The sequence below is a fragment of the Pseudophryne corroboree genome, chromosome 8, assembly GCF_028390025.1.
Source record: "Pseudophryne corroboree isolate aPseCor3 chromosome 8, aPseCor3.hap2, whole genome shotgun sequence".
Classification (NCBI taxonomy): domain Eukaryota; kingdom Metazoa; phylum Chordata; class Amphibia; order Anura; family Myobatrachidae; genus Pseudophryne; species Pseudophryne corroboree.
The window spans coordinates 246,509,680-246,581,768 of NC_086451.1; the positions used below are offsets into that span (position 1 = coordinate 246,509,680).

General features: G+C 45.8%; 1 protein-coding gene across 1 annotated transcript; it reads left to right on the top strand.

Moving 5' to 3' along the window:
- Positions 1-28,142: 28,142 nt before the first annotated feature.
- On the top strand, positions 28,143-35,179 carry LOC134947671 (cis-aconitate decarboxylase-like). Its single transcript, XM_063935642.1, has 6 exons — positions 28,143-28,268; positions 30,033-30,087; positions 30,966-31,153; positions 31,689-31,793; positions 31,876-32,081; positions 33,277-35,179. The coding sequence occupies exons 1-6, from the start codon at positions 28,248-28,250 to the stop codon at positions 34,196-34,198; spliced, it is 1,497 nt and encodes a 498-aa protein (XP_063791712.1). The 5' UTR covers positions 28,143-28,247; the 3' UTR covers positions 34,199-35,179.
- The last annotated feature ends 36,910 nt before the right edge of the window (positions 35,180-72,089 follow it).

A 72,089-nucleotide genomic window follows, 5' to 3' on the forward strand; every position in this document is an offset into this window, starting at 1 on the left:
AGCAGCCGGGACCCGGAGGGAGGAGGAAGTCGGCGCGCAGGAGCGCAGAAGAGAGACCGGCGCGGAGGAGAAGACGACGGCCGTTTGAAGAGGAGCTCCGGTGGCCGCTGAAGAGGCCAGAAGACGTCGGGCTCCTGACAGAAGATGTCCAGCGGCGGCTGGACGCGGAGGAGCGGAGGCGACGCCGCTGGCCAGGACGGGTCAGCGGCAGAAGAGGGCGCAGGAGACCCCCGGATCAGGTGAGGCCTCAGTGAGGCTACTTCCACCCTCCTCTCCTATCCTCCCTAGACCATCAGGGATGGGCATTAGGCCCGGGGCGCAGATAGGAGGTTGGTTCCACCATTTGATTAGGTGGTTTGGGCATTAGGCCCAAGCCACCTCAACGGCGCAGTAGGCGGGCATTAGGCCTGAGGGCACTTAGTGGGCACTAGGCCCGTAAGGATAGTCAGGCCACCGGCCTGTGGTACAAGTTAGGCGGGCGCTAGGCCCGTGGGTGAAGTCAGGCCTACGGCCTGTGTGCAGTCAGGGGGCGCTAGGCCCGGTGAATAAGTGCCCCCCCCCAAGGTGAATAGAGGTGGCCCTGGGCACTAGGCCCAGTCCACCCCAAGGTGTTTAGGCAGGCAGGCCCGCTCGGCCTGAGCCCTTGGAAAGAGTACGGGAGGTGGGTGAGCTGTGCGGCCCCCACTACATGATGTTCTGATTCAGGTACTTAAAGGGACAGCACCGTGGTAGTTGCTTGCGCTGTGGATTGTGATTGGATATGTTATTACCGTGCAGGGCAGAGTGTGAGCTTGTTAAGTCTGTGTTTAGTTGTGTTGCACCACACCCACAGAGCTAGTTTGAGGGCTCTGCCATTGTAGTTAGTATAGGGGTGTGACACTAGGTTAGAGTTAGGCCCTGCACGGCTGTATGCTTGCTTGTTTGTTTGCCTCCTTACAGGGACCTGTAAGAGAAGAAGACGTTCGCAGTGCGGAACTGACGGTGAGTAGCATCTGTGTACGTTTGTCCCTTTGTCTGTCCCCGAGCGCCGGAATAGGGGTTTGCTCACGGACGTGAGAACCCCTTCATCACACTACGCACGAGAGTGCGAGTGGGTGGCTGAGGCTTTGTGCCAGTGATGACCTTTCGCCCAACCGGTGAAGGTTGCCCGTCACCCCTGGGGTATCCCCTTTTCCAGTGGAAGAAGGGTTGATACCCCCCTTAAGGTAGACTATTTTCTCCTCAGCTCGTTCGTCGGTCAGCTCCGAGAGGGAATCGCCGTGTCCTGATCCAACTGAAGATTTCCAGGTCCGTTGAAGGTTCCGGTACCTGAAGGTGAGAGAGAGCGGCGCCTGGTGAGTACCGAAACTACACCTGCACGGCAGCAGGCACCACCACACGCACCGCCTCCCCTCTTACATACACACGGGGCGATATGCACTAACTTTCTTAGCGATTTTGACTATATAGTCAACATTGCTGAGCCATATCACTCTGTGTGTACATACCTTAAAGCTTGCCATACACTAAACAAAGCTTCCGTATCAGCCAATTAAATCACTGTTCTGGTTTGTTTGGTTATCAAACCTGTCTGATCCTTACAATCGTCATTCAGTCAACTCCATGCTTTGAATGGAGATCGCCCCCTTACCTCTTGTGGCATTTAGAGATTCTCCAAATATCAGACCATAGCTCACACTGCCGACGGTCTACTGGGTGGTCTGTACTAATGGTGCAGTCTATGACCATATTACAGTTAATATTGCCAGCCATTAGCTAATGAATGAATATGTATTTAATGAGAACGCAATTATCTCTTTTCACGCATTAATCATTATTAATTTGCAGAAACATTGTAACAATATAACACTTTGTAAGATAAAATGCATTAAGTGACATGAAATAAAGGGTGAGTCTGAGACTGAGGCAGATGGATGACATTAACTAACGCTCTGACCAAACAAATTCTGGGCTGCATGCAAACAGGTCGGAATGACCCCCTGTATGTTATTATAGGGCTTGTGATAATGTTATGAAAAAAAAGAAGAAAAAAAAAAGTTCATAAACACAAGATCAGAATAATACAACCATATCCTGGAGCAGGGAAGTACAGCTGAGGCTAAGGGGGAGATATAAGAAAAGAAGGTAAGTGCCAAATGCACTATTACTTGCGCAATTTGACACTTACAATGAACCTTGGTGTGTATGAAATTTTATTCTCAACAATGCTTCAAAATAAATACAAAATTAAATAGATAACCAATAAGTACACTTTTTTGGCTCATCTATTTTTACATATCAGCGGTATGCAGTATGTGTAGAAATCTGTATAATCTTCTGGGGTTTCTGGCTGTCCACACTGGTCTAGTGATGTTTGCGAGACGCTATGCAGGACTCAGTAAGACACCGAGGGGGAGATGTATGAAGCAGTGAACAGAGTGGAGAAGTAGACAAGTGGAGAAGTTGCCTATAGCAAATATAACCCCCGATATCTCAATAAGAGGCAAAGCAGGAATTTCTATAGCATCACATTAAGGGGGACATGTACTAAGCAGTGATAAAAGTGGAGAAGTAAGCTAGTGGAGAAGAAGCCCATGGCAACGAATTACCTGCTATATATAATTTGATAATATGCAATTTATAAATGTTATGTCAATGCTGATTGGTTGCCATGGGCAACTTCTCCACTGGCTCACTTCTCCACTTGTATTACTGCTTAGTACATCTCCCCCTGAGTGCTAATCTTCCTGCAGCCTTGTCCCGCTTATTGGGCCTAATTCTGAGTTGATCGCAGCAGCAAAATAGTTAGCAGTTGGGCAAAACCATGTGCACTGCGGGGGGGGGGGGGGAGATATAACATGTGCAGAGAGAGTTAGATTTGGGTGCGGTGTATTCAAGCTGAAATCTAAATTGCAGTGTAAAAATAAAGCAGCCAGTATTTACCCTGCACAGAAACAAAATAACCCACCCAAATCTAACTCTCTCTGCAAATGTTATATCTGGCCCCCCCTGCAGTGCACATGGTTTTGCCCAATTACTAACAAACTTGCTGCTGCGATCAACTCAGAATTACCCCCATTGTGGAGTACTCTGTAGCATGGGAGGCATTCTATATCCCGGTTGTCGGGATCCCAGCACTCAGCATACTGGCACCGAAATCCCAACAGCTGGGATACCGACAACTATTCTCCCTTTTGGGGGATCCACAACACCCCTGGAGGGAGAATAAATAGCGTGGTAAGTGTAGCACACCAGAGTGCCCGCAAGAGTCTCTTTTGTGCTCACCCTGCTGACGGCATTCTGGCGGTCGGGATATTGGTGCCGGTATGCTGGGTGCTGGGATCCCAACAGCCGGCATTTTATAGTAGATCCCTGTAGTACATATATCCCTCTCCGCACAGTACTGCCTTTTATTAAAAACCACAATGAAAGCCAATATGCCCATAGTTTCACATTGCACTTTTCCCCAACTGCACAGAACCTTGTTGAACAGAAAATCAATGCCAGACAATTTGCGCAGAAACCCAACTGCATACCATTCTAATACATAACTCTTGTCCCTGAGTAGTATTACTCAGAGGTGACCCCCAATATTAAGTTCAGGTGGTGCAGTGTGTTTATCATTCCTCCAGGAGTTTACTCCTGCACACCAGCTTCTTCTCCCACCTCTGCTATTTACTACCAAGTGTACTTTGTTTACATTTTGTTAGTATTGTCTTTTCTATTTACGTATATTATTTGTAATAGAGGCAAAATAATATCACTTAAAAGTGTTCCACCTTTTGCAGATATCTACGACTTCACATTTGTATGGAAGAGATTTAATATGCATTTCAATTGGGTGGGAATTTTTCAGTATTACATAGTTACATAGTATTACATATCAGGCATTCAAAGCCTTAAGGAGAAAAGCCCACACACCGGAGAGTGAGATACGGATCACAGTATTATTGCTACTGGCTGGAAGGCGGGCATGCCTACAAGCATTGTGAGGAGAGGTATCCATTAGAGTACAGAGTGTACTGCACTCGTGGTGTATTGTGGATTCTCAGCTATTCAGACGGGGCTGTACATATACTGCTTAATTGTATAAACAGTTGATTATATACTAATAGCGATAAATGCTTAATATAACAACATCAAGTCTGCTGTAAGGTATGGACGGTATTGAATATAACACAGACTCAATATCTATCTGATTAAAAAGCTAACAGCTGATCTCAAATTAACAGCTGCACCATCAATTACATCTATAGTGCACTAACAAACAACCTGCTTGAACTGTTGGATAAATTCCTCTGCTTTAAAATCTTTCTTGCTTAAACTAACATGTGCATGCGGACTTCTCTGCTTACCAATAAAGCTTACTGTGCTATATAGGAAATTTAAGGAATTTGAGCCCTATTAGGAGAATTATAGAGATATAGGGCATTTGTTATTTTAGTTGGATAATTTTGAATGAATTGTTCTCTGTTGTAGAGATAATTTTAATATATTATATATTTTTTAGATTAAATTGATACTGGCCGGTATCTTAATGTGATATATATATATATATATATATAGGTGAAAATCTTTTTATATCTGTATTCTATATATAAAATATAAAGTAAAGATTATTTTTTCATACAACGTGAAAAGCGCTGTCTCATTCTTTGTTCTAATTCCTTGTTTGTCTTCTTTGCTGCTATCCTACTTTGGGTACTGCTACTTAGTTTGTTATCTATGTGAACACTCCCTGAATAAAACAATAATAGTGCAATCACCTTTGATTTTCTAGATAAGATACAACTGTAGCATCACGTATGCATGGAGGAAATGTAATTTACATTTCAATATGGAGCTTTATTGTGGAATAGATATTTGACATCTTAAAACAGTAGTCACTGTGTAAAATATTAACTGATACTGCTCTTGTTTGTTTTTACAGCAGTGATTTGTCACATTATAGTAACACATACAAGGAAATGCCATGACATTACTTGCTATTGATAAGACTAGATAGCCTATGTCACCTGTGTGGCAATCTGGTTGTCATTAAACTATAAGATGCTCTGAGGCAGAGAGGAAACTGTCTTTCTAATAGTGCCTGTTCCCAGCATGACTAGACAGACAGGTATGTTACTGGTAGGGTGAAAAGACTTTATAATGATAATTTAATGTAATTGTGGAAATTACAGTGCTGGAAACTCTACATTGTTATGCAAGGACACTACTTAGGGGGAGTCATTATCCAAAGGTCAATAACACCTTTAACAGAGGCTAACGTTAGCTACAGAATTTGCATGTTCTCAACACATTTTTAAAACCTACAAGAAAATAGCTTATACATCATTAAAATTAAAATGTACACATCAAAATGAATCAGTAACATATAATAAGAAATATCTTTTTACACTTACGTGACATTTGTGTATCATTTGTATTTGTTAGATCTAACTAATTAGTAATTACCTAATATTACTGTAAATGTCATTCAATTTAGATTTTCTATTATCAAACAATTTTTCAGACAATAATATTTATTATTATATGTTATTTTCTATACTCTGAAAGTGTGAGAAATAAACTGTGGGAGATACCTTTAGAAAACACCCAACAGTTAACCTGAATCTGAAGATATGGAAGTCAGAGTGCTTCTCTTGTGCTTTGCAACTAGAAGGCGTCTGTACTGGAGATGTTACGATTTAAAGGTCTGCGGTAAATATAAAATCTCTGTGATCAGGCTGTGCCTAGCTCAGGACAAAGCTATAACAAGATTCCTCCGTATAGAAACACGCAGAAATGTTATATCTCGGATGGCAACTGTAATCTAACAGCAAGGTTTTTGTAGCAACAAATACAATCTAAAGCTGCCATACACTAAACAAAGCTTCTGTATCAGCCAATAAAATCACTGTTCTGGATTGTTTGGTTATCAAACCTGTCTGATTCTTACAACCGTCATTCAGTCAACTCCATGCTTTGAATGGAGATCGCCCCCTTGGGTGAAAAGACTTTATAATGATAATTTAGGGTAATTGTGGGAATTCCAGTGCTGGAAACTCTACATTGTTATGCAAGGACACTACTTAGGCTGGGCAGGCTTGGCCGGGAGGGTTTTTTTGTGTGCACATGGATCCTGTTCTGAAGGATGCCGCAGGACAGGATCCGGCCATTCATCCCGCAGAACAGGATCCGGCACAGCCGCACTGTGTGAACACATACATTGAAATGTATGTGTTCACACTGAAATCCCATCGTCCTGCCATCCGGTTCAACCGCAGCATGCTGCGCTTGGATTCGGCGGCGGCAGGATTGACGCACATGTGTGAGCACCCATGTGCAGTCTTCTTGTGGCCAAACTGGTCCCACTGAACGGGACCCAGTTGGCCGCTATGTGTAGCCCCAGCCTTAGCGGGAGTCATTATCCAAAGGTCAATAACACCTTTAACTGAGGTTACGGTTAGCTACAGAATTTGCATGTTCTCAACACATTTTTAAAACCTACAAGGAAAAAGCTTGTACATCATTAAAATCAAAATGTACTCATCAAAATGAATCAGTGACAGATAATAAGAAATATCTTTTTACACTTACGTGACATTTGTGTATAATTTGTATTTGTTAGATCTAACTACCTAATATAACTGTAAATGTCATTAAATTTAGATTTTCTATTATCAAACAATTTTTCAGACAATAATATTTATTATTATATGTTATTTTCTATACTCTGAAAGTGTGAGAAATAAACTGTGGGAGATACCTTTAGAAAACACCCAACAGGTGAGCTGGATCTGAAGATATGGAAGTCAGAGTGCTTCTCTTGTGCTTTGCAACTAGAAGGCGTCTGTACGGGAGATTTTACAATTTAAAGGTCTGCGGTAAATATAAAATCTCTGTGATCAGGCTGTGCCTAGCTCAGGACAAAGCTATAACAAGATTCCTCCGTATAGAAACACCCAGGAATGTTATATCTCAGACGGCAACTGTAATCTAACAGCAACAAATACAATCTAATCGTGCATACACACGGAGCGATTTTTACTATTTTTACCAGCGATTTTGACTAAGTGTGCAAGCGATTTTGGCTGTGGGCGATTTTGACTAACTATAATAGGGGGGGTGCTTTTACTTTTCCAGCGACATAGTGAAAATTGACTTGCCTGCACAGTCTATTTTTCCCAGCGATAACGATCTGGCGGGGACGAGCATCGCTATTGCTCGCTGTGTACATGTGGAGATGTGCCCTGTGTCCCAGGGCACATCAGCACTGCAGGGTGCAGGGGATCTGTGTCCCCTGCAGAGCACACAGGTGGACAGCGCTGGGGCAGCTTGTTTGTCCCCAGCGCTGGGTGTACAACGGCGGCAGGTGTCCGGTGCGGGGATTAGACTTTCCCCTGCACCGGACTTACAGCGGCGGCGGGATTTGAAATCCGGCGCCGGCCAATCAGAAGCAAGCGTGGCAAGCCAATCGGCGCTCGCCGCGTCACAGGCCCCACCCCCGGCGTCTGACGTCAGATGCCGGGCGGGAGCAAAAGGGGAGAAGCGTGCGGAAGAGCGCCCAAGAAGAAGAAGAAGAAGCAGCCGGGACCCGGAGGAGGAAGTCGGCGCGCAGGAGCGCAGAAGAGAGACCGGCGCGGAGGAGAAGACGACGGCCGTTTGAAGAGGAGCTCCGGTGGCCGCTGAAGAGGCCAGAAGACGTCGGGCTCCTGACAGAAGATGTCCAGCGGCGGCTGGACGCGGAGGAGCGGAGGCGACGCCGCTGGCCAGGACGGGTCAGCGGCAGAAGAGGGCGCAGGAGACCCCCGGATCAGGTGAGGCCTCAGTGAGGCTACTTCCACCCCCCTCTCCTATCCTCCTTGGACCATCAGGGACGGGCATTAGGCTCGGGGACACAATTCGGGCACTAGGCCTGGGGCGCAGATAGGAGGTTGGGGCCACCATTTGATTAGGTGGTTTGGGCATTAGGCCCAAGCCACCTCAACGGCGCAGTAGGCGGGCATTAGGCCCGAGGGCACGTAGTGGGCACTAGGCCCGTAAGGATAGTCAGGCCACCGGCCTGTGATACAAGTTAGGCGGCGCTAGGCCCGTGGGTGAAGTCAGGCCTACGGCCTGTGTGCAGTCAGGGGGCGCTAGGCCCGGTGAATAAGTGCCCCCCCCCCAAGGTGAATAGAGGTGGCCCTGGGCACTAGGCCCAGTCCACCCCAAGGTGTTAAGGCAGGCAGGCCCGCTCGGCCTGAGCCCTTGGAAAGAGTACGGGAGGTGGGTGAGCTGTGCGGCCCCCACTACCTGATGTTCTGATTTAGGTACTTAAAGGGACAGCACCGTGGTGGTTGCTTGCGCTGTGGATTGTGATTGGATATGTTATTACCGTGCAGGGCAGAGTGTGAGCTTGTTAAGTCTGTGTTTAGTTGTGTTGCACCACACCCACAGAGCTAGTTTGAGGGCTCTGCCATTATAGTTAGTATAGGGGTGTGACACTAGGTTAGAGTTAGGCCCTGCACGGCTGTATGCTTGCTTGTTTGTTTGCCTCCTTACAGGGACCTGTAAGAGAAGAAGACGTTCGCAGTGCGGAACTGACGGTGAGTAGCATCTGTGTACGTTTGTCCCTTTGTCTGTCCCCGAGCGCCGGAATAGGGGTTTGCTCACGGACGTGAGAACCCCTTCATCACACTACGCGCGAGAGTGCGAGTGTGTGACTTCTGGGTGGCTGAGGCTTTGTGCCAGTGATGACCTTTCGCCCAACCGGTGAAGGTCGCCGTCACCCCTGGGGTATCCCCTTTTCCAGTGGAAGAAGGGTTGATACCCCCCTTAAGGTAGACTATTTTCTCCTCAGCTCGTTCGTCGGTCAGCTCCGAGAGGGAATCGCCGTGTCCTGATCCGACTGAAGATTTCCAGGTCCGTTGAAGGTTCCGCTACCTGAAGGTGAGAGAGAGCGGCGCCTGGTGAGTACCGAAACTACACCTGCACGGCAGCAGGCACCACCACACGCACCGCCTCCCCTCTTACATACACACGGGGCGATATGCACTAACTTTCTTAGCGATTTTGACTATATAGTCAACATTGCTGAGCCATATCACTCTGTGTGTACATACCTTAAAGCTTGCCATACACTAAACAAAGCTTCCGTATCAGCCAATTAAATCACTGTTCTGGTTTGTTTGGTTATCAAACCTGTCTGATCCTTACAACCGTCATTCAGTCAACTCCATGCTTTGAATGGAGATCGCCCCCTTACCTTTTGTGGCATTTAGAGATTCTCCAAATATCAGACCATAGCTCACACTGCCGACGGTCTACTGGGTGGTCTGCACTAATGGTGCAGTCTATGACCATATTACAGTTAATATTGCCAGCCATTAGCTAATGAATGAATATGTATTTAATGATAACGCAATTAGCTCTTTTCACGCATTAATCATTATTAATTTGCAGAAACATTGTAACAATATAACACTTTGTAAGATAAAATGCATTAAGTGACATGAAATAAAGGGTGAGTCTGAGACTGAGGCAGATGGATGACATTAACTAACGCTCTGACCAAACAAATTCTGGGTTGGGTTTGAAATGTCATCTGCGGGATGCCGACGGTCAGTAGACCGACAGTGGCATCTCAACAGTCAAAATCCCGACAGGTGTTGGTAAGTGCTCTAACCCTCCCCGTTCCATACCCTAACCCTCCCTTTTAGGTGTCTAACCCCCCACCCCCACAGCCTATCCCTAACACCCATTGGCTGCACCTAAACCTAACCCCACCACCCCCTCCCCGCACTTTAAACCTTGCATATTGTCCCCTTTCAAGATTCTGGTGTCGGGCTTGCCTTGTGTGTCGATATACCTGCCCCAGGACCCCAGCCGATGGGATATTACCTATATCCCCAAATACTAATAATAGCTGTGCCACTTACTACTTTAGCAATTCAGATGACAATTTGTTTTTCAAAAGTAACCCCAAATTTTGTTAAAATATTTTATTTAGTCCAAAACATTTTTCAAAAACTTATTAAATCTTTATTTGAAACAAAACAAAAACAAAAAAACAACACCTGTGGGATGCCTAGCACCCCCCCCCCCCCCCCCCCCCCCCACACACACACACACACACACCTTCCCCGGCATCCATAGGATTCTATTGGAAAATTACCCACCTCCCCGATAGTGGCAATTGATACCCCAGTGTCAACTGATCCAGCAGTGACATTATCTACCCCACCACCAGTGGTAACAGATCCTCCAGAGGTAATAACCTCCTCCCAAGTCCATAGGTTCCCACTGAAGCATAAGTCTTTCCCCACAGCAGAAGCAAACTCCCTAAGTGACAAGACTCCCCCCTTCTCAGTGGCAATTAACCCCTTGTCGCGCTGTATGCTGAGCGGGGGGAGAGATGTGTGCTGAGCAGTGTGTGCTAGATCGCTCAGCACACAACTCTCTCCGTGTGTAATGGCCTTTACACAACTGAATTAGAAATGCCAATTTGCACTACTAGCAGCGAGGGTGTGTGAATTGTGTCCAAAAAGCGAACTTGAGAAAGATCATGAGAAACTGGGGAGGCCTTCCTGAACACCAAAAAGTGACAACTGTGTTAGCAGGACCATATAGAAGGCTGTCAGTGGGCATAAGGACAGTGGGGGTCATTCAGACCCAATCGCACGCTAGCTTTTTTTGCAGCATTGCGATCAGGTCTGAACTGTGCATGCGCATGCTCCGCAATGCGCAGGCGTGTCGGCCGCTGGCAACAGGGATCGCCAGACAGCGACGGATTTAACGAAGAAAGCGAATGCACCGGCGATCACAAGAAGAGGCCGTTTGTGGGTGTCAACTGACCGTTTCTGGGGATTGTCCGGAAAAACGCAGGCGCGCCCAGCCGTTTGGAGGGAGGATTCCTGACGTCAGCTCCTGGCCGGATCATTGCAGTGGCTGAGTAAGTCCTGAGCTGTGCAGAGATTGCACAATCTTCTGCACAAGCGTTCGCACCCCTGCACATCAACTACCCCCTCCCCCTGTAGTCGGCAACTACCTGATCGCAGTACCGAAGTCCCGAGCTGTGACGGGACGAAACGCGTTGACGTCATCTCCCCGCTTTTGTTACTGACGGCCACACTGGTTTGAGTGCAATCACTGGTGCCTATTGTCTGTGCTTGGTGCCAACGGTCATCCCTGTGGAGTTAATCAGAGTTCAGATATTTGCTGATCGGGACAGCGGCTACGTAAGCGTCTACCCGCTTTGCCAGGACAGAAACTTCTCCTGTACCACGGTTAGTGCCGGCGGCAGACGCTGTGGCTTTACGCTTAAGGATATCTCCCTGCAAAATTGAACCTTTACCTGAATCAACCCGCTGATCGTTGACACCTGAAGTGTCCTTATCCGCCCGCCAGGACAGAGATCCTCACTGCACCACGAATAGTGCTAGCGGCGGACGCTGTGGCTGCATGCCTTAAGGATATCCTTTTGGTAATATACGCTGTATGTGGAGAATCCCGCTGGTCCGGGTAAATATATTACAAGCATTATTCCTCTGCACTGGGACGCCAGTAGCAAGAGGATTAGAGACATTATACATAATCCAGTGGGCATCAGCAGCTGTTGTAAATTTACGAGGCATGCCTGTGTAGCACTCATACGATACACTGTTGCCGTCTACTTGTTACTATTTGTGGACACATTATTATTCAATCTGTGTCTTAGACAGTTTAAGCGCATTGTTTCAGTGTGTTTTAGTTTATTCATTTTTAATATATCCAATAATGGTATATTTGATTCATGTATGTGTAATGTTATTAAAATATTCTAGTTGGTTTTTATGAAAGCAAGTTCCATGTGTGTTGATTTGAAGTAAAGCAGACACACAACTATAGAGTGCTATTTTTATTCATTATTAATTGATCTAGATAATAGTGCATCAAGCGCAATACACTAGTTTTTTCTTTTTCTTTATGTTTCCCTGAGGATATTGCCAATCCTTTAGTGTGTGCAGCTGGTGTACTGAGTAAATTAACTACATACTCAATTATATTTGCGCCAGGAGCTGGGGTGTTAATCACTCCTAAATTTGATCGCAGTACTGCAAAAAACAGCCTGCGTGCGATCAGGTCCGAATCACCCCTAGTGCTGGGCGCTTTTAAAAGGTGTCAAATGGCTGATTAGTAAAATAATGTAAAAAGCTTTCGACTTTTGCTTAATTATGAATGCATTAAATGAAAAATGAAAAAATAGTAGAAAAAAGTTGATTTGGGGGTAATTTGAGCCACTTTATTTTTTATTTTTTAAATCTAAAAACAATGATAAAAAGCAAATATTTTTATTGAAAAAAAAACTTTCATGTATGGTGGGGGGCATAAACTAACAAAAAAGTTTATTTTCGGGTAATTTGAGGCCATTTTTTTCACCCAAAAAATTACATGTAATTATTGGCCCAATTTGGATAATTGAAAACTTCCAAATGTCTAATTCATCAATAGAGGGGGGGGGGGTTGGGTGTCCAAGGCATTCTGAAACAAGTCCTGACATTTTTACTTTAAAGTGAAGATTTTCCATACCTTTTCACCAGCTCAGGGAGGTGCGAACAAAAACAGGAAAATTTATTCTGCAAAGGAGTGCGAGTTTGGAATTGAATTGCAAATGTAGGACCTTATTCAGCACGGATTGCAGTTTCTGCTAAAAAGCAGTTGCTGCGATCAAATAGTTGCTGCCCAGAAATAGAGAAAAAACGCCCAATGAAAAGTTTGCGAGTTGGTTGCTGAACCATATGTAATTCCATATGTAATTCCCGGAACATTGAAGATTTTTCCTATCTGCACCAGGCAAGGTCATCCACAATTATTGCAACACATGAGGCTGGAAATGATCATCGATGATGTCAGAAACACTCCTTAAAAACACCTGGGCATGTCTGCCTTTTTTCAGAGACACCCAGAAAACGTCAGTGAAACATTGGCTACATTGCAATCGGGTATGGTATGGAGGGTTGACTACACTTAGGTCAACAGTGTCTAGGTCGACCACTATTGGTCGACAGTAACTAGGTCAACAGTGTTTCTACGTCGACATGTAGAAACAGGTCAAAAGGAGTTTTTTTTTTTTACCTAAAAACTTTGTTGACCTAGTTACTGTCAACCAATAGTTGTCGACCTAGACATTGTCAACCTAAGTGTGGTCAACCTAGAGACTGGATACCATTACAATCACGATGTGTACGCAATTTCTGTCACTATTTTTACTCACGTATGTGCAATGCGAATGCTGTGCATGCGCAGTCATTTGATAATTGTCCGGATTGCGGTTTGCAAATTTTGCAATTCTTACTAAATGAGGTCTGTAATTCGTAATGCAAATTTGCTAGAAATTCGCATTGCGGGATCAAACTCGCACCTGATTGGATCCCCCCCCAATTTTCATGGTCTGGGATCTAGGATAACAAAATGAAGCACAGATACGCAGATACATGTACACAATATTTAGTTACTGATTGAATACTTGCTGAGTACCTTTTTAAAAAAATTATTTAGCATTTATTCTTTTTTAATAATTCAAATAAATTATTAAATTGTTTAAAAATAATTTAAAACTAATACGTGTTAAATGTAAAAATTATCCTTTATCTATGTTTCTAGAAACCAGTCCTTTTCTCTTCCCCTCACCTTCCAGGGCAATGTAAAATATAATTGCTGCAAACACTACTTGTCTTTTCGATTACTCAGAGAAATAATAGAAACTAGACCTTTAAACCTACTTACACAACATTATGATTTTCCAAAGTGACATCACTCTTTTTTTTTTTACAATAGGTCTGGGGTTGGGCTTTGTATATTTAATGGAAGCATTTAAATACAAACATTTTGTTTGTATTATTAAGTGTAGACAGTCTCCATAAAACAAATTACAGTAACTATTATCAACCATTTCTGGAGTGGACACATGATGATTTGTGAGATTTGCCCATTGGGGAGAATTTTAGTAAAACAATAACATTCACAGGATTACAATAAAGTTACTCCAATTACCACTTGCCAGGTCTTCAGGGATCTGCTGCTGACACCTTTCTGTATGATCATCCAGGTGTCAGAAAGGCAGGATATATATATATATATATATATATATATATATATATATATATATATATATATATAATTTTGGGCTTTTTCTCAAACAATACACATTGTACTATTAGGCGCTTGAAAAATTCACATATATATATATATATATATATATATATATATATATATAGTGCTAGGCTCATATCACGTGTCCCTGTCCAATTTACAGTAGTTGTCAGTGGCGCACCCAGGGGGGTGGTTTCCGAGCACCCAGAAACCCCCCTCCACTAAAAAAAAAAAAATTTTTGTTTGTTTTTGTAATATTTAGCTGCATGAGTATTATTAATGGCTGTCTAGCGTCCTCTGCAGCCTGCTGTCTTCCTGGTGGCACTTGTAAGTGCAATAAAAGTTTACTTTATTTTAATTATAGTACATATATATCCATGTGCATACATATATACACATGTATATACATACATACATATAAACACACACACACACACACACACACACACACACACACACACACACATGATATATATACATGTGTATATATATATGTGTACTGTATGTGTGTGTGTGTGTATATATATATATATATATATATGCATGTTTAATATGTATATGTGTATATGTATGTGTGTGTGTGTATATATATATATATACACACACAGTATATATATATGGGGTGGTCTTCAGTATGCCGACTGATGGGATCCCGGCGCACAGTATACCGGCGCCGGGATCCCGACAGCCGGCATACCGACAATTGTTCTCCCTCGTGGGGGTCCACGACCCCCCTCGAGGGAGAATAAAATAGCGTGGCGTGCATAGCGCGCCACCGTGCCCGTAGCGTGGCGAGCACAGCGAGGCCGCAAGGGGCTCATTTGCGCTCGCCACACTGTCGGTAAGCCGGCGGTCGGGCTCCCGGCGCCGGTATGCTGGTCGCCGGGAGCCTGTCCGCCAGCATACCATAGTGAACCCTATATATGTGTAGATATGTATATGTATATATATATATATGTGTAGATATGTATATTATATATATGTGTAGATATATATATATATATATATATATATATATATATACACACACACACACTAGTTTTACGGACCCAGCATATACTGGGTCACCTCAGTCCCCACCCCCGTGATTGGCTCCACCCAGTTCTGGAAACCCCCCCATGCAAATCCTGCGTTTGCCACTGGTAGTTGTAGTTGTGTCTTTAGTCTTGATGTAGAGCCAGCTCATATCTTTTAAAATCAGCAAGCAGTCATGATACAGTCACTCAGTAGCGGGCAATGGAGGTACTCCAGATCTGATCGCAGCAGCAAAATTGTTAGCCAATGGGCAAAACCATGTGCACTGCAGGGGAGGCAGATATAACATGTGCAGAGAGAGTTAAATTTGGGTGGGGTGTGTTCAATCTGAAATCTAAATTGCAGAAACAATATAACCCACCCAAATCTAACTCTCTATGCACATTATATCTGCCCCACCTGCAGTGCACATAGGGGGTCCTACCCTGTCGTACAAGTACAAAAGCATCGCACAGCGTGCTGGCTGCCCGGGTCGCAGCGGCTGCATGTGATGTCACGCAGCCACCACAGCTCCCCCCCCCCCCCCCGTTCCGGGTACGCCTGCGTTGCCCGACCGTACCCACTAAATGGCGGCCAAACGTCGCCGGCCCTCCTCCTCCCGCCCAGCAACCGCCCCTGCCTGTCAATCAGGCAGAGGCGATCTCAGGGCTAAGACAGCTGTCAGCTGTCTGACATGCGCCGGCGGACTGCGGTGCCGGCGCCGGCGCACTTCAGACCTGATCGCTGCTGTGCGAACATGCACAGCAGCATTCAGATCTGAATTAGCCACATGGTTTTGCCCATTAGCTAACGAATTTGCTGCTTCGATCAGATCTGAATTAGGCCCAATGTACTTCATGTTAAACTGAAATGCAGAAAATTAAATGGACAAAAACGTTGGACACTATATATAATGAGCAAATAATGTTATATATATATGAAATAAGGAGGTAACTGCTGACTAATTAGATAGTGGCTCCAAGATATACATACAGTACAGATGTAGCCATGCTCATCATTGCTGCGATGTGGCATGTTGCAACACAGCTTTCTGCATGACGAGCCAGGCTGTGACTAGTCACAGATGGCGATTACTCCATTGCTAAAGTAACTAATGAAGTGATTGCTGACTGCACATAGTTACAGCCTGGCACGCCATGCAGCATGCCGCATCGTGGTAAGGTGAGCATGGATTCATCTGCAGATCCAAATAGCAAGGTAAGAGAACAGTCAGTGCCTTATCACTTGTGTGTTGCATTCATATATTAATGATTCATAAACAGCAGATAAAATGGTACCAGTGATAACAATACCAATAATATCGTAGCAGATACCATTGGTGTACATGACACCAAAACAACTGTTTTTTTTTTAAATAACTCTCACTACTTACGATTATATGATCGTTGTAATTAATTGCTGTGTTGCAATAAATAATTTTACACTTACATGGTCTTTTACAACCACTATGTATATTTGGGATTCAGTCATGCAGATGTTGGATATTGGAGATACAGAGTAGTAGCAAGGAGGGCACATGGCTATATCTAATAAACAGTCATAGAAAAATGTATTAACATGTCATCTACAGTGCCTTGCTAAAGTATTTTACGTGATGGATATACACAAAAAAGTCCAAGTTGGTGAATGGAAAAGAGAAAATGTTATATAAAAAATATTTTTTTATAAATAAATATTTGAAAATTGGCATGTGCATATGTATTCAACCCCTTTGCTATGAAGCCCCTCAAAAGTTCTGGTGCAACCAATTACCTTCAGACGTCACATAATTAGTGAAATTAAGTCCACCTGTGTGCAATCTAAGTGTCACATGATCTGTCAGTATAAACACACCTTTTCTGAAAGGCCCCAGAGGCGTCAACACCACTAAGCAAGAGGCATCACACCATGAAGACCAAGGAGCTCTCCAAATAAGTCAGGGACAAAGTTGTTGAGAAGTACAAGTCAGGGTTGGGTTATAAAAAAAATATCCAAATCTTTGATTATCCCCCGGAGCACCATCAAATCCATCATCTTCAAATGGAAAGAGCATGGTACCACAACAAACCTGCCAAGAGAGGGCCGGCCACCAAAACTCACAAGCCGGGCAAGGAGGGTATTAATCAGAGAGGCAGCACAGAGACCAAAGGTAACCCTGAAGGAGCTGTGCAGAGTTCCACAGCAGAGACAGGTGTATCTACGCATGTGACCACAATAAGCTGTACACTCCATAGAGTTGGGCTTTATGGAAGAGTTGCCAGAAAAAAGCCATTACTTAGTGTTAAAAATAAGAAGGCACATTTTGAGTTTACCAAAAGGCAAGTGGACGACTCCCCAAATGTATGGAGGAAGGTGCTATAGTCAGATAAGACTAAAATTTAACTTTTCGGCCACCAAGGAAAATGCTATGTCTGGTACAAACCCAACACATCCCATCACCCCAAGAACACCATCCCTACAGTGAAACATGATGGTGGTAGCATCATGCTGTGGGGATGTTTTTCAGCAGCAGGGACTGGGAAACTGTTTCGAGTCGAGGGAAAGATGGATGGTGCTATATACAGGGATATTCTTGAGCAAAACCTGTTTCAGTCTGCCTGTGATTTGAGACTGGGACGGAGGTTTACCTTCCAGCAAGACAATGACCTGAAGCACACTGCTAAAGCAACACTCAAGTGGTTTAAGGGGAAACATTTAATTGTGTTGGAATGGCCTAGTCAAAGCCCAGATCTCAATCCATTTGAGAATCTGTGCTCAGACTTGAAGATTGCGGTTCACAAGCGGAAACCATCCAACATGAAGGAGCTGGAGCAGTTTTGCCTTGAGGAATGGGTAAAAATCCCAGTGGAAAGATGTGGCAAGCTCATAGAGACTTATCCAAAGCGACTTGCAGCTGTAATTGCCGCAAAAGGTGGCTCTACAAAGCACTGAAGTTTTCTGTTATTTTGTCCTATTTGTTTTTTGCTTCACAAATTTAAAAAAAACATCTTCAAAGTTGTAGGCATGTTCTGTGAATGAAATGATGCAAACCTTCAAACAATCCATTTTAATTCCAGGTTGTGAGGCAACAAAACATGAAAAATGCAAAGGGGGGTGAATACTTTAGCAAGGCAGTGTAAGCCTGTTGTAGCAGGATGTCCGGTTGTTAACCTATTTCCTAATGTTACACATAATAACATGTGACAAATGCCTTAGATGTTAAAAATAACTCATCTTAATAATTATTGGGGAGTGATGCAACGTACCCTTTACTTATTTATTTATTATTTATTTATTACCAGCTATTTATATAGCGCACACATATTCCGCAGCGCTGTACAGAGAATATTTGGCCATTCACATCAGTCCCTGCCCCAGTGGAGCTTACAATCTATATTCCCTACCACATGTACACACAGACACATTCACTCTAGGGTTCATTTTTGTTGGGAGCCAATTAGCCTATCAGTATATTTTTGGATTGTGGGAGGAAACCGGAGTACCCGTAGGAAATCCACGCAAGTACGGGGAGAATATACAAACTCCGCACAGTTAGGGCCATGGTGGGAATCGAACCCATGACCTCAGTGCTGTGAGGCAGTAATGCTAACCACTACACCATCCGTACTTATATTACATTACACCATTATAAAAGCTCATATTTCTAAATAGATGGGGTTATTCAGAGATGAATGCAGATGGCTGCATACGCAGCCAGATCTGCGTTCATCTCTGCACATGCACAGCATGTGTGGGGCTGCCTCCTGATGCGTCTGCAATCTAATTGTGAACGCATTGGATCTAGGGTTGACCCCTTGTAGCGCAGCCTGGTTGCACTGTCAGGGGTTCAGCAACCATTTTTTTTCCGGAATGGCTTTGTGTGATGTCACACAACCACTCCAAAAATGGTCCAAACACTCCCCTGTTCAGTATGTCCTGTCCACCCAACCCCGCAACGATGCCCCTTTGATGGCTGCCACTGTCAATCACACTATGGCGCATCCTTCCTGGATACGGCCGCAATGTGTAATGGCGTGCACACACACTGTGATCAGTGCACGTGCGCAGATTAGATGGACATGGCTGCTGCAAGCGACCTTGTGGCTGCATCCATATCTGAATACCCCCCCATAGAAAGCTCTCTAACATATCGGCACATTGAACTCTTACAAATAAAAAAAAATATATATATATATACACACAGAGAGATCCGGCACTCCAGCAGGCCCTCGGCTGCAAATGCTGATATGCTCACGGTGCCTTCCTCATGGACAGAACAGCCCCCAATGTAGCAAACGGACGGAGGCGGCACTCAGAGACTTTTCAATTTCAAACGTGAACAAATTTAATGGTGCATCTACGTTTCGGAGCCGTAGCCCCGTCGTCGGGGCTACGGCTCCGAAACATAGATGCACCATTAAACTTGTTCACGTTTGATATTAAAAAGTATCTGAGTGCCGCCTCCGTCCGTTTGCTATATATATATATATATACAGTGCTTAAAGTGGTCCTACAGAGGTGGTGGAACTCACCCCCCACCCCACGGCGCCCATGTAACAAAGGTATTGCAAAACAATGGGCGTGGTCTCAAAAAGAAAGGGGCGTGGTCACAGAATAGTAATAATGCCCACAGTAGTAGCACCCCGTAATACACATAATGCCCACCGCAGTAGCGCTTCTTATACAATGCCCACAGTAGTAGTGCTCTTTATGCAATGTCCACTGTACTGGTAGTGCCCACAGTGGTGGTGCCCCTTATATAGAGCCCATAGTAGTGGTGCCCCTTTGCAATGCCCGCAATAGTAGTGCCCCTTATGTCCCCAGGAGTGATGCCCCTTATGAAGTGCCCTCTTTACAATGCCCTCATTAGAAAGGCCCCCAGTAGTAATGCCCTTAATGGTAATGCCCCTGTGTAGTAGTATTGCCCCCAGTATTAATGTTGCCTGTACTAATGCCCCCAGTCGTTTAGCCCCCTGTAGTTTAGCTCTAGTAGTTATGCCCCCAGTGGTAATGCCCCTGCAGATATGACCCCAGTAGTTTACCCCCCCTCCTTTAGTTTAGCCCCAGTAGTTTGCCTGCTTGTAGTTTAGCCGCCAGCAATAATGCCCCCCTTGTAGTTTAGCCCCATGACGTCTCTCCCATAGCGCACAGTGACAGCGCCGGAAGCCGGAGCTCAGAACTGAGCTCATGCCTCCGGCTGCCGCCGGGCGCCTGCAGGTAACGCAATCTCAGCGGGCGCCCGGCATCTCCCTTCAGCGCTGCACACAGCGGGTTTGGTGAGCCGGAGGAGGCGGAACTGCGTTCCGTCTCCAAGTGTAACTGACGGAACGCAGTTCCGCCCCGTTCCGGCTTACTTTAACCCCTGTATATATATATATATATATATATATATATATATATATATATATATGTATAAACAAACTTTTTTGTACTTAAGTTTATATTAGTTTTTTAAAATATCAATATATATACTGAGCAGGGCTGGTTCTAGACCAAGTGGAGCCCGTACAAAAAATTAACATATCTCAGTTTATGAATAACATTACTTGGTGCAAGGCATGGTGTGGTTCAGGGGCGTCGGAACTGGGGGGGGGGCAAGGGGTCAGCTCGCCCCCCCCCAAACATAGAGAGGCGCCGACAATGCTCCTGCAGGAGCCTACATTCACTGAACGGAGCGGAGGTGCGGTCTTTCTCCTGACCGCACATTGCTCCTCCGTGCCTCCTCCTGTACATTATGTACAGGAGGAGCGGAGGAGCAATGTGCGGTCAGGAGAAAGACCGCACCTCCGCTCCGTGCAGTGAATGTAGCCGCCCATAGGAGTCCATAATGCATTGGTCAGCAAAAGACATAGATAAAAGACTGTCTCAATCGGAAATGAGATGGATACACCATTTGGACACACTTGCCCCTAACGGACTTAATGGTGATTTTGAGTTGAAGTGTTTTTTAACTTAATTGATCATTTGCATTCTTTGATTCTTGGCTCATTTTTCCTACTTGTATCTCCTTTTTTATATATATATAATTTTTTTATATGTATATTGCTGCTATTGTCCACATATTTATATTTTATATGTATATTGCTGCTTTTGTCCATATATTCATATTTTTTTCTATTTGAGGTGCTGACTCTGTCCATTTAATTATGTTTATACATTAAATTAATGGTTGGACATTTGTGGAGGATTCTTCAAATATCTTGGAACTGATTGTGGCTTCCCTGGATGATTGGAATTTATAGCAGCCCAATATTGAAGGTCCCTCTATAAGGTGGAACGCACTACCGCTGCAAATCTCCGGGATCGGACTTTGCGAAGAACTGGAAAGCAAGCCGCTGTCAGTATACGGGACTTCCGAATGCGGTGGAACGCACGGCCATCTTGTTTCCGGTCATGTGCATCCGGTATGCGCATGCGCGGGCGGTCCTGTACGCCGATTAGCGGCAATTGAGATCAGCTGTTTTTTGTACTAGCTAGGGTATTTAGGGAGACGGAAGGGAGAGCAGTATACGCTTCTGAAGAAGGACTATGAAAGTTTGAAACGCGTTAAGCGTGTACTCTCCTGCTTTACTTGTGACCCCGTTTGAGTTTTACCATCTGCACTGGACGCTGAGGGACTGTGTTGGATCCTGGTTTCCGGAGCCGTTTTCCTTAAGGTGCTATATCCATCTGGCCCCTTCCAGACCTTGCTTCCTGTGGCTGCATTCCTCATTGGGGATTTATCTATATGCTTTTATTTTATCTATTTGATGTAAGTGCACTGTTTAAAAATAAACCCTTGTTTTAAAAAAAAAGGATAATTGCACTATTGCACTTTCTTCTGCTCTTTATGAGGTCCAGCTGCATTTGTTTGATATCAGCGTTGGACATTGTGAGGACTGTTATCATCCAGTCCTTTGTTGCTGTACTGCCAAAGAGGATTCATTTTATATGCTACTGACCTCATCTGTTTGGTGTAAGTGCGATATTAAAATAAATTCAGGCCTTTTAAACAAGGATAATTGCACTATTGCACTTTCTTTTTGTCTTATAATTTTATGAGAATTAGATCCATCTGCCTTTAATCAACGTTGGATCTTTATTCATCTCCTGAACTACCAATGTACGTGACTAATTGATTTTATGTATCCACTGGGTGTGTGTTTGTAAACTTGGCTTTTATGGGAGCGCTTTTAGTTTGTATCTCTCCTTTTTCCTCTCAATCTGCATTGGTCAGCAAAGTCAGGGGCGGATTGAGACGCCGGACCAGATCCTGGTTGGCTGGTCCGGTTGTCCCCTCAGCGGCGTCTCATCACCCCTGCTACAGGCCGCTGCCGCGATCGGAGCTCAGCTCCGAACCGGCAGCGCTCGGTGAGAACTTCTGCGCATGCGCAGAAACACCGTAAAGACCAACAAGACATGGCTGCCTGGGGGAGCTGCTGCGCAAGCGCAGCCTCAGCAGCTCCCAGGGTAGGCTAGTCACTGCTTGCAGAGGCTGGCCCGCGGTTTCTGCCGGCGCCGTATTTGATTGCCGCTGACCAGCCTGTCACTCACTACTGTGCTGCCCCACATCATAGCACAGGAGGAGGGAGAAGGGAGGCTGCTGAGAGACACAGAATGAGGGACACAGAGTGAGGGGGTAACAGAGTGAAGGAGTGGCCAAAACACACATATTATATATATATATATATATATATATATATATATATATATATATATATGTGTGTGTAAAACACACACAGCCTCCTCCGCCGACCACAGCCTCCTCTGCACCGCTGCTGCTGATCACAGCCTCCTCTGCCGACCACAGCCTCCTCTGCACAGCTGCTGCTGATCACAGCCTCCTCTGCCGACCACAGCCTCCTCTGCACCGCTGCCGCCGACCACAGCCTCCTCTGCACCGCTGCCGCCGACCACAGCCTCCTCCTCCTCACCGCTCCTCATTAGGTAATTTAACCCTGCTGCCTTTCTCTCTCTCTACTGTTTGTCCTTGCTGTCTCTCTATCACTCTCCCTGTCCCCGCTGTCACTCTCCCTGTCCCTATGTCCCCGGCTCATACTGTGTGGTGTAATGTGAATTTCGGCTCATACTGTGTGTGGTAATGTGAATATCGGCTCATACTGTGTGGGGTAATGTGAATATCGGCTCATACTGTGTGGGGTAATGGGAATTTCGGCTCATACTGTGTGGGGTAATAGGAATTTCGGCTCATACTGTGTGGTGTAATATGAATTTGGGCTCATACTGTGGGGTAATGTGAATATCGGCTCATACTGTGTGGTGTAATGTGAATTTCGGCTCATACTGTGTGGGGTATAGGATTTTGGCTCATACTGTGTGGTGTAATATGAATTTCGGCTCATACTGTGTGGGGTAATGTGAATATCGACTCATACTGTGTGGGGTAATGTGAATATTGACTCATACTGTGTGGGGTAATGTGAATATCGGCTCATACTGTGTGGGGTAATGTGAATATCGGCTCATACTGTGTGGGGTAATGTGAATATCGGCTTATACTGTGTGGTGTAATGTGAGTTTGGCTCATACTGTGTGGTGTAATGGGAATTTCGGCTCATACTGTGTGGCGTAATGTGAATTTCGGCTCATACTGTGTGGCGTAATGTGAATTTCGGATCATACTGTGTGGGGTAATGTGAATATCAGCTCATACTGTGTGGGGTAATGTGAATTTCGGCTCATACTGTGTGGCGTAATGTGAATTTCGGATCATACTGTGTGGGGTAATGTGAATATCAGCTCATACTGTGTGGGGTAATGTGAATTTCGGCTCATACTGTGTGGTGTAATGTGAATGTCTGCTCATACTGTGTGGCGTAATATGAATTTCGGCTCATACTGTGTGGCGTAATGTGAATTTTGGCTCATACTGAGTGGCGTAATGTGAATTTCGGCTCATACTGTGTGGCGTAATATGAATTTCGGCTCATACTGTGTGGCGTAATGTGAATTTTGGCTGATACTGTGTGGCGTAATGTGAATTTAGGCTCATACTGTGTGGCGTAATATGAATTTTGGCTCATACTGTGTGGCGTAATGTGAATTTCAGCTCATACTGTGTGGCGTAATGTGAATTTCGGCTCATACCGTATGGTGTAATATGAATTTCGGCTCATACTGTGTGGTGTAATGTGAATTTTCTACAGTATGGTGTCCAATCATGTTAACAATTATTATTATTATTAATATTATTATTATTATCCCCTTTGGCTATTGTGCCTATATATAGGTATATACAGATAGATATAGTGTTTGTGACATATATTTGGGTTGGGGCCACATTACCGGCGGCCGGGATCACATAACTACATTCCATATATTTTCCGTACAGTATGCTGCAGCATGTGTGGTGAGATGGTCACTATAATGTCACGCCAGCTGCTGACTACTAACAAGTCATTGCCAGCCAGAATATTTAATTTCTGTGTTTTTTTTGTTTTGTTTTGGTAAATGCCATTTTCTATTTATTACACCTCTGGATGTTTTTATAATGAGAGATCCGCAGATAGAAGGGGAGTGACATTATGTAAATATGCATGACCCGTTTGTAGTTATTTTCTACAGCAAGCACCACTACGGCATAGTATACAGCATTACAGGCCTGATCAGAGTCTGACCAGCGGTGATGTTGGACACCGTGGAGTAATGATTTTCATCTGAGTTGCGCTGCACATACATCCCGAAGGTGTTTGTACAGATGTGCAGTACAAATATAGACATACGCACAATGTAGTGTATTAGAAATGTGTTGGGCGTTACTAGGCGGTTACAGGGGGGTGGCCAATCAGATGCAGATGTAACATAGTATGGGAGTGTTGCTTATAGAGATGCTGATTTGCTCACATTGGAGGCCATACTCATAGGGATGATCTGCCCCTAGCATAGTGTTGGTGAAAGTTACGATGGTGCGACCAAAGGTGGAATCTAAAAATGCACAACGCACAATGTAGATACTGAAAGTGGGTATCTCTGTCCTTGCATATTTGGATGCATAGATGGACATGGATGCAGGGAAGGGCATTGTAGTGTCACTAGCATAGAGTCACAGGCGCAACTGCAGCAAAAGATGCAAGGAAGGCTTCAACTGCATCTAACTCAGAATCAGACCATATGAGTATGGATCCCGCCCCATCGACAGATCTCACCTCTTCAACAGACCCCGCCCCCTTTAGAGCTGCTACCAGAAATTTCCCGGGCTGCTTTTCCATCCCAATCCGCCCCTGGTCAGCTTAGCCCATGGTGGTCCCAGCCGGCGAGTAGCGGCAGCCTCATCAACGTGACAGGTCCCAAGTTCCTCCTCTGGCCACAGCAGCGCCTCCATCCCTGAAAGTCCCGGGATCTTTTCACAGGGCATCCTTCTACGCCTCCCCTTCCTCGGTGGCCCCGCCCCCAGGTCTGAGGTCTTCTCACAAGGCAGTGGCACTGATTTCCCGCGGTGCTCTGGATGCAGCAGGAGCACCACAGAAAGAAGATATTTTGTCACATTCTGCCCCAAGTTAAAACATGTGTGTTGAAATGGTGTGTAAAGGACTTATAATAAAAATTCATAAATATAAGGTTAATAAATATATGGGGGTTATTATTATTATTATTATTATTATGATGGGGGGTAGTCATTATGGGGGGTGAAAGGGTTAAGATCAAGAGCTGTTGCTTTAATTGGAGTTAAAGAAGATGAAATACTTATTTTGATTGTAGTGAGGGAGGTAATGAGGGGGTTAACCATTAGCCCTCCGTAATCCGTTAATTGAATGAATATATTAACCCCCAGTAGCGGATCTTGCCACGGGCAAGCAGGACTTTTGCCCGGGGCGCCACCTTCCGGAGGGCGCTGGCGCCATCCGGAGGGCGCCGCACCGTGGCAAGATCCGCCACTGCTGCCGCTGTGTCCCCCGTCCGCCTCCGCTGCCCGCTGCCGTCCCCGTCCGCCTTCTGTGAAGGGAACTAGACGCTATGCGTCTAGTTTCCCTTCGTGGAGAGTAACTTTGCTGAGCGGTGCGCGATGACGTCATCGCGCACCGCACAGCAAAGGTCCTCTCCACGAAGGGAACTAGACGCATAGCGTCTTGTTTCCCTTCGTGGAGAGGACCTTTTGCTGTGCGGTGCGCGATGACGTCATCGCGCACCGCTCAGCATTCAAGCGGCGCTAGCAATGTACAGGGGGCGTAACTGACCACGCCCCCTGTATTAGGCCACACCCCTTTTCCTGCCCGGGGTGCAGAGCGCCCTTGAACCGGCCCTGCCCCCTCATTACCTCCCTCACTACAATCAAAATAAGTATTTCATCTTCATCTAGTTAATATCCCGGCTGTCGGGATCCCAGCGTTCAGGATTTCGACAGCCAGGAATGCCGACAGCACTCGCCAAGGCTATTCCCACTTGTGGGTGTCCTCAACACCCATAGAGTGTGAATAAAACCTGGTGCATGATGAGAACAGCAAGCCCGCAAGGGGACTCTTTGCACTCACCCCGCTGCCGGTATTCTGGCAGCCGGGATGCCGCTGTCAGTATATTGACAGCCGGCATCCTGTCCGCCGGGAGATCATTACCATCCCATAAGGATATACAGATATAGCCACGCTCATTGTTGCCGCAATGCGTACGCACGGCGTATGCATCGCGGCAGTGCGCATATGCACTGCACTGTGACTAAGTGCAGTCAGCGATGACACCATAGTAGTCAATGGCATGTGCGTGCGTACGCTTCATGCGCCATAGACGTGGGCACACTAGTCGCACCACGCATCATGGCAACAATGAGCTTGGCTACATGTGTAGGGTAATGAGTGCCAAGGTTCTTTAAAAAAAATGTAGTGTAAAATATATGTTTATGTATATGCTGCGATGACACCTGCAGGAAAGGAAAAAAGTGCGGCAACTTAGTTGTTCTGTGCCACTCGTTTTCCCCACCAGTCATACCAGCAGAAGCAGGCTCTAGCTGACCCTACCTCATGTGGCAGTTTGAGATAATTAGCCCCCATCTAAGGTGACCGGTAGCCAATTCAAGTGTTTCCCTGCTACGCGGGGCACATGGTGGGAAAATTTAAATTGCACGAGCATTCGCAAGCTGATTGACAGGAAGAGGGCATTTGCGGGTGGTAACTGATCGTTTTCTGGGAATGTCAGGGAAAACGCTCCAGACCCGATCGCCCTGATTCCTTTGCACTGGAGGAGTAAGTATTGAGCTACGCACAGACTGCACACACTGCACAGAATGGGAAAAACATTCAATGGTGAGTGTGATGTGAACGGATTTGCAGCTGTCCGCTGCCTGAGGGGAATTTTCGCACAGCGTACACATGCAATCGCATACTTGCACGTGATGAATTTTCACTCCCCTTGGGCGGAGACAATCTGATCGCAGGACAGTGTAATTTGCAGCACGGCAATCAGGTCTGAATCAGGCCCTGTATTCGGCTTTTCTAGTTGTGGGAATTCAGTGTGGATTCAGCCTTTTCAATGCATTTCATAAGCGATTCAGCAATTTAGGGGCGCCGAAATGAGATTATATCTTGCCCCCCCCAACCTAAAAATGTTCTGACGCCCCTGGTGTGGGTCCCTTGTATATTATGCACAATATATTATATCAGAAAATATTATCAGCAATTAGAAACACATGTGGCTAAACTAAGCTGATGGCTAAATGACGATTAGTTTAGCCAATAATATTAAAATATTAAATATTTTTGAAATTTGCAATAAGAATTTGGCCAAACTTGCTGGGTGACACTTTACTATTTTATATTGTGAATTTGTTTTATACAGTGAATTGTTATGTCAGGAAGCTCATTTTGCAATCATTAACCTTTCAGCTACTATAGTAAGTATTTCTGAGTAGGAAGATAAAGTACATAAAGATATATCATCATTGTTACATCATCACTTTCCAAAAGGTGTAAACATTGTATGATATAAAACCAAATTGCTATTACAATTCCTTAGGTCTTACGTCAGCCTTACAATGATGGCATGTTATTTATGGCATCCTGTGGGGTTTCCGCACTTTACTTCCTAGACTATTTCCCAGCACAATACCTGAACCTGTTTCCCAGGTGTAAGCTATTACTGTAACGCCCCCACAGCACCAGAATATAAGGATGTCACACAGACATCCCTACAACCAACACTGAATTATCCGGCACTGAGGAAAACACTTCACATTTTAAAACAAACCTTCATTCAAGATGCTTTCTACAGCTGTTAAAGTAAGTACTCTATCCATGTAAGTGTAAATATCTAGCACTTTTTGGAAAAATAGAATGTTACACAATCTGAGCTGTATTAGTAAATATTTCACTTTTATTAAATATTTTAAAACCTTTGGTGAATGCACATACTAACCAATCTGAAAATATGCAGATTGTAACTTTACCGTTATTTCATATGGTTGCATTTATATTGTATTGTTTATTATTACATCTATATTATATGTGATTTAATAATATGAATTTTTGCTTGTATAAAAATATTTACATGCATACCAAACTTCCCAATATGATCCATTTCTATATATTCTATATTCTGTTACCAATTACAATAGGCTGAGTGCCATTGCTGATTTAACAAAAGCAGTTTAGCATTTGTTAGTTAATCCTAAACAATGCAAATGAAAAGTTACATAAAGGTGTTTGTGGATGTGTTTGCGTTAGGAAATGTAAATGAGGCTAAGAACAGATATGTTACTGGAACAGTTGGAGGTAGAAAGGTAGAACATTAACACAAAAAGTATTTCTTTATAATAGTTTCCAAACATTTGTAACAGGGATTCTTAGTACAAAAAAAGAGAAAATAAATCATAAAAAATACAATAAAAAAAACCAAAAGAGTAAATCTGTAAGATAGACACCCTAATATAGTGTATAAAGTTTTATAATGTTACCAAAGAGATATATAATAATATAAAGATACTATATAAAGCTTGAGATATCGATATAAATAGAATGGAACAAAGAGGCAACTTAAAATAGCTTGAATGTTATTACCTACAGCATTGTGCCTAAAGATTACTAATTGTATAATTAAAACTGATAGCATCAATATCCTCTGTTGGATGTAAAGGCCCGTATTCACGGTGGAGATGTGTGCTGAGCTAACCAGTCAGCACACATCTCTCCCCCCATTCAACACAGCGCGATGTGTGCTGAGCAAGGGGACGGACGGGGCATGCAGGCCAATCTAGCACCAGTGATAGCGATGTGCGGCCCATCACTATGGGGGGTACACATGAAGAGATCAGTGCTTAACTTCTAACCAATCTAGTCAGATTGCTTAGATTTTAAGCATGGATCTCTCTGTTAGTACCCGCCTTAACAAGCTGCACAATGTGATAAGCTCCATAGGACAATGGCTCTCATTCCAACCTGATCGCTTGCAGACTACGTTTAGCACTGCTGTAATCAGGTAGTCGCCGCCTACAGGGGAGGGGGGAGTCTGTGTGCAGGGCTGTACTCGCTTGTGCAGAGATCTGCACAAACAAAAGCTCAGGACTTACGCACCCGCTGCGATGATCTTGTCCTGAGCTGACGTCAGGAACCCTCCCTGGAAATGGCTGGACATGCCTGCGTTTACCCAGACATGCCTTCAAAATGGTGAGTTGACACCCCCGGCCAGCCTCTTCCTGTCAATCTTCTTGCATTCGCGGCTGTGAACGCTTTCTTCGTTCAGTTTGACGCATGCACAGCACATGCCCGATCGCACGGCTGCTAAAAACTGCAACGTGTAATGGGGTCGGATTGACCCCCATTGTTACAGTGACCAGGACCAGGATAAGACTGTGCATTGATTAAAGTAGAGCTGTCTATGGATTTCACAGCACATATAATACATTAAAGTATGATCTATACACATATTACTTAAAATATAGAAATGTTAGGTAGACAATTAGATAATTTATGTAACCATCACAAAGGCATTAAAATGTATACTACAATAAGTAATTGATTTACATACAATATTTCTATCATTCTTAGAGCACAAAGAGCCTTCACCAACTATCAAGGCACATTCACAAGTTGGCTGCAAAAGGTAATTACCTAAATATTTTTTGTTATGTTTCCACTGTAAGAATTTTGTTTTTTTAAGTTAAATTGATGAGCGTCAATTTATCCATACAATATGGGTGACATATTTATGGTGCCAATGAGACATTAACCTTTGGGTTGTTTCCTTACTGTAGGCATTCCAAACCTCAGTCCTCAATACACACTAATGATGGGTACACACTAGTAGATATTGTATATCTGCAGATCAATTGATCTGCAGATATATCTATGGACGGACCGGGCAGTGTGTTGAGCATACACACTGCCCGATCCGTCAGGACTGACTTCACGGATTTGGCAGGCGTTATATGCGCTCACCCAGTTCAGCTGTCAATCACTGCTGGCTGCTGCAGCGCGTGTCGCCCGTACACACACAACGATGTACTAATATATCGGTATATATATCGGTCATTGGCTGTGCTGCAGGGCCAACGTGATATGTCGTGATATGTCTGTGAATGACTGCGTTCACAGATATATCGTTCATAAACACTGGCCGATGGACCTGCAATATATTGGCCGTTCAATTGAACGGCCAATATATCGCAGTTGAGCACAAGTGACTTATTTAGCATCTCAGTTATTTTGATTTAACCATCTGTGCTAAAGCCTGGACAACACTAAAACACTGTCAGCATGCATTGGGGACTGAGGTTGTGAATGCCTGGCCTACAGTACAATTACTACAAAGCTGTAGTATTTAATAAAAACAGGGCAGATGCTACAGTATGTATTATGAAGCATTAAAGTCAGACAGATAACATACTAGGTTTCATAAGATTACATATGTCACCATTTGAAAGTAGAGGTGAAAAAAAGAAGTCTACGCCAGGAATGTTAATGTGATCTGTCTCTTATCAGTGGCTGTGGAAAACCAGTTAGAAGAATCCGTCACCAACAGTTTTGCCTCATTCATCCATGAGATCCGCCCCGATCACCTCTCTGATATTGTGCGGCACAGAAGTAAGCGCATGATCCTGGACAGCATTGGGGTCGGACTGGTTGGCAGCACAACTCATGTCTTCAATATCGTGGTGAAATACTGCCAGGTAATACATGGGGATGATCTGTGATATTGTATATCATCATCTGGGGTGGTGGGATGCGGTTACAGAACTATGGGCTAAGGGATATTTAATAAACAAAATAATCTAAAAAAATTAGGAAAATGTGATATTTAATTTTTCTGGAGATGAAGATAAGTTTGTTAAAAAAAGGTAGAAATATCTCTTCTCCAGTGGCAGCTGCAGCTCAGTCCTCAATTTACATAGGGGAACCACAGGAACTGCTACCCCAAACACTGACCTCTGAATACACTTATTACTATCACTTTTCTATGGATATATTATACATTCTAAATTACTTATTACTACATAGACACACCCACTTACATCCCCAGACCTGTTATCACTAACAATAAGCTAGTAAACTAATGTGACTTGCAGTACAGTAACGTATATTAAACCTAATCCCATTTCTCTGGGCACCATAAGATCTGGATCTAATCTCCTTATTTATACAAGTTATATTTTGATTCTTAACAATTGTTTTAAATATTGAATTTATATTGTTTTCTTGTTTCAGGATCTATACTTTTCAACATCTGGAAATTCTGCCCTTTGTTCAGTCTATGGACAGAAAGGTTTAAAGCTCTCTCCAACCCTGGCTGCCTATGCCAATGGAGTTGCTGTAAGTAGATGTTACTATAAATAAAAATAATAAAATGATTATACAGCTGCAGGTCCATCTAATCATTTCCCTGTCACCTTAGGCTCACTCCATGGACTTTGATGACACGTGGCACCCTGCCACACATCCTTCTGGTGCCGTGCTTCCTGCCATCCTGGCACTGTCACAGATACTTTCACAAGGCAGAGAGATCAGTGGTGAGGAACTGCTGACGGCTTTCAATGTGGGGATTGAAATACAAGGAAGACTTATGGGTTTCTCCAGCGAAGCAAAGAGCATTCCTAAAAAGTGAGTAGTTAGTCCCAATGGTTGATGAGATATTCTTCCAATTAGGTTACTAAATATGTTTAAATGTTTACTTGTATTAAGAGGTTTATATTTATTATGGAAATGTCATTGTTATTTATTTTGAATAAAATCATATAAATATATACTTTCACATTCTTTCTAATTACAAACTATATATATATAGACATTTGTCAGACATCACAGTGGATATAAAGTCTCTTCTGTCTGAGTAGGGAGCAGAGCATTATAGGGACTGCTCCTTCCAGCCTTTCTTCTCCAGGTCCTGTGGTTAGTCTCAGAGGTTTGTCTGAAAACCAGGGCAGTGTGATGTTTGGAGAGGGCTGGTTGTGCAAATAAAAAGCTGCAGTCATGGACACTGGGGCTCCTGATTGGTCCTTCAGGTCACATCATCATTCTGTGGCCAAATGCAGAACAAAAATATCAACCTCTTTATGTAGTAGCGCAGCTTTAAACAAAAAAAGCCAGATAGGTCATATACTTCTCAGTAAGTCCCTAAATATGATGTATATTTCTGTTTAGCTAATAATACTTTATGTATACTACGTATAAAAGTATAATGGGAAATCACATGCTTGTGGAAGAAGGGATTTCAGTGTAGAAAAGGAGGGTAATCCAATCCTGGCGATTACCATAAAAGTAATGCAGGTTCTGGATTCAGCTGTAGTGTATTTCTTTTTAATAAGTTCATAATCACTTATGCACACGCTGCCCCCATTATAAATAAGTCAGTGTATGAATATATATATATATATATATATATATATATATATATATATACATACAGATGTTGCCATGCTCACTTTACTGCAATGCAGCATGCTGCATGGCGGGCCAGTCTGTGACTAATTAATGGAGTTATTGCCTGCTGTGAATAATCGCAGCTCAGCATGCCATGCAGTAATGTGTGTTGCAGCATGCTGCATTGCATCAAAGATGAGCATGGATACATCTGTGTATATATATATATATATATATATATATATATATATACATACATACAGCCAATACCCATTGAAACACAGGCACTGTGCTGAAAAACAAGGTCTACTTAGAGCTTGGACACTATAAGGCATGACCATCTTACTAATGAATATGGTAAATGTTATGATACAAGATAATATGTACATGTTATTGCCATACAAATAAATAATGTAATCATATTTTCTCAATACAGATTTCATCCACCGTCCGTGGTTGGCACTATGGGAAGTGCTGCAGCATCAGCCAAACTCCTCTCATTAGATAAAGATCAATGCACTCATGCCCTGGCAATTGCAGCGTCCCTTGCTGGTGCTCCTATGGCAAATGCTGCCACCCTGGCTAAGCCCCTGCACATTGGCAATGCCACAAGGTTAGGTCTGGAAGCTGCTATCCTGGCTGCTAAGGGAATGGAGGCCAATACTCTCATACTTGATGATGTGCCCGGCTGCGCTGGGTTTAGTGCATTTTATGGCGATTACCAGCCTACGTCATTATGTCCACCAGGAGAACATTATGAATTTCTCCTTGAGAAGCAAGACATTGCATTCAAGTCTTTTCCTGCACATCTAGGAATGCACTGGGTCGCTGATGCTGCTGTCTCAGTTAGGAATAGAGTTGTCCAACAATATGGCTCATTTGACCCATCCACTATTCAGTCTATTGTTCTTAGAGTCCCAGTATCCAAATACATTAACAGGCCCTATCCAGACTCAGAGCACCAGGCTCGCCACTCTTTCCAGTTCAATGCCTGCACCGCACTCCTGGATGGTGAAGTCAATGTCCAATCCTTCCATGAAGACACCATGTTTCGTACAGAACTCGGGAATCTCCTAAGCAAAGTGGTGGTGGAACATCCTCAAGATAATGAAGCCAACTTTGATAAGATGTATGCAGAGGTGGCTCTGCTGCTGAGAAATGGGGATCTGGTGACCGGGAAATGTGACACTTTTTATGGGCATTGGAGAAAACCACTCAGCCGGGAATCACTGCTGAAGAAATTCTCCTCCAATGCCAGACATGTCCTGCAGGAAGACCAGGTGCAAGGTGTAATACAGATAGTAGACAATCTAGAGAGTGTAAAAGACAGCTCCCTACTGCCATTGCTACTTCAGTAACTCACATAAGTATTACTCTTACTCTGTTTACAACAATCCAAATGCGGGACATTGGGTGATATTTATTAATCAGTGTATAGTATTTATGACAGGTCTATCTTTCTTATCAGATGTATGATACATTATGCTGTTAAAATAAGTACAATACAGATGGAGCTGCACTCATCTAATGCACCTCCATTGCAAATGTGCACTCCCGGCAGGACTAGGTGACCAGGTGCCTAGCCCGCTATGGGAGTGCACAGAGACACTCCCTTTGCAGTGAATGGGGCGCGTGTGCATCTCACACCCACACGTGTCCCAGACGATTCACTAGGCGGGACTCGGCGGGTGTACTCTGGTGCAGACATAGTCATGATTAGCTTGACTCTGTATGTAACACACCTCTAAAATATTAAAATAGTTTAATATACTAAAAGTACATTACTTTGTTATAATAATTTTGAAGATTGGCATCATCATCCCCTTAATCTCTGGTTTAGAGCAGAATAGTGGCGGATTTTACCTATGGCCAGCTGGATTGCAGTCCCCCCAGGTAAAATCTGCCAGCTGAAATAAATGTCATTGAGCTATCAGCAGTCCGTGACTCCACTGCTTACACTGTGACTGCAAGTGACGTCCTATTGGAAGTCCTACCTGTCAGTCACAGACACTACAGACAGTCCCATTGGGAGGTGTTTCCTCCCTCTGGGACTGCCAGACCGGGCTAAGATTACCAGAGAGCATTCTTACAGTAGGAAGTCACTCCCTGCCTTTCGGGCAGCCCTATTCAGCTACTATGGGCTGCAGCTGATGCAGTCCATAGAAGCCGGTGTTTTGTGCAAGCACAGTCCCATGGCTTTCTGAGTACATGTGCTAGTCCTGACGCCTGTCAGAGCCATTGCACAGGTGCTGGGACCTGGCTGGTTGGGGCTGGCTCCCTCCTCTCTGGGTATAGCATGGGTAGTGGCAGCCTCAGAGCCGGCTCTAGGCATAGGCAAACTAGGCAAATGCCCAGGGCATTTGATATGCCATGGGGCACAAACAGCTTCTGCTGATTAAAATGATATGCAGAATGCCTATATTCTGTGTGTGACTGCAGCTGAATCTGCATATGAAATGCTATGTTACAATGTATTCCTGTAAATCACTGTAATGTAGCATTTCGTATGCAGATACAGTCACAGTCGCACACAGAATAAAGGCATGCCGCATATCATTTTAATCAGCAGAAGCTGCTTGTACATCCTATCCACATAGTACTGCAAATAAGATGCATTTTCATCAAAAAAAGGCACCGGATGTTAGCAGAGCTACCAGCTGACTCATGCTAAGCATCTCCTGATGCATAGTGTATTGAGGCAGGATGTATGAGGACATATCTGTTTCCAAGCAGAGGCAGAGGCCATGTGAGTGCTGTGTACTGTGAGGAGTAATGTTTATAAGGTAAAGTAATACTACTGTGGGATGTAATATGAATTATGGACACTATCACATGATAAAATGTGGATAAAGTTGCACTACTGTGTGGCGTAATTTGATTTGGGGGTACTATTATGTGGTCATGCCCCTTCCCAGCAAGAACACACCCCTTTTTGTGCTGTGCACCGAAAGTGCGCACTGTTCCTATTTAATATATAGAGGGTAGGAACAACAAAATGCAGACTGCTATGGGTCAGGGGTGATTGTGCTGGAAAAGGGGTGCAGGATCAGAGACAGAACTAGTGGCAGTGCTAGGGGGCACCAGGTAAAATTTTGCCTACAGCATCATTTTGGTTAGGGTTGGCTCTGGGTAGGAGGCGCCGCTGAAGCAGATTGATGTGTCTGGTGAGGTTTGACAATTTATAGATAGGCCACAAGCTCCACATTGTCTAGGCATATTAATGAGATTGAGGGCCTGCATGATGGTGAATGCAAGTCTAATTCCTACCAGTTCAATGTCATATCAGCAGAAAGTACAGCGACAACCCTGTGCACATGTGACATACAACTCCCCTCTGCTGCTCAAATGTAGTATGCTAATAAAAAATATTCAGCGTTAATTTGTACTACTGGTCTAATGATTTCATTTATACATGGGAGCAGATTATCTATAAAATAAAAATGAATGCTATTGGATGCCCCATCCTTTATGTAAATATGTGTATATTTATAAATATGTTGTTTATTAGTTCACTAGGAAGCAATGACCTCTATAAAACATGATACACTGTGTCACATGTCTCACATATCTTACTAGATCCTAATGAATTAATAAGCTGAATGTACTCTGAGTGTACTTTATGTGATTGGCCATTTATGGAAAAGGATGGGAAATAATGGGCTATAACGTTTCTCCTGAACTGTCACACACATCCTATTATATTTGTGTTTTTTGTGCTTTTTTAATACACAGATCTGATGAAACCCATTTTATTTGGTATATTTAAATAGATGTATATTTTAGTGTATTTATATTTGCCTGGTTAGGCATTCACATATGATTATGAAGTACAGATGTTGAACTATGTAAATATGTATTACAGTTTAGACTATAAATCAAAGCTGCTGATTACTTTTATATTTACAATAAAACAAATAATTTGCATGTTTTGTGCATTAAATTGTGTTTGTAAAATAACATTGATCACGTATCCATTTCCCTCATTAGATTGTCTTATTTATGATAGAGATTCAATTTCACATACCAGTTTGGGTACAGTTTATAAAGGCTGTAATTACAGTTTACTATATTAATCCCACTTGTTGGGGACTATCCCACTTGTTGGGGACTGTCCCACTGTCCCACATGCCAGGGGGAAAAGTTGGAGGGAAGTACTCTCACACTGCTGGTCTGCACTGGAAGTACTCTCACACTGCTGGTCTGCACTGGAAGTACTCTCACACTGCTGGTCTGCACTGGAAGTACTCTCACACTGCTGGTCTGCACTGGAAGTACTCTCACACTGCTGGTCTGCACTGGAAGTACTCTCACACTGCTAGTCTGCACTGGAAGTACTCTCACACTGCTGGTCTGCACTGGAAGTACTCTCTCACTGCTGGGCTGCACTGCAGAACAGAACAGCAGGTAAAAAAATGCTGTGCACATGCGCATGTCATCTTCACACAGCGGGGGGAGCCAGGGGGCAGCCCAGCATCTTCAGGAGTGCAGGGCATACCCCCAAGCAGGGGCATATCTATCCATTGGCCAGGATGGCACTCACCAGGGGCGCCAGCCGAGCAGGGGGTACCGCCCGATGGTGCCACTATTGGGCAATGGGTGGAATCCCTTAAGCCATAGTGTCTGGCAATACCTGCTGTGCCGAGCTGCCTGGGATGGAGGGCGGAGGATCGCTCAGCAGGCAGGAGCTGGCGCCGGTATCTGCACCACAATGCACTACAGGGAAGAAACTGAAAATAAACTACAACTCCCAGCAACCTTGCTGTCGGGAGCTCCCGGGGGCAAGGGCTGCTGGGAGCTGTAGTTTATTTTCAGTTTCTTCACTTAATTTGGTGTGGTGCCGGACACCGGTGCCAGCTCCTGCCTGCAGAGCGATCCTCCGCCCTCCATCCCAGGCAGCTAGGCACAGCAGGTATTGCCAGACATTACGGCTATCTGCTGGATTGTTGTGGGGTAGGGACTAGGGCTATGTGCTGTGTGGGGAGGCTATGTATGTGCTGGGAGTGGAGGAGAGTACTGCTACAGTATGTGCTAAGGGCAGACTACAGCTATGTGCTGGGAGGCGGTTAGGTCTATGGCTATGTGCTTGGGGAGGTGAGGGGCTATGTGCAGGGAGGGAGACTATGGCTATCTATGCTGTTAGGGAACTATTGTTATGTGATGGGAGGCGGTGGGGACTACTGTATGACTCTGTTGGGAGAGGTGGAGTCTACGGCTATGTGCTGGGGGACTACGGCTATTGCTTGGAGAGGTGGGGAGGCTATGGCTAGTTACTGGTAGGGGACTATGGCTATGTGCTGGGAGGGGGTTGGGGACTATGACTGTGCTGGGAGGGGGGATATAACTACGTGCTGTGTTCTGGTGGGGTCTATGGCTATGGGCTGATGGGGGACTACAGCTATGTACATTTGAATAGGAGAGTTAGGTAGTGCCACTGCTGCAAGTATGGCGGTACTGCGTACTGGTAAGAAATTCCCAGCCGGTACGCAGTTCCGCCAGGCCGCCACCTTGCAGACACCATGAAGAGAGGTGAGCACAGCAAGCGCCTCTACTCTCCTGACCCCTTCAGTCTGTAGACCGGAGGTTTCTCCCCCCTTTGAGTCTGGCGGTTGTGGCAGCATGTACTCAAACACCGGTTTGTGAGCCAGTCAGAGCTCACGGACCGGCAGCCAATCAGGAGCCGCTGCTGCTGGACCATGAGCTCTGATTGGCTAATGGACAAGAGCCAGAATCTGAGCTATAGGACGCCACCACCAGAGGAGGAGACCGGACTAAGGGCAGGAGAGGCGCATGATGCCCTCTCCTCTCCCCAACAGCAGCAGCAGACAGTGCTGGCCCCAGGCAGCAGCATCAAGAAGAAAAATAAAGAAAAATAAAATGTACCAGCGCTGGCTGTGATAATTACATATACAAGATGGTTTTCTTTAAATATAAAATAACAATTTATTATATTAAAACAACAGGAGTAAAATCATATTCTTGCTAAATAGCAACAGTCTCATTGGCAGATACCTCCTGATTTGAGATTACAAATACAAATCCACTTTTGTGTGCACATTAGAACTCCTTATGGCTAGGACAGATTCCAGAATGCAATCACTGCAGAGTAATAATATTTACCGAATCCACTGTAAGAATATCCCTTGATGGCATCAGCATTTAGGAAAAGTCCATTTACAGCTACAGGGGTGGGCAGGAATGATGGTAGAATGTAAGTTTCCAGTCAAATCAAAATGTCCATTTAGGGCCAAAGGTAGACAGGATTCATGCTCCTGAGGAAGCTGGATCTTATCATTGCCAGTGAAACACGTTGAGCTGATTATCAGATACCTGCCTGGATTCCACTCTACAGTGTGTACTTATGCTGAATCCTGTCTACCTTTGGCCCTGAATGGACATTTTGATTCGGTAGGTATCTGCCAATGAGACTGTCGCTAAGTAGCAAGAATATGATTTAAAGCAAACCGTCTTGTATATGTAATTATCACAGCCAGCGCTGGTACATTTTATTTTTCTTCTCTTTGTATATTGGAGGGATTGACCACCCCCTTACCAGCTGCTGCTGACTGCGCACTTACTTTATCTATTTACTAGCAGCAGCATCAACAATGGTGAGTTGTGCTGCTGGGGGCATATCTGGCACTGTGGGGGCATATCTGGCACTATGAGAGCATATCTGGCACTGTGGGGGCATATCTAGCACCATGGGGGCATATCTGGCACTGTGGGGGCATATGTGTATCTGGCACTGTGGGGGCATGTGTGTATCTGGCACTGTGGGACATATGTGTATCTGGCACTGTGGGGGCATATGTGTATCTGGCACTATTGGGGGCATATGTGTATCTGGCACTGCACTATTGGGGTTATATGTGTATCACGCCCCCATTTTCATTGTCCATGCCCCATGTGGTGTGTGGCCACACACATTTTTTGTTGCGCGCGCCTTTTTTTTCTCATTGTACCACTGGGTAGTGCGCTGCACTGCACTTCTTTGCACTACTATTTGATTATACTACCTGGCGTTGGGGGGGGGGGGGGGGGGGCATTGCCTCCTCAGCCAGGCCAGGCACTGCTGATGTCTCCTCAGTGTTATAAGAATTACTGTGTGGCCATAATGTGTAAAGGGAACTGCCACTGTGTGGGCATGATGTGTATAAGGGTTACTACTGTATAGCATAATTTGAATTGGGGGAACTATTGTATGGTCATGCCCCTTTCCCACAAGATCTTGTCCCTTTTTTGTACATGCACCTTCCCTATTTCGAATATGGGGGGCGCCAGTCCCTTGCTTTGCCAGGGGCGCCCGGACCCCTAGATACACCCCTGCCCCCAAGTGAATTAAAATGGTGGTGTGCCACGAGGCCATGCACCCTTCAAGTGAAGCCACATACCCTTTTTGGGGGCTCAGGCTCCTGATCTTTAACTCCCAAAGTTGGGTGGTATGGAAATGGTGAAAATAGAAAGTAGGACAATTCAAATCAAACAACTGTACACATTGTAGAAAGGTAAATCTATACCACTAGTTGCTTTGTTCAATACTGACTCATCTAAGGCCATCACTGCAGGGGCGTTTTAAGAGAGGAGGAGGCCCGTGTGCAGCCTTCTGCCCTCCTCTCTGATGCACAGGTTTTAATACTTACCTCTCCAGAGTCCCCCGGCGGTGCTATCCTTCTCCGCAGTGACAATAGAGTCTGAGAACAGACTCTATTGCGCATGCGCAAACCTCCGGAAGCACGGCGCAGTGGCCATTTCTCTGACGTCCTAAGTGGATGCTGGGACTCCGTAAGGACCATGGGGATTAGCGGCTCCGCAGGAGACTGGGCACAACTAAAGAAAGCTTTAGGACTACCTGGTGTGCACTGGCTCCTCCCACTAAGACCCTCCTCCAGACCTCAGTTAGATTCTTGTGCCCGGCTGAGCTGGATGCACACTAGGGGCTCTCCTGAGCTCCTAGAAAGAAAGTATATTTTAGGTTTTTTATTTTACAGTGAGATCTGCTGGCAACAGACTCACTGCAGCGAGGGACTAAGGGGAGAAGAAGCGAACCTACCTAACTGGTGGTAGCTTGGGCTTCTTAGGCTACTGGACACCATTAGCTCCAGAGGGATCGACCGCATGGAACCGGCCATTGATGTTCGGTCCCGGAGCCGCGCCGCCGGCCCCCTTACAGAGCCAGAAGCAAGAAGTGTTCCGGAAAATCGGCGGCAGAAGACTTCAGTCTTCACCAAGGTAGCGCACAGCACTGCAGCTGTGCGCCATTGCTCCTCATGCACACCTCACACTCCGGTCACTGATGGGTGCAGGGCGCTGGGGGGGGGGCGCCCTGAGCAGCAATATAAACACCTTGCCTGGCAAAATCATCACAATATATAGCCCCAGAGGCTATATATGTGATAAATACCCCTGCCAGAATCCATAAAAAAGCGAGAGAAAAGTCAGCGAAAAAGGGGCGGAGCTATCTCCCTCAGCACACTGGCGCCATTTTCTCTTCACAGTGCAGCTGGAAGACAGCTCCCCAGGCTCTCCCCTGTAGTTTTCAGGCTCAAAGGGTTAAAAAGAGAGGGGGGGCACTAAATTTAGGCGCAATATTGTTTATACAAGCAGCTATTGGGGGAAAAAATCACTCAGTTATAGTGTTAATCCCTGCATTATATAGCGCTCTGGTGTGTGCTGGCATACTCTCTCTCTGTCTCCCCAAAGGACTTTGTGGGGTCCTGTCCTCAGTCAGAGCATTCCCTGTGTGTGTGCTGTGTGTTGGTACGGCTGTGTCGACATGTGGGATGAGGAAGGTTACGTGGAGGTGGAGCAGAGGCCGATAAATGGGATGTCGCCCCCTGTGGGGCCGACACCAGAGTGGATGGATAGGTGGAAGGTAATAACCGAAAATGTCAACTCCTTACATAGAAGGCTGGATGACGTAAAACAGCTGTGGGACAGCCGGGTTCTCAGCCCGCGCCTGCCCAGGCGTCTCAAAGGCCATCAGGGGCTCCAAAAAGCGCCCGTTACCTCAGATGGCAGACACAGATGTCGACACGGAGTCTGACTCCAGTGTCGACGAGGTTGAGACATATACACAATCCACTAGGAACATCCGTTACATGATCTCGGCAATGAAAAATGTGTTACGCATTTCTGACATGAACCCAAGTACCACATAAAAGGGGTTTTATTTTTGGGGAGAAAAAGCAGCCAGTGTTTTGTTCCCCCATCAGATGAATGAATGAAGTGTGTAAAGTAGCGTGGGTTGCCCCGATAAGAAACTGGTAATTTCTAAAAAGTTACTGATGGCGTACCCTTTCCCGCCAGAGGATAGGTCACGTTGGGAGATATCCCTTAGGGTGGATAAGACGCTCACACGTTTGTCAAAAAAGGTGGCACTGCCGTTTTAGGATACGGCCACCTTGAAGGAGCCTGCTGATAAAAAGCAGGAGGCTATCCTGAAGTCTGTATATACACACTCAGGTTATATACTGAGACCTGCAATTGCCTCAGCATAAATAGTGCTGCTGCAGCGTGGTCTGATACCCAGTCAGATAATATTAATACTCTAAGACAGGGATAATAGTTTGCTAACATAGAGCATATTAAAGACGTCGTCTTAGATATAAAGGATGCACAGAGGGATATTTGCCGGCTGGCATCCAGAATTAATGCAATGTCCATTCTGCCAGGAGGGTATTAGAAACCCGGCAGTGGACAGGTGATGCTGCCTATAAAAGGCACATGGAGATTCTGCCTTATAAGGGTGAGGAATTGTTTGGGGATGGTCTCTGGGACCTCGTATCCACAGCAACAGCTGGAAAAAATTTTTTACCTCAGGTTTCCTTCCTCACAGCCTAAGAAAGCACTGTATTTTCAGGTACAGTCCTTTCGGCTTCAGAAAAGCAAGCGGGTCAAAGGCGCTTCCTTTCTGCACAGAGACAAGGGAAGAAGGAAAAAGCTGCACCAGCAGCCAGTTCCCAGGATCAAAAATCTTCCCCCACTTCCTCTGAGTCCACCGCATGACGTTGGGGCTCCACAGGTAGAGACAGGTGCGGTAGGGGCGCGTCTCGGGAACTTCAGGGACCAGTGGGCTTGCCCACAGGTGGATCCCTAGGTTCTGCAAATAGTATCACAGGGATACAGGCTGGAGTTCGAGGCAACTCCCCCTCGCCGTTACCTCACATCAGCCTTGCCTGCTGCCCTCGGAGAAAGGTAGTACTGGCGGCAATTCACAAGCTGTACTTCCAGCAGGTGAAATCAAGGTACCCCTCCTTCAACAAGGCCGGGGTTACTATTCCAAAATGTTGTGGTACCGAAACCAGACGGTTCGGTGAGACCCATTCTAAAATTGAAAGCCTTGAACACTTATATACGAAGGTTCAAGTTCAAAATGGAATCGCTCAGGGCGATTATTGCAAGCCTGGAGAATTTCATGGTATCACTGGACATCAAGGATGCTTACCTGCATGTCCCTATTTACCCTCTTCACCAGGAGTACCTCAAAATTGTGGTACAGGATTGTCATTACCAATTCCAGACGTTGCCGTTGGTCTGTCCCCGGCAGCGAGGTATTTACCAAGGTAATGGCCGAAATAATTATCCCGTACTTGGACGATCTCCTTATAACGGCGAGGTCCAGAGAGCAGTTGTTCGGCGGAGTAGCACTATCTCGGAAGTGCTACAACAGCACGGCTGGATTCTGAATATTCCAAAGTCGCAGCTGGTTCCTACGACGCGTCTACTGTTCCTGGGTATGGTTCTGGACACAGAACAGGGTAAAAAGGGTTTCTCCCGGAGGAGAAGTCCAAGGAGTTGTCGTCTCTAGACAGAGACCTCCTAATACGTATACAGGTGTCGGTGCATCAATGCACGCGAGCCCTGGGAAGGATGGTAGCTTCTTACGAAGAAATTCCATTCGCCAGGTCCCATGCAAGGATTTTCCAGTGGGATCTGTTGGACAAGTGGTCCGGGTCGCATCTTCAGATGCATCGGCGGATAACCCTGTCTCCAAGGGCCAGGGTGTCGCTGTTGTGGTGGCTGCAGAGTGTTCATCTTCTAGGGGGCCGCAGATTCGGCATACAGGACTGGGTCCTGGTGACCACGGATGCCAGCCTTCGAGGCTGGGGGGCAGTCACACAGGGAAGAAACTTCCAAGGCTATGGAAAAGTCAGGAGACTTCCCTACACATAAATATTCTGGAACTAAGGGCCATTTACAATGCCCTAAGTCAGGCTAGACCCCTGCTTCAACACCGGCTGGTGCTGATCCAGTCAGACAACATCACGGCGGTCGCTCATGTAAACCGACAGGGCGGCACAAGAAGCAGGATGGCGATGGCAGAAGCCACAAGGATTCTCAGATGGGCGGAAAATCATGTGTTAGCACTGTCAGCAGTGTTCATTCCGGGAGTGGAGAACTGAGAAGCAGACTTTCTCAGAAGACACGACCTCCACCCGGGAGAGTGGGGACTTCATCCAGAAGTTTTCCAAATGATTGTACACCGTTGGGAAAGGCCACAGGTGGACATGATGGCGTCCCGCCTCAACAAAAAGCTACAAAGATATTGCGCCAGGTCAAGGGACCCTGAGGCGATAGCTGTGGACGCTCTGGTAACACCGTGGGTGTACCAGTCGGTGTATGTGTTCCCTTCTCTGCCTCTCTTACCCAGGGTAATGAGAATAATAAGAAGGAGAGGAGTAAGAACTATACTCATTGTTCCGGGTTGGCCAAGAAGAGCTTGGTAACCAGAACTCCAAGAAATGATCTCAGAGGACCCAAGACGTACCGCGGCTGCGTTTGACGGCATGGCGGTTGAACGCCGGATCCTGAAGGAAAAGGGCATTCCGGAGGAAGTTATCCCTACGCTATTTAAAGCTAGGAAAGAAGTGAACGCAAACCATTATCACCGCATATGGTGGAAATATGTTGCGTGCTGTGAGGCCAGGAAGGCCCCAAAGGAGAAATTTTAGCTAGGTCGATTTCTGCACTTCCTACAGTCAGAGGTGACTATGGGCCTAAAATTGGGTCCCATGAAGGTCCAGATTTCGGCTCTATCGATTTTCTTCCAAAATAGAACTGGCTTCACTGCCTGAAGTTCAGACTTTTGTTAAGGGAGTGCTGCATAGTCAGCCCCCGTTTGTGCCTCAAGTGGCACCGTGGGATCTCAACGTGGTGTTGGATTTCCTGAAGTCGCATTGGGTTGAGCCACTTAAATCCGTGGAGCTACAATACCTCACGTGGAAAGTGGTCATGCTGTGTGCCATGGCGTCGGCCAGGCGTGTATCAGAATTGGCGGCTTTGTCATACAAAAGCCCTTATCTGTATTTTATATGGATAAGGCGGAATTGAGGACTCGTTCCCAATTCCTTCCTAAGGTGGTATCAGTTTTTCATGTGAACCAATCTATTGTGGTGCCTGCGGCTACTTGGGACTTGGAGGATTCCAAGTTACTGGACGTAGCCAGGGCCCTGAAAACTATATGTTTCCAGGACGGCTGGAGTCAGGAAAACTAACTCGCTATTTATCCTGTATGCACCCAACAAGTTGGGTGCTCCTGTTTCTAAGCAGACTATTGCTCGCTGGATCTGTAGCACGATTCAACTTGCACATGCTGCGGCTGGACTGCCGCACCCTAAATCTGTAAAAGCCCATTCCCGAGGAAAGTGGGCTCTTCTTGGGCGGCTGCCCGAGGGGTCTCGGCTTTACAACTTTGCCGAGCTGTTACTTGGTTGGGTTCAAACATTTTTGCAACAGTCTACAAGTTTGATACCCTGGCTGAGGAGGACCTAGAGTTTGCTCATTCGGTGCTGCAGAGTCATCCGCACTCTCCCGCCCGTTTGGGAGCTTTGGTATAATCCCCATGGTCCTTACGGAGTCCCAGCATCCACTTAGGACGTCAGAGAAAATAAGATTTTACTCACCGGTAAATCTATTTCTCGTAGTCCGTAGTGGATGCTGGGCGCCCATCCCAAGTGCGGATTGTCTGCAATACTTGTTTATAGTTATTGCCTAACTAAAGGGTTATTGTTGAGCCATCTGTTGAGAGGCTCAGTTATATTTCATACTGTTAACTGGGTATAGTATCACGAGTTATACGGTGTGATTGGTGTGGCTGGTATGAGTCTTACCCGGGATTCAAAATCCTTCCTATTTGTGTCAGCTCTTCCGGGCACAGTATCCTAACTGAGGTCTGGAGGAGGGTCTTAGTGGGAGGAGCCAGTGCACACCAGGTAGTCCTAAAGCTTTCTTTAGTTGTGCCCAGTCTCCTGCGGAGCCGCTAATCCCCATGGTCCTTACGGAGTCCCAGCATCCACTACGGACTACGAGAAATAGATTTACCGGTGAGTAAAATCTTATTTTTCCTGAAGGTTTTCCTAATGTGCATGCGTGAAAGTCTGGAAAAATGGCTGCCGTGCCATCTTTCCAGAGTTTCAGCAGTCGCAATAGAGATTGTTCCCCCATGTGCCCTGCACACACAGCATCCATTATAGATTCGCCAACACTTCAGTGTTTTGCTTACATACACAAATCTGGCTGGCAAAGAGGAAAAGATGCTACATTTATTTCCCTTCACAGTCAGTGGACATAGTCTTCTCTGGTCCCTCCTAATGGGCCTCCTCTGGTCTCTTCCTCTGTCCCATCCTTTGCAGTACCCTCCTCCCCCTATTAGACCTGTACTGTCTGCAGGGGTTGACTGGCAATCTTAGCCTGTGTAGTAAGCACATAGTACTGGCCCATGAGCAGTGATCCACCATTAAAAAGTGGTTTTATGTGTTGAACACAAGCTGTATTATCAGTTAAAATCCTTTTGCTGGAGAAAACAGGGGTCCTCTGGCAAAAGGACCTTTACATCATACCTCCCAATTGTCCCGATTTTGGTGGGACAGTCCCGTTTTCTACGGTCTGTCCCGCTGTCCCACCTGCGGGTCGCAGTGTCCCGTGGGTGGGGTGGGGTGGGAGGGCAGTTGGGAGACTCCTCCTGTCACTCGCTGCTCTGAGTAGAGTAGCGGTGAATAGATGATGTGCGCATGCGCACAGTGTCTATTCACGGGAGAGAGGGACAGGGGGCATGACCAGCAGCTTCCTGAGCACTGTTCATGCACCCATAATGATGAAAATGGGGGCGTGGCTTGTGATTGTGGCACTTGCCATGAGGCCACACCCCTTTCCGATAGTCTATGCCCCCTAATTTCCAAATGCTGTCCCTCCCTGGCCCGGACCAAAGTTGGGAGGTATGCTTTACGTGGCACCACCCTACATAATTATGGGGTTACCAAAAGAGCTAACCACTGTTAGTTTCACAGTGCCAGACCAAATAAATACAGTTAAATATAGTAAATAAATACAAACATATGCCATGCAGGCTGTGTGTAAAACCATAGACATGTGCAGGTAACAAGGCATGTACACATCATACAGAACATATAAACATCACACTAATAGAGATTATACATAGAACAGAAAGTGTGCAAAAAGAACAGATGGGGAGATGCAGATGTGATACAGAGGGTGTGAGGGCCCTGCCAGTGAGTACTTACAGTCTAGAAGCAAGCAGTACAACTAAGACAAGAGCTTCTGGTGGGACTGGAGGAGGGAGATGAAGTGGGAATGGAACAGGCTATGGAGAATAGATGGGATCTGAGGTATTATTTGAGTAGTGGTTTGGGGCAGAATGGGAGAAGTTTTGAAGGTTACAAGGGGGGAGAAAAGGCATTGGGGGTCATTCTGAGCCGATTGCACGCTGCAGTTTATCGCGGCGGTGCGGTCGGGTCAGAACTGCACATGCCAGACGGCTGAAGGCCGTTGGGCCGCTACGATCGCCTCTGCCTGATTGAAAGGCATAGGCGGTCGCTGGGCGGGGGGGCATAACGGCAGCGTTTGGTCGCCATTTCGTGTGCGTGGTCCGGCCAATGCAGGCGTGGCCGGACCTAACGGGGGGCGGCCCGCAGCGGCTGCGTGACGTCACACGCAGCCGCTGCAGGCCAGGGAGCGATGAGTAGCTCCCGGCCAGCACGCTAAAGCTGCACTGGTCGGGAGCTACTCTTGAAGTGCAAAGGCATCATCGCTGTGCGATGCCTTTGCACTTCTGCGGGGGGGGGGGGGGGGGGGTGGCACTGACATGCGGGGCAGGATAGCCCTGTGCTGGACATCCCCCCGCATGTCAGTGTGAATGATCGTAGCTGTGCTAAATTTAGCACAGCTACGATCATCTTGGAATGACCCCCATAGTCCAGAGGCAGATGGGGAGGGCAAGAGGGGATATACAGTCTCATAATGAGCTCAGATATGTTTGGTGGGCGGAGTTGGTGAAGTGGCTCAGAAGATGAGGGTGAGGAGATTGAATATAATTCTAGAGGAGATTGTTAGTCAGTGGAGGGATTTAATCAGTGTTGGAGCAGAGTTGGTGTTACGTCTGTTTTGTTTAGTTATTGTCTCACCCCCAGGGGTCACCAGACATTTCTGGAGTGCAGTTCCACTCTCTGCCAGAGGTGCTGCTCTTTGGACATTCTTGCAGATCAGGTACCTGGTGAGTGATCACTTAATCAACAAAGTCTGGACACCTGTCATCTGGCTTTTAAAGTCTGCTTGAGGCCAATGCACTTTGCTCGTCATTATATTTCTTGGTCTGATGAAAGGAGGGTGTTGATCCTGTTATACCAGTCTGCCAATACCTTGCCAAGCCACGGTGGTTCTTGGATTCCTGGCTTGTCTGTTTACATTCCATAAGGTCTGCCACAGCTGTTCCTGAAATACCTGTATTTCCATAATATGCAATTACTCTGTTTTCTGGCTTCTACTATATATGCATATACCTGGACAATTCAATCACCAGCATCACCTCAGTCTGCAAATATCATGTGTTCTAGTCTTGTCATCTCTATATTTCTCTGGGCAATCCATTTGTTAGCATTACCTCAGTCTGCAATATCTTGTGTTAAGTTTTCCACCATACCTGCATATACCTGGACTATTTAGTTACCTGCATTGCCTCGGTTTGCAAATATACAGTTTTCTAGTAATCCTTCACAATAAACACCTTGAATTATCAATGAACCTTTGTTCTTTGGATTCCTGAGGAAGGTTACTATATATTGCAATCCACCCCTAAACAAAGATTTACTGTGTTATAAATTCCTTGCAGTACTCTACCCATTAATATATATTCCTGTACACTCTATTACATTTTCTCTATCGTCCTAAGTGGATGCTGGGGTTCCTGAAAGGACCATGGGGAATAGCGGCTCCGCAGGAGACAGGGCACAAAAAAGTAAAGCTTTACTAGGTCAGGTGGTGTGCACTGGCTCCTCCCCCTATGACCCTCCTCCAGACTCCAGTTAGATTTTGTGCCCGAACGAGAAGGGTGCAATCTAGGTGGCTCTCCTAAAGAGCTGCTTAGAGAAAGTTTAGTTTAGGTTTTTTTACTTTACAGTGAGTCCTGCTGGCAACAGGATCACTGCAACGAGGGACTTAGGGGAGAAGTAGTAAACTCACCTGCGTGCAGAGTGGATTTGCTGCTTGGCTACTGGACACCATTAGCTCCAGAGGGATCGAACACAGGCCCAGCCATGGAGTCCGGTCCCGGAGCCGCGCCGCCGACCCCCTTGCAGATGCTGAAGCGTGAAGAGGTCCAGAAACCGGCGGCTGAAGACTCCTCAGTCTTCATAAGGTAGCGCACAGCACTGCAGCTGTGCGCCATTTTCCTCTCAGCACACTTCACACGGCAGTCACTGAGGGTGCAGAGCGCTGGGGGGGGGCGCTCTGAGAGGCAAATAAAAACCTTATAAAAGGCTAAAAATACCTCACATATAGCCCACAGGGGCTATATGGAGATATTTAACCCCTGCCTGACTAAAATAATAGCGGGAGAAGAACCCGCCGAGAAAGGGGCGGGGCCTATCTCCTCAGCACACGGCGCCATTTTCTGTCACAGCTCCGCTGGTCAGGACGGCTCCCAGGTCTCTCCCCTGCACTGCACTACAGAAACAGGGTAAAACAGAGAGGGGGGGCACATTAATGGCTATATATTGTATATATTAAAGCAGCTATAAGGGAGCACTTAATTATAAGGCTATCCCTGTTATATATAGCGCTTTTTGGTGTGTGCTGGCAGACTCTCCCTCTGTCTCCCCAAAAGGGCTAGTGGGTCCTGTCTTCATTAGAGCATTCCCTGTGTGTTTGCTGTGTGTGTCGGTACGTGGTGTCGACATGTATGAGGACGATATTGGTGTGGAGGCGGAGCAATTGCCAAATATGCAGATGTCACCCCCCAGGGGGTCGACACCAGAATGGATGCCTTTATTTGTGGAATTACGTGATAGTTTATCTTCACTTAAACAGTCGGTTGAGGACATGAGGCGGCCGGACAATCAATTAATGCCTGTCCAGGCGCCTCAAACACCGTCAGGGGCTGTAAAACGCCCTTTGCCTCAGTCGGTCGACACAGACCCAGACACAGGCACTGATTCTAGTGACGACGGTGGAAATTCAAACGTATTTTCCAGTAGGGCCACACGTTATATGATTTTGGCAATGAAGGAGACGTTACATTTAGCTGATACTACAGATACCGTAAAACAGGGTATTATGTATGGTGTGAAAAAACTACCAACAGTTTTTCCTGAATCAGAAGAGTTAAATGACGTGTGTGATGAAGCGTGGGTTGCTCCTGATAGAAAGTTGATAATTTCAAAAAAATTATTGGCATTATACCCTTTCCCGCCAGAGGTTAGGGCGCGCTGGGAAACACCCCCTAAGGTGGACAAGGCGCTCACACGCTTATCTAAACAAGTGGCGTTACCCTCTCCTGAGACGGCCGCACTTAAGGATCCATCAGATAGGAGGATGGAAGTTATTCAAAAGAGTATATACACACATGCAGGTGTTATACTACGACCAGCTATAGCAACTGCCTGGATGTGCAGTGCTGGAGTAGTTTGGTCAGAATCCCTGATTGAAAATATTGATACCCTAGATAGGGACAAGGTTTTGCTGTCGTTAGAACAAATAAAGGATGCATTTATCTATATGCGTGATGCACAGAGAGATATCTGCACACTGGCATCTCGGGTGAGTGCTATGTCCATTTCAGCCAGAAGAGCCTTATGGACACGACAGTGGACAGGTGATGCGGATTCAAAACGTCATATGGAAGTTTTGCCGTATAAAGGGGAGGAGTTATTTGGAGTCGGTCTATCAGACTTGGTGGCCACGGCTACTGCCGGGAAATCCACCTTTTTACCTCAAGTCACTCCCCAACAGAAAAAGGCACCGACCTTTCAACCGCAGCCCTTTCGCTCCTACAAAAATAAGAGAGCAAAGGGCTTGTCGTACCTGCCACGAGGCAGAGGCAGAGGGAAGAGACACCAACAGGCAGCTCCTTCCCAGGAACAGAAGCCCTCCCCGGCTCCTGCAAAAACCTCAGCATGACGCTGGGGCCTCTCAAGCGGACTCGGGGACAGTGGGCGGCCGTCTCAAAAATTACAGCGCGCAGTGGGCTCACTCGCAGGTAGACCCCTGGATCCTGCAGATAATATCTCAGGGGTACAGGTTGGAATTAGAGACGGATCCTCCTCATCGTTTCCTGAAGTCTGCGTTACCAACCGTCTCGTCCGAAAGGGAGATGGTTTTGGACGCCATTCACAAGCTGTACTCTCAGCAGGTGATAGTCAAAGTACCCCTCTTACAACAAGGAAAGGGGTATTATTCCACTCTATTTGTGGTACCGAAGCCGGATGGCTCGGTAAGGCCTATTCTAAATCTAAAGTCCTTGAACATCTACATAAAAAAGTTCAAGTTCAAGATGGAGTCACTCAGAGCAGTGATAGCGAACCTGGAAGAAGGGGACTTTATGGTATCCTTGGACATCAAGGATGCGTATCTCCACGTTCCGATTTACCCCGCACACCAGGGGTACCTCAGGTTCGTTGTTCAAAACTGTCACTATCAGTTTCAGACGCTGCCGTTCGGATTGTCCACGGCGCCTCGGGTCTTTACCAAGGTAATGGCCGAGATGATGATTCTTCTTCGAAGAAAAGGCGTATTAGTTATCCCATACTTGGACGATCTCCTGATAAGGGCAAGGTCCAGAGAACAGCTGGAGACAGGATTAGCACTATCTCAAGAGGTGCTAAGACAACACGGGTGGATTCTGAATATTCCAAAATCCCAATTAATCCCGACAACTCGTCTGCTGTTCCTAGGAATGATTCTGGACACGGTCCAGAAAAAGGTTTTCCTTCCCGAGGAAAAAGCCAAGGAGTTATCCGACCTGGTCAGGAACCTCCTAAAACCAGGAAAGGTGTCAGTACATCAATGCACGAGAGTCCTGGGAAAAATGGTGGCTTCTTACGAAGCAATTCCATTCGGCAGATTCCATGCAAGAATATTCCAAAGGGATCTGTTGGACAAATGGTCAGGGTCGCATCTGCAGATGCACCTGCGAATAACCCTGTCACCAAAGACAAGGGTGTCACTTCTGTGGTGGTTGCAGAAGGCTCACCTATTAGAAGGCCGCAGATTCGGCATTCAGGATTGGATCCTGGTGACCACGGACGCCAGCCTGAGAGGCTGGGGAGCAGTCACACAAGGAAGAAACTTCCAGGGAGTATGGACGAGCCTGGAAAAGTCTCTTCACATAAACATTCTGGAACTAAGAGCAATCTACAATGCTCTAAGCCAGGCGGAACTTCTCCTGCAAGGGAAGCCGGTGTTGATTCAGTCGGACAACATCACGGCGGTCGCCCATGTAAACAGGCAGGGCGGCACAAGAAGCAGGAGTGCAATGGCAGAAGCTGCCAAGATTCTTCGCTGGGCGGAGAATCACGTGATAGCACTGTCAGCAGTGTTCATCCCGGGCGTGGACAACTGGGAAGCAGACTTCCTCAGCAGACACGATCTTCATCCGGGAGAGTGGGGTCTACATCCAGAGGTCTTCAACATGTTAATAGACCGTTGGGAAAGACCAATTGTAGACATGATGGCGTCTCGCCTCAACAAGAAACTGGACAAATATTGCGCCAGGTCAAGAGATCCACAGGCAATAGCTGTGGACGCACTGGTAACTCCTTGGGTGTACCAGTCAGTGTATGTGTTTCCTCCTCTGCCGCTCATACCAAAGGTATTGAAGATCATACGGCAAAGAAGAGTAAGAACAATACTAGTGGTTCCGGATTGGCCGAGAAGAACTTGGTACCCGGAACTTCAAGAGATGCTCACGGACGAACCGTGGCCTCTACCTCTGAGAAGGGACCTGCTACAGCAGGGTCCCTGTCTCTTTCAAGACTTACCGCGGCTGCGTTTGACGGCATGGCGGTTGAACGCCAGATCCTAAAAGGGAAAGGCATTCCAGAAGAAGTCATTCCTACCTTGATTAAGGCACGGAAGGAAGTCACCGTGAAACATTATCACCGCATTTGGCGAAAATATGTTGCGTGGTGCGAGGATCGGAGTGTTCCGACGGAGGAATTTCAACTGGGTCGTTTCCTACATTTCCTACAATCAGGATTGTCTATGGGTCTCAAATTGGGATCCATTAAGGTTCAAATTTCGGCCCTGTCAATATTCTTCCAAAAAGAATTGGCCTCTGTCCCTGAGGTCCAGACTTTTGTCAAAGGAGTACTGCATATACAGCCTCCTGTGGTGCCTCCGGTGGCACCGTGGGATCTAAATGTAGTTTTAGATTTCCTCAAATCCCATTGGTTTGAACCATTGAAAAAGGTGGATTTGAAATATCTCACATGGAAAGTGACTATGTTACTGGCCCTGGCTTCTGCCAGGAGAGTATCTGAATTGGCGGCTTTATCTTATAAAAGCCCTTATCTAATTTTCCATTCGGATAGGGCAGAACTGCGGACTCGTCCGCATTTTCTCCCTAAAGTGGTATCAGCATTTCATCTGAACCAACCTATTGTGGTGCCTGCGGCCACTAGCGACTTGGAGGACTCCAAGTTGTTGGACGTTGTCAGAGCTTTAAAAATATACATTTCAAGGACGGCTGGAGTCAGAAAATCTGACTCGCTGTTTATACTGTATGCACCCAACAAGTTGGGCGCACCTGCTTCTAAGCAGTCGATTGCTCGTTGGATTTGTAACACAATTCAACTTGCACATTCTGTGGCAGGCCTGCCACAGCCTAAAACTGTAAAAGCCCACTCCACAAGGAAGGTGGGCTCATCTTGGGCGGCTGCCCGAGGGGTCTCGGCATTACAACTCTGCCGAGCAGCTACGTGGTCGGGGGAGAACACGTTTGTAAAATTTTACAAATTTGATACCCTGGCAAAGGAGGACCTGGAGTTCTCTCATTCGGTGCTGCAGAGTCATCCGCACTCTCCCGCCCGTTTGGGAGCTTTGGTATAATCCCCATGGTCCTTTCAGGAACCCCAGCATCCACTTAGGACGATAGAGAAAATAAGAATTTACTTACCGATAATTCTATTTCTCGGAGTCCGTAGTGGATGCTGGGCGCCCATCCCAAGTGCGGATTATCTGCAATACTTGTACATAGTTATTGTTAACTAATTCGGGTTATTGTTAAGGAGCCATCTTTAAGAGGCCCTTTCTGTTATCATACTGTTAACTGGGTTTAGATCACAAGTTGTACGGTGTGATTGGTGTGGCTGGTATGAGTCTTACCCGGGATTCAAAATGCCTCCCTTATTGTGTATGCTCGTCCGGGCACAGTACCTAACTGGAGTCTGGAGGAGGGTCATAGGGGGAGGAGCCAGTGCACACCACCTGACCTAGTAAAGCTTTACTTTTTTGTGCCCTGTCTCCTGCGGAGCCGCTATTCCCCATGGTCCTTTCAGGAACCCCAGCATCCACTACGGACTCCGAGAAATAGAATTATCGGTAAGTAAATTCTTATTTTAAAACACATTCGCTACTTATAATATTTATTTTAAAATATTTTAAATATTTCACTTTTATTAAATTTAATGCTAATGATGCAGCAGCAGGAATTTCATGATCCGCAGCTTGCGTACAAACATGTAACATCAGCTGCAATATTGGACATTCTGAGCACCTAATGGTTGTGTTGCAAGTAAGCTGCAGGAACCTTTACAAATGTGTACAAAGATGCAGTCTAGGATATGCACCGAAACTGTCATTTTACGTCTAAAGGGTCCTACACACTGGCCAACATGACTGCACGATATGAACGATCTCGTTCATTAATGAACGAGATGACGTTCATATCGTGCAGTGTGAAGGCTCCAGCGATGAACGATGCGCGGCCCCGCGCTCGTTCATCGCTGGTTCCCCGTCGGCTGTACATGCACTGCAGGCCATTATGGACGATCTCGTCCATATTTGCCTGCACTTCAATGCAGCCAGGTGACGGGGGGAGTGAAGAAACTTCACTCCCCCCGTCACTGCCCCCCCCGCCGCTGGGTCGCCCGTCGGCCGTATCCGCCGTCGGGCAGCTCGGCGGCGGATCGGCCAGTGTGTAAGGCCTATAAGATTCCCCACCCATCAGAGACCTGCCACAAATGCTCAATAATTAATCAATCTGCATACTAATTGGCATTGCAAGACCATAGGAACTCGGCAGTGCGACTCAGATCTATGCACAGCGGGGCTGCGCGTCGTTCATCGATGGAGCCTCCACACTCAAAGATATGAACAGTATCTCATTCATTAATGAACAAGATCATTCATATATTTGACTTTTATCGCCCAGTGTGTAGAGCCTTTTAGATTTGGGTGGGTTATATTGTTTCTGTGCAGGGGAAATACTGGCTGCTTTATTTCTACACAGCGGAGGTCATTCCGAGTTGTTCGCTTGTTATTTTTCTCTCGCAACGGAGCGATTAGTCGCTAGTGCGCATGCGCAATGTCCGCAGTGCGACTGCGCCAAGTAAATTTGCTATGCAGTTAAGTATTTTACTGACGGCATTACGAGGTTTTTTCTTCGTTCTGATGATCGTATTGTGATTGACAGGAAGTGGGTGTTTCTGGGCGGAAACAGGCCGTTTTATGGGTGTGAGCGAAAAAACGCTACCGTTTCTGGGAAAAACGCGGGAGTGGCTGAAGAAACGGAGGAGTGTCTGGGCGAACGCTGGGTGTGTTTGTGACGTCAAACCAGGAACGACAAGCACTGAACTGATCGCAGATGCCGAGTAAGTTTGAAGCTACTCAGAAACTGCTAAGAAGTGTCTATTCGCAATTCTGCTAATCTTTCGTTCGCAATTTTGATAAGCTAAGATTCACTCCCAGTAGGCGGCGGCTTAGTGTGTGCAAAGCTGCTAAAAGCAGCTTGCGAGCGAATAACTCGGAATGAGGGCCAGCAATTTAGATTTTGGTTTGTAACACACCCCACCCAAATCTAACTCTCTCTGCACTTGTTATATCTGCTCCCCCCCCCCCTCCTCAGTGCACATGGTTTTGCCCATCAGCTTACAAACTTGCTGCTGCAATCAGATCTGAATTAGGCCCTTTGCATCCACCTTTGAATCGGTCCCAATATCAATAAGTAAATGTATATTTCTACAGTAGTCTGAGAGCATTCAAATATTTCACATATTCAAAGGTAAAATTATTCACATGAAATGTAATTGATAACTTGGCTTCTCCACTTCATATGACTCCACTACTGTTTACATTGCTAGAGGGAGAACCTACAGTCTAACTCATGGCAGATTCCCCACACCATATTTACTATACAGCAGTTTTTCAAAACAGCTTATTGCTGGTAGGCTAGACCACAGAATTTACACTCCTAGTTTTCAAATGTTTTAGAACACTCCCAAATGTAAAAAATTCAAGTCCAGTGAATTGCCCAAAATGGCATGAAATACCATTTAAACGGGTGTACTACGGTATGCCAATGCTCGGGATCCCTGCGCCCAGTATACTGACACGGGGATCCCGACCGCCAGTAAACCGGCAGCGGGGTGAGTGCAAAAGAGCACCTTGCAGGCTCGCCATGTTGCGGGCACGATGGCGCACCACGCTATTTATTCTCTCTCCAGGGGTGTCGTGGACACCCCAAGAGGGAAATAGTAGAGATGAGCGGGTTCGGTTCTCCGAGATCCGAACGCCCCTGAACTTCACCTATTTTACACGGTTCCGAGGCACCTCGGATCTTCCCGTCTTGCTCGGTTAGCCCGAACTTGCCCGAACGTCGTCATCCCGCTGTCGGATTCTCGCGAGATTCGTATTCTATATAAAGAGCCGCGCATCGCCACCATTTTCACTCGTGCATTGGAGATTGAACGTAGAGGACGTGGCTGCGTTCTCTCCCTGAAAAGCTCCGTATCTGTGTTCAGTGTGCTGCAAATATCTGTGCTCAGTGTGCTGAAAATATCTACGTTCTCTGCCTGAAAACGCTCCATATCTGTGCTCAGTGTGCTGCAAATATCTGTGCTCAGTATGCTGCATTGTGGGGACCACCAGTATATAATTATAGTAGTACAGTACAGTAGGCCATTGCTGTATCTTGCAGCTCCGTGTCAAGTATACTATCCATATCTGTGCTGCATTATTGTGAGCAGTAGATAGCAGGACAGTGCAGCATTTTGGTGACCAGCAGTATACATATAGTACAGTACAGTAGGCCATTGCTGTATCTTGCAGCTCTGTGTCAAGTATACTATCCATATCTGTGCTGCATTATTGTGAGCAGTATATAGTAGGACAGTGCAGCATTTTGGTGACCAGCACTATACATATAGTACAGTACAGTAGGCCATTGCTGTATCTTGCAGCTCTGTGTCAAGTATACTATCCATATCTGTGCTGCATTATTGTGAACAGTATATAGTAGGACAGTGCAGCATTTTGGTCACCAGCAATATACATATAGTACAGTACAGTAGGCCATTGCTGTATCTTGCAGCTCTGTGTCAAGTATACTATCTATATCTGTGCTGCATTATTGTGAGCAGTATATAGTAGGACAGTGCAGCATTTTGGTGACCAGCAGTATACATATAGTACAGTAGAGTAGGCCATTGCTGTATCTTGCAGCGCTGTGTCAAGTATACTATCCATATCTGTGCTGCATTATTGTGAGCAGTATATAGTAGGACAGTGCAGCATTTTGGTGACCAGCAGTATACAATATAGTACAGTAGAGTAGGCCATTTCTGTATCTTGCAGCTCTGTGTCAAGTATACTATCCATAACTGTGCTGCATTATTGTGAGCAGTACATAGTAGGACAGTGCAGCATTTTGGTGACCAGCAGTATACATGTAGTACAGCACAGTAGGCCATTGCTGTGTCTTGCAGCTCAATGTCAAGTATACTATCCATATCTGTGCTGCATTATTGTGAGCAGTATATAGTAGGACAGTGCAGCATTTTGGTGACCAGCACTATACATATAGTACAGTACAGTAGGCCATTGCTGTATCTTGCAGCTTTGTGTCAAGTATACTATCCATATCTGTGCTGCATTATTGTGAGCAGTATAAAGTAGGACAGTGCAACATTTTGGTGACCAGCAGTATACATATAGTACAGTACAGTAGGCCATTGCTATTGATATATTACTGGCATATAATTCCACATATTAAAAAATGGAGAACAAAAATGTGGAGGGTAAAATAGGGAAAGATCTAGATCCACTTCCACCTCGTGCTGAAGCTGCTGCCACTAGTCATGGCCGAGACGATGAAATGCCATCAACGTCGTCTGCCAAGGCTGATGCCCAATGTCATAGTAGAGAGCATGTAAAGTCCAAAAAACTAAAGTTCAGTAAAATTACCCAAAAATTAAAATTAAAAGCATCTGAGGAGAAGTGTAAACTTGCCAATATGCCATTTACAACACGGAGTGGCAAGGAATGGCTGAGGACCTGGCCTATGTTCATGGCTAGTGGTTCAGCTTTGCATGAGGATGGAAACACTCATCCTCCCACTAGAAAAATGAAAAGACTTAAGCTGGCAAAAGCACAGCAAAGAATGTGCATTCTTCTAAATCACAAATCCCCAATGAGAGTCCAATTGTGTCGGTTGCGATGCCTGACCTTCCCAACACTGGACGGGAAGAGGTGGCACCTTCCACCATTTGCACACCCCCTGCAAGTGCTGGAAGGAGCACCCACAGTCCAGTTCCTGATAGTCAAATTGAAGATGTCACTGCTGAAGTACACCAGGATGAGGATATGGGTGTTGCTGGCGCTGAGGAGGAAATTGACAAGGAGGAATCTGATGGTGAGGTGGTTTGTTTAAGTCAGGCACCCGGGGAGACACCTGTTGTCCGTGGGATGAATATGGCCATTGACATGCCTGGTCAAATTACAAAAAAAAAATCACCTCTTCGGTGTGGAATTATTTTAACAGAAATGCGGACAACAGGTGTCAAGCCGTGTGTTGCCTTTGTCAAGCTGTAATAAGTAGGGGTAAGGACGTTAACCACCTAGGAACATCCTCCCTTATACGTCACCTGGAGCACATTCATCAGAAGTCATTGACAAGTTCAAAATCTTTGGGTGACAGCGGAAGCAGTCCACTGACAACTAAATCCCTTTCTCTTGTACCCAAGCTCCTGCAAACCACACCACCAACTCCCTCAGTGTCAATTTCCTCTTTAGACAGGAACGACAATAGTCCTGCAGGCCATGTCACTGGCAAGTCTGACGAGTCCTCTCCTCACTGGGATTCCTCCGATGCATCCTTGAGTGTAACGCCTACTGCTGCTGGCGCTGCTATTGTTGCTGCTGGGAGTCGATCGTCATCCCAGAGGGGAAGTCGGAAGACCACTTGTACTACTTCCAGTAAGCAATTGACTGTCCAACAGTCCTTTGCGAGGAAGATGAAATATCACAGCAGTCATACTGCTGCAAAGCGGATAACTCAGGCCTTGGCAGCTGTGTTGGTGTTAAGTGTGTGTCCAGTATCCTCCGCTAGTTCACAGGGACTTAGAGAATTGCTTGAGGTATTGTGTCCCCGGTATCAAATACCATCTAGGTTCCACTTCTCTAGGCAGACGATACCGAGAATGTACACAGACATCAGAAAAAGACTCACCAGTGTCCTAAAAAAATGCAGTTGTACCCAATGTCCACTTAACCACGGACATGTGGACAAGTGGTGGAGCAGGGCAGACTCAGGACTATATAACTGTGACAGCCCACTGGGTAGATGTATTGCCTCCCGCAGCAAGAACAGCAGCGGCGGCACCAGTAGCAGCATCTCGCAAACGCCAACTCGTTCCTAGGCAGGCTACGCTTTGTATCACCGCTTTCCATAAGAGGCACACAGCTGACAACCTCTTACGGAAACTGAGGAACATCATCGCAGAATGGCTTACCCCAATTGGACTCTCCTGGGGATTTGTGACATTGGACAACGCCACCAAAATTGTGCGTGCATTACATGTGGGCAAATTCTAGCACGTCCCATGTTTTGCACATACATTGAATTTGGTGGTGCGGAATTTTTAAAAAAACGACGGGCATGCAAGAGATGCTGTCGGTGTCCCGAAGAATTGCGGGCCACTTTCGGCATTCAGCCACCGCGTACAGAAGACTGGAGCACCAGCAAACACTCCTGAACCTGCCCCGCCATCATCTGAAGCAAGAGGTGGTAACGAGGTGGAATTCAACCCTCTATATGCTTCAGAGGATGGAGGAGCAGCAGCAAAAGGCCATTCAAGCCTATACATCTGCCTACGATATAGGCAAAGGAGGGGAAATGCACCTTACTCAAGCGCAGTGGAGAATGATTTCAACGTTGTGCAAGGTTCTGCAACCCTTTGAACTTGCCACACGTGAAGTCAGTTCAGACACTGCCAGCCTGAGTCAGGTCATTACCCTCATCAGGCTTTTGCAGAAGCAGCTGGAGAGATTGAAGGAGGAGCTATAACGGAGCGATTCCGCTAGGCATGTGGGACTTGTGGATGGAGCCCTTAATTCGCTTAACCAGGATTCACGGGTGGTCAATCTGTTGAAATCAGAACACTACATTTTGGCCACCGTGCTCGATCCTAGGTTTAAAGCCTACGTTGTATCTCTCTTTCCGGCAGACACAAGTCTGCACATGTTCAAAGACCTGCTGGTGAGACACTTGTCAACTCAAGCGGAACGTGACACGTCAACAGCTCCTCCTTCACATTCTCCCGCAACTGGGGCTGTGAGGAAAAGGCTAAGAATTCTGAGCCCACCCGCTGGCGGTGATGCAGGGCAGTCTGGAGCGAGTGCTGACATCTGGTCCGGACTGAAGGACCTGCCAATGATTACTGACATGTCATCTACTGTCACTGCATATGATTCTGTCACCATTGAAAGAATGGTGGAGGATTATATGAGTGACCGCATACAAGTAGGCACGTCAGACAGTGTGTACGTATACTGGCAGGAAAAAGAGGCAATTTGGAGGCCCTTGCACAAACTGGCTTTATTTTACCTAAGTTGCTCCCCCTCCAGTGTGTACTCCGAAAGAGTGTTTAGTGCAGCCGGTCACCTTGTCAGCGATCGGCGTACGAGGTTACTTCAACAAAATGTGGAGAAGATGATGTTCATAAAAATGAATTAGAATCAATTCCTCCGTGGAGACATTCACCATCAATTGCCTCCAGAAAGTACACAGGGACCAGAGATGGTGGATTCCAGTAGGGATGAATTAATACTCTGTGAGGAGGGGGATGTACACAGTGAGAGGGTTGAGGAATCGGAGGATGATGATGAGGTGGACATCTTGCCTCTGTATAGCCAGTTTGAGCAAGGAGAGATTGATTGCTTCTTTTTTTGGTGGGGGCCCAAACCAACCAGTCATTTCAGGCACAGTCGTGTGGCAGACCCTGTGGCTGAAATGATGGGTTTGTTAAAGTGTGCATGTCCTGTTTATACAACATAAGGGTGGGTGGGAGGGCCCAAGGACAATTCCATCTTGCACCTCTTTTTTTTTTTTTTTTTTTTTTTTACTTTGTATCATGTGATGTTTGGGGCCAATTTTTTTAAGTGCCATCCTGTCTGACACTGCAGTGCCACTCCTAGATGGGCCAGGTGTTTGTGCCGCCCACTTGGGTCGCTTAGCTTAGTCATTCAGCGACCTTGGTGCAAATTTTAGGACTAAAAATAATATTGTGAGGTGTGAGGTGTTCAGAATAGACTGGAAATGAGTGGAAATTATGGTTATTGAGGTTAATAATAATACTATATGATCAAAATTACCTCAAAATTATATGATTTAAGCTGGTTTTGAGGGGTTTTTTAAAAAAAAAACACCCGAATCCAAAACACACCCGAATCTGACAAAAAAATTTGAGGGAGGTTTTGCCAAAACGCGTCCGAATCCAAAACACGCGCGCGGAACCGAATACAAAACCAAAACACAAAACCCGAAAAATTTCCGATGCACATCCCTAGAAAATAGTTATCGGTATGCCGGCTGTCAGAATTCCAGAGCCGGTATGCTGAGCGCCGGGATCCCAACAGCCATCATATCAAGTGCCACCCATTTAAACTGCTAAAGAGAAAAGTTTAGGTTAGCACAAATAAAAAAAATAAAAAAAAACCTTTTCAGGGAACAAGTAATGGGTAAGTAATGAGTAATGCAGTAATGTCAGTAATGAGTAATGCAGCTTTGCAGCAATGAAAAAGAGGCTGTCCTGGGCCACGAACCACAGTGGACTACTGAAGATTGAAAGAACTTCTTATAGACTGATGAATCAAAATGTGAAATCTTTGGTTTGTCACACAGGGAGTTGAATAGGCGAAAGGATTATTCCACAGTGTGTGGGGATTACTAAACTGCCACATACCAGTGTGTTTAACCCCAAACTTTGAAAGGGCAATGCTTTCAATAATTAAAGACCCCATGTTTTGGAATTAAAAGTATTTCCCTTTTAGATAAGTAAGTCGCTGTTTAGTAAATAAACCTCTGTGATAGAAACTGTCAATCAAGGATGGGGAATCATAATGGTCTGGGGCTCCAGGTCTTGAAACACACGTCAGAAAGTGGCATATCTACAATGAGTGCAGGGTTTCCAGAGACCTTCACATGTATGATGGACACTGCAACAAAGCTAGAGCTTAATGTACTGCCAGAGAGGGGCCTTCATGGAGTCCACACACAAGCCCTACCACTAGTTAGTTAAGGGTTCTTCCCAGAGCCGGATTAAGAGGGGGGATGCGTTACCTCAGGCCCCCCAGTTCTCAGGGCCCCCCGTGTCCTTGTAATTGATCGCACGTGCCGCCATACCCTCCCCTCCCCCGTCACCTCTCCAGTCCCCATGCTGCCTATGCATGAAGTCATCTAATGGCACCTCGCTCCACACTACGCTGTGCCCGCCCTCCCTGCCTCACCTGTTCTATCCCTGCCATGTACAGTACAGTACAGTACATTCGCAAGGAGCAGGAGGAGCGCTGAGTGACGTCACACACCCGGGAAGTGCCTCCGTATGATCCTGGTATAAGGGAGATGTTGGCGTGGCTGCTGGCAGCGCTGCTGCTTGCCGTGTCCCTGCTCTGGGCTGCCCTGCGCAATGTCACCGGAGACGTGCTGGATGCCAAGACTGTGGTGACCACTCTAGTTAGTGTCACCCTACAGTTTGGCTCATTTTATTGTGCCCACCCAAACTTGGGTCATTCCACTGTGCCTGCCCCAGCTTGGCTCGCACTATGCCCAGCACCCACTCCCCCAGCAGCAGAGCCCATCAGCCCCCCTACCCAGCAAAGCCCAGCACTCCCCCATGAGCTGCAGGCATTGACCAATACGAAGCTGACCCATGAGAAAGCTGACAGTGTGGTAAGTGTCAGCATACTTTTACTACTTAATTTCCATTCTCATGAAATCTCCCCCCCCATTAACCCTGTGTCTTTTTGTGTGTGTGTGTGTGTGTGTGTGTGTGTGTGTGTGTGTGTGTGTCTCTCTCCCTCTCTGTGTCTCTGTCTCTCCCTGTCTCTCTTTGTTTTATTGCTTTATTCTTTAACTTCAAAGTATATTGAAACATCAAACTGCATAAATGTCAATAAAAACTGAAAAAAATTTGAGTGTTCTAAAACTTTTGACCAGTACTGTAAACAGCAATAAAATGAAATGCCTTCCATAGCACCTTCATGTCTTCCATAACACACTCATGTCTTCCAAAACATGCTCATGCCTTAAATAACCCGCTTATGCCTTCCATAACCAATTCATGCCTTCCATTACTCACTTATCTCTTCCAAAACATGCTTATGCCTTCCATAACCCCTTCATGCCTTCCATAACCCATTTATGCCTTCTATAACCCCTTCATGCCCTTCATAACCCATTCTCCCCTTCCATAACCTGCTCATGTCTTCCATAACCCCTTCATGCCCTCCATAACCTACTCTTCCATTCCATAACCTGCTCTTCCCTTCCATAACCCACTCATGCCTTCCATAACCTGTTCTTGCCTTCCATAACGCGCTCGTGCCTTTCATAACCTGCTTATGCCTTCCATAACTACTTCATGCCTTCCATAACTCACTCATCTCTTCAAAAAATGCTCATGCCTTCCATAACCCGTTCATGCCTTCCAAAACCCATTCATGCCTTCAATAACCCGCTCATGACTTCCATAACCAATTTTTGCCTTCCATAACTCACTCATCTCTTCCAAAACATGCTCATGCCTTCCATAACTCACTCATCTCTTCCAAAACATGCTCATGCCTTCCTTAAACCCATTTATGCCTTCCATAACTCACTCATCTCTTCTAAAACACGTTCATACCTTCCATAACCTTATCCTGCCTTCCATAACTAATTCATGTCTTCCAAAACCCATTCATGCCTTCCATAACTCACTCATCTCTTCCAAAACATGCTCATACCTTCCATAACCCATTCATGCCTTCCATAACTCACTCATCTCTTCCAAAACATGCTCATACCTCCCATAACCAATTCATGCCTTCTATAACCCATTCATGCCTTCCATAACTCACTCATCTCTTCCAAAACATGTTCATACCTTCCATAACCAATTTATGTCTTCCATAACCCATTCATGCCCTCCATAACTCACTCATCTCTTCCAAAACATGGTCATGCCTTCCATAACCCATTTATGCCTTCTATAACCCCTTCATGCCCTCCATAACCTGCTCTTCCCTTCCATAATCCACTCATGCCTTCCATAACCCCTTCAAGTCCTCCATAACCTGTTCTTCCATTCAATAACCTGCTCTTTCCTTCCATAACCCACTCATGCCTTCCATAAACAATTCTTGCCTTCCATAACCCCTTCATGCCTTCTATAACTCACTCATCTCTTCCAAAACGTGTTCATACCTTCCATAACCAATTCATGTCTTCCATAACGCATTCATGCCCTCCATAACTCACTCATCTCTTCCAAAACATGTTCATACCTTCCATAACCAATTCATGCCTTCCATAACCAATTCTTGCCTTCCATAACCCCTTCATGCCTTCCATAACTCACTCATCTCTTCCAAAACATGCTCATACCTTCCATAACCCATTCATGCCTTCCATAACCCATTCATGCCCTCCATAACTCATTCATCTCTTCCAAAACATGTTCATACCTTCCATAACCCACTCATGCCTTCCATAACCCACTCATGCCTTCTATAACCAATTCTTGCCTTCCATAACCCCTTCATGCCTTCCATAACTCACTCATCTCTTCCAAAACATGCTCATACCTTCCATAACCCATTCATGCCTTCCCTAACCCATTCATGCTTTCTATAACTCACTCATCTCTTCCAAAACATGTTCATACCTTCCATAACCTGCTCATGCCTTCCATAACCAATTCATGTCTTCCATAACCCCTTCATGCCCTCCATAACTCACTCATCTCTTCCAAAACATGGTCATGCCTTCCATAACCCATTTATGCCTTCTATTACCCCTTCATGCCCTCCATAACCTACTCTTCCCTTCCATTACCCACTCATGCCTTCCATAACCCCTTCATGTCCTCCATAACCTGTTCTTCCATTCCATAACCTGCTCTTTCCTTCCATAACCCACTCATGCCTTCTATAACCAATTCTTGCCTTCCACAACCCCTTAATGCCTTCATAACTCACTCATCTCTTCCAAAACATGCTCATACCTTCCATAACCCATTCATGACTTCTATACCTCACTCATCTCTACCAAAACATGTTCATACCTTCCATAACCTGCTCATGCCTTCCATAACCAATTCATGTCTTCCATAACCCCTTCATGCCTTCCATAACTCACTCATCTCTTACAAAACATGCCCATGCCTTCCATAACCCATTTCTGCCTTCTATAACCCCTTCATGCCCTCCATAACCTACTCTTCCCTTTCATAACCCACTCATGCCTTCCATAACCCCTTCATGCCCTCCATAACTCACTCATCTCTTCCAAAACATGCTCATACCTTCCATAAACTAGTCATGCCTTCCATAACCCATTCATGCCTTCCATAACCAATTCATGCCTTCCATAAACCCGCTCATGCCTTCCATAACTCACTCATCTCTTCCAAAACATGCTCATGCCTTCCATAACCCATTTATGCCTTCTATAACCCCTTCATGCCCTCCATAACCTGCTCTTCCCTTCCATAACCCACTCATGCCTTCCATAACCCCTTCAAGTCCTCCATAACCTGTTCTTCCATTCAGTAACCTGCTCTTTCCTTCCATAACCCACTCATGCCTTCCATAACCAATTCTTGCCTTCCATAACCCCTTCATGCCCTCCATAACTCACTCATCTCTTCCAAAACATGCTTATACCTTCCATAACCTATGCATGCCTTCCATAACCTATTCGTGCCTTCCATAACCCATTCATGCCTTCCATAACCTGCTCATGCCTTCATAACCAATTCATGCCTTCCATAACCCCTTCATGCCTTCCATAACTCACTCATCTCTTCCAAAACATGTTCATGCCTTCTATAACCCCTTTTTGCCTTCCATAATGAATTCATGCCTTCCATAACCTGCTCATGCCTTCCAAAACCCCTTCATGTCTTCCATAACTAGGTAATGCCTTACATAACCTGTTTATGACTTGCAAAACCCTTTTGTGCCTTCCATAACCCAGTAATGCCTTCCAAAACCTGTACTGCAAAATAACTACTGATTCTTATCCCACTTCTAATATCAGATACTTGGGGGGAAGTGTATCAATCGTTCTAAAGAGTGGAGAAGCAACCAATCAGCTTCTATTTATCTTTTAATAAAATGTACTTCATAACTGCTAGCTGAATGGTTGCTATGGTCACTTATTCAATTTTCCGCTCCTCATAGAATCCATGACCATCAGACATACTATTAGAAATGACTGGGTACATCATCGTACACATATAGGTGGTCATTCCGAGTTGTTCGTTCGCTAGCAGTTTTTAGCAGCCGTGCAAACGCTAAGCCGCCGCCCTCTGGGAGTGTATCTTAGCTTAGCAGAAGTGCGAACGAAAGGATTGCAGAGCGGCTCCAAAAAAATATTGTGCAGTTTCTGAGTAGCTCCAGACCTACTCAGCGCTTGCGATCACTTCAGACCATTCCGTTCCGGATTTAACGTCACAAACACACCCTGCATTCTCCCAGCCACGCCCGCGTTTTTCCTGGCACGCCTGCATTTTTTCGAACACTCTCTGAAAACAGTCTGTTGACACCCAGAAACGCCCACTTCATATCAATCACTATGCGGCAGCCAGTGCGACTGAAATGCTTCGTTAGACCTTGTGTAAAACTACATCGGACGTTGAGAAAGTACGTTGTGCGTGCGCATTGCGCCGCGTACGCATGCGCATAAGTGTTGTTTTTTTGCCTCATCGCTGCGCAGCGAACATTTTCAGCTAGCGATCAACTCAGAATGACCCCCATTATCTCTTAGGGGCCTCTCAGACTGTCCTTGGTGCTATCTGTCTAATGCTGGGTACACACTTGTCCAATCCTCAGGAGAGCCAACTCCAGACTGATCGGTTTGCCTGATATTGGAAAGTGTGTATTCTCCACTGACCTGATCTCCAGTCTTGGCAGACCAGCACACTATCAGCGTAGCTGCAGTGTGGAATCCGGGGAGTTCCTGGCACCATCTGCCACTGCCGTGTGATACAGCAGTGATAGCGGGTATCAGTGTAGGGTGAGGCAGTGGAGGATATGGCAGCAATGGCAGTAGGTGGCAATGGTATGTTTGTTGGACTGTAGATTAAACATGTGAAGAGTTTGGCAGCGAGGGCATGCATAATAGTGGTGGGCGCAGCCTCCCATTTAAAAAATGGCCATTTTTAAAATTCAAGATGGCTGCAGCAAGCTGCAATATCACCCATGCCTTGGAAATCCTGGATGGGCAGGGGCCATGCAAAAGAACATAAAGGCCACCACTCCCACTTGAAGGTGCTGGCTAATAAACTTTTAAAACATTCAGTGTCCTGTCTTTATTTTAATATTTATTTTACAGGGGGAACATAGATACCAGTGGGCACTTAATGAAACGGCTGCTAGTAATTGTGATTCTTCAAGTATCAACAAGGGGGGCGGCTTGCTGGGGCCTGTAGTCCTCATATAAAAGACAATATTATTATTTTATTAAGAGACTATCGACTCAACTTCAGCCCTGTTCTTGGGTGCCCTGGAGATCCCTTTATTGGGGGGTCCCCACTTCCGCAGGTATCTCTGACCTGGGCTGACTAGTTAGGGAGGTTAATGCACAGCCATCAATTGCAAACAAATTATCAGTATTTTTCATATATTTTATTCAGTCAAAACTCTGGTTTAAACGTAAGTATGACAGGAAAGGCTCTGCCTCACCTGCCTCACCCCACCGCACGTCACTGATCAATTGTGTCCCCAGGCTGGGGCATTACCGCCTTCAGGTGGAGACTGGTGCTCGTTCTGAAAATATGGTGGACCCCTACACATTTTGTTCCCTGTATTTTATTTTTAATTAGGGCGAGCTCAAAGAGCCTGGGGCTGCTTATGCCCCTGTGGGGGGAACCCCACACCATTTTTTTTTATTTGGAAACCGTAAATCCTATCCCCATCCAATAGGTATGTTATTAATTCTCAACCTCCCTCTCTTCACCATTAATTTAATTCCTCATAATAAATCCCCTCTCCTCACCAGCTGAATTTATTTTTCAGCAGACTGTTTTAGCAGATGCAGATTGGTGGTCTACTGAAAAAAAAACAGACAAGCGTGTAGCGAGGACTGGATGTAGAATCGGCGAACAGGTCTGCAGTAAAGGACCCTACACATTTGTCGATCCGCCGCCGAGCTGCCCAGCGGCGAATACGGCCGACGGGCGACCTGGCGGCGGGGGAGAGGGAGGGGGGGCTGTGATGGGGGAGTGAAGTTTCTTCGCTCCCCCCGTCACCCGGCTCCATAGCAGTGCAGGCAAATATGGACGATCTCGTCCATATTGGCCAACATGCACAAGCGACGTCACAACAGCGATTAACGAGCACGGGGCAGCGCATCATTCATCGCTGGTGCCTCCACACTCAAAGATATGAACGGTATCTCGTTCATTAATGAATTAGATCGTTCATATCTTTGAGTACTATCGCCCAGTGTGTAGGGCCTATTAGACCATTTAAACAGTCTGATCTGCTAAGGATTGGACAAGTGTCTACCCACTTTAACATCAAAGAAGTCAGACCCTGCAAAGATTCCTCAGGTGTTACCGCAGGCAGGGACATGTTACACTAATCTACAGCCCCAAACATTCATTATCTGTGTGCCTAATATTGATAGGTATAACAGGGAATTTTTGTGCTTACACATAATAACCTGAATGTGCTGCTATTTGTATGTCATGGCCCAGAATTATATATAATTATTTTTATTGCGCCACTGTCATTCATAAGGAAGCTTTTCCTAAAAATATATTTTCCAAATGATTCATATGTTTTAAATAAATCAGCCACAGCTAATTATGTAATCATTCAGTGCAATGAATTACCTTCCCTATGTCTCTGGCAAAACGTATTAGAATGCACTATATAATGGTTCCCTTTTGAATCTATAGTTAGCATTTCTCTGTCTGAAGTCTACAAGAAGTATATACTATACTGTATTAAGAAATGGTCATTTACTTACTGGAAGATGCCAGTGACAGATCCATTTGAATACCCTATACCTTTAACGGTTCTTCAGCACTCTGCTCTATACTCAGCCTGATTCAGGACATACTGCAGCACAAATATATATTCCTCCCTTGAAATGTCTCTGTGTGCTATGAGTTATCTGAGTAGGGAGCTTATAAGCTGTGTTGGACTGGGGCATGAAGGGTCTACCGGGGGAATGCAATGGTAGGGGTCCATGCTTAGGAGTATGTCCAGTCTCCAAAGGGAGTGTCGCCATATTGGCTTGCCTGACTATTAGGGAGTGCATGGGCAGAGCCCCTTGATAAATATATATATAGTAAATACTGCTAGGAGAGGCCTTTCAGGACCGTCTTGACAGCAATTCGGTTGGAATCTCGGGGCTCCGGTCATCTTGCACTCAATTACATCCAGCCCCTAATGCAGTAATATAACTTTATTCTTTTTAATTGAGTAAACTCAACCCAAACTTGTGTTTTTATCTGAGTTCTTCTTTCAAAATAAACCAGAAAAGACGCAGCAAATTAGACATATACAAAGAAAATAGAGGGTATACACAATTTTTCTAAAGAGAACAGGTGAAGTTGCCCATAGCAACTGCTTGCGCTCTTTAGATGGTGTAACCCCCACATATCCACATATTCATATACCTTCATTCCAATTGAATAGCATTTTATTAAATATTGTATTGGTATAGGAGTTAAGTATATTATTAAACAAATTATGCAGGAAATCCCCTGAGAATGTAAGCATCCTTTGGTTATATTACAGGGGTTCCATAATACTGATTGCAATAGCAGCCCACATAGGTTTCTATGGAGGCAGCTATATTCTGAAATTTACTGAAATGTGAATCATTCCAGAGCTTCACCCCAGTATCTGGTGTCATCTTAAGCTGGCATTAGATATTCTGGTCTATAGCCTACATATTGCAGATTTTACCAGGAGAGGAATGCTTCATGATGGTAACAGCCGATGGCGCCCAGGGCCATAACTAGGTGTGGGCAGATGATGCTTTGCACACAATGCAATTGCACTGTTGGTGCACCATCTGCATCAACCCGAGTGGTCGCCGGTGCTGACAGCTGTAATGTATTATAGTAGTGTTGCGCCCGGCTCCTTCTCTGCAGGGCGCACTGCTGCTAATATACATTACAGCCAGTAGTGACGGGCAGTCGAGTCTGTCTCTCTGCAGTCTAATCTGCGGCCGCCACCCACCCTTTCTGCAGTGTGTTTGTAAAGGCGGCAGTGACACAGCCAGGTGCATGGCGAGGCTGTGTGTGTGTGACTGCTGCTGCTGAGCGGCAGCTGTGGAGTTGTATCGGCAGCCCTCACTTCCTCCCTGGTGAGTGGTGACATCACACTGTACACTGCGAGCAGAGGAGAGGAGGGAACTTAGGAGAGGGCGGCATCAGGGGAAGCCCGGGTGAGGGGCAGCAGCAATAGCGCCGGGCACCTCAGCCCGAGTCACACAGGAGGGAGGGAGGAAGTGAGGCAGTAATACTGCGGCTGGGGAGTTGGGGTGGGGGGGTGGGGGCGGCAGGACTGAATTTCCCAGTACGTGGACTTCTGCAAGTAGTCATTTCAATTAGTTATTTTTTTTAAAACCAAGCAGTCAGCATACAGTACCTACCTATAACCATGTACCTGCGGCCATGCATTGATCATATTTTACCAGTGCCTATTTTTTTTTTGTACTGTAGCAGTGCTCGAAGTGAACTGGTATCAGTATGGCATACCGGCACTTCGAGCACTGACAGTGAAGACACCTGCCGCCAATTCGGCGCTATTCAGGTTGGCAGCCAATCGCTCCTGATTGGCTGCCGGTGCACAGCAGATTTGAAAATAGTTGCAGTCATAGGAGCCACACAGAAGGTCGCCGCCCACAGCTTCCTCACCCATGCCACCACCCACAGTCTTCACTGCACCGCTGTCCACAGCCTTCTCTGCGCCGCAGATGCCCACAGCTGCCTCCTCTGCACTGCTGCGGCCCAAGGCCTCCTCATCCACCGCACCGCCGACCAGAGCCTCCTCCACACCGCCGCATATGCCCACAGCCTCCACATCCTCTGCACCGCCGACCACGGTTTAATGTGACTTGTGGCTCATACTGTGTGGCATAATGTGAATGTTGGCTCATTCAGTGTGAATTGTGGCTCATACTGTGTGGCATAATGTGACTTGTGGCTCATACAGTGTGGCATAATGTGACTTTTGGCTCATAATGTGTGGCATAATGTGACTTGTGGCTCATTCAGTGTGGCATAATGTGAAGTTTGGCTC

Bases quoted from the DNA above. Each gene is read 5' to 3' on its own strand.
- LOC134947671 (XM_063935642.1), top strand. From the start codon at position 28,248: ATGCTTTCTACAGCTGTTAAA. The intron at 28,269-30,032 runs GTAAGTACTCTA...TATCATTCTTAG, and splicing joins TGCTTTCTACAGCTGTTAAA to AGCACAAAGAGCCTTCACCA. The intron at 31,154-31,688 runs GTAATACATGGG...TTCTTGTTTCAG, and splicing joins TCGTGGTGAAATACTGCCAG to GATCTATACTTTTCAACATC.